The sequence below is a fragment of the Podarcis liolepis genome (genome assembly GCF_965112155.1).
Source record: "Podarcis liolepis genome assembly, chromosome: 6".
Lineage (NCBI taxonomy): Eukaryota > Metazoa > Chordata > Lepidosauria > Squamata > Lacertidae > Podarcis > Podarcis liolepis.
In genome coordinates, this window is record NC_139559.1 from 17,195,938 (window position 1) to 17,268,026 (window position 72,089).

General features: G+C 42.9%; 1 protein-coding gene across 7 annotated transcripts; it reads left to right on the forward strand.

Moving 5' to 3' along the window:
• The first annotated feature begins 3,295 nt into the window (after window positions 1–3,295).
• On the forward strand, window positions 3,296–55,582 carry BCAS1 (brain enriched myelin associated protein 1). Of its 7 annotated transcripts, XM_083508072.1 has the most exons (13): window positions 3,296–3,464; window positions 8,478–8,557; window positions 10,073–10,160; window positions 17,715–18,283; window positions 30,843–31,019; window positions 34,505–34,549; window positions 37,265–37,399; window positions 39,691–39,726; window positions 41,031–41,258; window positions 43,928–44,089; window positions 44,842–44,907; window positions 50,253–50,498; window positions 52,484–55,582. In XM_083508072.1, exons 2-13 carry the CDS (start codon window positions 8,486–8,488, stop codon window positions 52,556–52,558), a joined length of 1,899 nt encoding a protein of 632 aa, XP_083364198.1. In that variant the 5' UTR covers window positions 3,296–3,464; window positions 8,478–8,485; the 3' UTR covers window positions 52,559–55,582. The 7 variants fall into 7 exon arrangements, with proteins under 7 accessions (XP_083364198.1, XP_083364200.1, XP_083364201.1 ...); XM_083508074.1 differs by lacking the exon at window positions 44,842–44,907; XM_083508075.1 differs by lacking the exon at window positions 37,265–37,399.
• The last annotated feature ends 16,507 nt before the right edge of the window (window positions 55,583–72,089 follow it).

A 72,089-nucleotide genomic window follows, 5' to 3' on the forward strand; every position in this document is an offset into this window, starting at 1 on the left:
AGGCGCGAGTGATCATGCTCTTCTGAAGTTTACTATACAGCGGAAAGTAGCAGCCAAGCATACTAGGACTCAATTTCTTGACTTTAAGAAAGCCGACTTCATAAAACTTAGGGAAGTGCTGGGTGAGATCCCATGGACAGCAATACTAAAAGGAAAGGGAGTTCATGATGGCTGGGAGTTTGTTAAGAGGGAGATAGTAAAAGCACAACGTCAGGCAATACCAATGAGACGAAAACATGGAAGGTGCCTAAAGAAACCAGGGTGGCTATCTAAAGAACTTTTAACTGAATTAAGATTAAAAAAGGATGTGTACAAAAAATGGAAAAGGGGGGAAACCACCAAAGAGGAATTCAAACAAATAGCCAGCACGTGTAGACACAAAGTCAGAAAAGCTAAAGCACAGAATGAACTCAGGCTTGCTAGAGAGGTTAAAAGCAACAAAAAAGGCTTTTATGGGTATGTTCGTAGCAAAAGGAAGAACAAAGAAACAGTGGGGTCACTCAGAGGAGAAGATGGTGAAATGCAAACAGGGGACACAGAAAGGGCTGAACTCCTCAATGCCTTCTTTGCCTCAGTCTTCTCCGATAAAGAAAACAATGCCCGACCTGAAGAATTTGGAGCAAATGATTCAGCAAAGGAAACACAGCCCAGAATAACTAAGGAGATAGTACAAGAATATTTGGCTAGATTAGATGTATTCAAGTCTCCAGGGCCAGATGAACTGCATCCAAGAGTATTAAAAGAACTGGCAGATGTGATCTCAGAACCACTGGCAGTCATCTTTGAGAATTCCTGGAGAACAGGCGAAGTCCCGGCAGACTGGAGGAGGGCAAATGTTGTCCCTATTTTCAAAAAGGGGAAAAGAGAGGACCCAAATAATTACCGCCCAGTCAGTCTGACATCAATAGCAGGGAAGATTCTGGAACAGATCATTAAGCAAACAGTCTGTGAGCACCTAGAAAGGAATACTGTGATCACCAATAGTCAGCATGGATTTCTGAAAAATAAGTCATGTCAGACTAACCTGATCTCGTTTTTTGACAGAATTACAAGCCTGGTAGATGAAGGGAACGCAGTGGATGTAGCCTACCTTGATTTCAGCAAGGCATTTGACAAGGTGCCCCATGATATTCTTGTAAAGAAGCTGGTAAAATGCGGTCTTGACTATGCTACCACTCAGTGGATTTGTAACTGGCTGACTGACCGAACCCAAAGGGTGCTCATCAATGGTTCCTCTTCATCCTGGAGAAGAGTGACTAGTGGGGTGCCACAGGGTTCTGTCTTGGGCCCGGTCTTATTCAACATCTTTATCAACGACTTGGATGATGGACTCAAGGGCATCCTGATCAAATTTGCAGATGACACCAAACTGGGAGGGGTGGCTAACACCCCAGAGGACAGGATCACACTTCAAAACGACCTTGACAGATTAGAGAACTGGGCAAAAGCAAACAAGATGAATTTTAACAGGGAGAAATGTAAAGTATTGCACTTGGGCAAAAAAAATGAGAGGCACAAATACAAGATGGGTGACACCTGGCTTGAGAGCAGTACATGTGAAAAGGATCTAGGAGTCTTGGTTGACCACAAACTTGACATGAGCCAACAGTGTGACGCGGCAGCTAAAAAAGCCAATGCAATTCTGGGCTGCATCAATAGGAGTATAGCATCTAGATCAAGGGAAGTAATAGTGCCACTGTATTCTGCTCTGGTCAGACCACACCTGGAGTACTGTGTCCAGTTCTGGGCACCACAATTCAAGAAGGACACTGACAAACTGGAACGTGTCCAGAGGAGGGCAACCAAAATGGTCAAAGGCCTGGAAACGATGCCTTATGAGGAACGGCTAAGGGAGCTGGGCATGTTTAGCCTGGAGAAGAGGAGGTTAAGGGGTGATATGATAGCCATGTTCAAATATATAAAAGGATGTCACATAGAGGAGGGAGAAAGGTTGTTTTCTGCTGCTCCAGAGAAGCGGACACGGAGCAATGGATCCAAACTACAAGAAAGAAGATTCCACCTAAACATTAGGAAGAACTTCCTGACAGTAAGAGCTGTTCGACAGTGGAATTTGCTGCCAAGGAGTGTGGTGGAGTCTCCTACTTTGGAGGTCTTTAAGCAGAGGCTTGACAACCATATGTCAGGAGTGCTCTGATGGTGTTTCCTGCTTGGCAGGGGGTTGGACTCGATGGTCCTTGTGGTCTCTTCCAACTCTATGATTCTATGATTCTATGATTCTATGACTATGTGGAAATGGAGAAATTAACAGCAAAAATAAGAGATAAAAGAGTTGAACTATTTATGGAACTGTTCATGGAAAATGATATTTTCCATTTTTGGACTATTTGAAGAGCTGCTACAGTCAAATGAAAATGTGGACAGGGTTCAAATTATGAGCAGCAGGATGGAAGCAATAGTAAGTGAAATACAGTGGTACCTCGGGTTAAGAACTTAATTCATTCTGGAGGTCCGTTCTTAATCTGAAACTGTTCTTAACCTGAGGTACCACTTTAGCTAATGGGGCCTCCCACTGCTGCCGTGCCACCACCGTGCAATTTCTGTTCTCATCCTGAAGCAAAGTTCTTAACCCAAGGTACTATTTCTGGGTTAGCGGAGTCTGTAACCTGAAACGTCTGTAACCTGAAGCGTCTGTAACCCGAGGTACCACTGTAGAGGATAATTGTATTAGATAAAAGTATGTTATATAAAGCTGGAATAAAAACATCACAGAGATAAGGGTGGGAAGTCAAAATACAGTGGTACCTCGGGTTACATACACTTCAGGTTACATACGCTTCAGGTTACAGATTCCGCTAACCCAGAAATAGTACTTCAGGTTAAGAACTTTGCTTCAGGTTGAGAACAGAAATTGTGCTCTGGCGGTGCGGCGGCAGCAAGAGGCCCCATTAGCTAAAGTGGTGCTTCAGGTAAATAACAGTTTCAGGTTAAGAACGGACCTCCGGAACGAATTAAGTACTTAACCCAAGGTACCACTGTATTAGAAAAAAACATATATTGAAATTTAAGTAAATTTGTAAAGCTTGTGGAAATCAATAAGAAAAAACCTTTTTTTAAAAAAGGAACTTGGTGTGATTTACCTCTGCACAAACATCTCCTTAAGTTGCATTCAGAGTACAAGGAGTACATGATACCTGACTGTGCAGACTTTTATTTTACTCACACGGAGTTAACAGGCATCATCAACTCCAGAAAAGGACGCTTGTAACTGAACAGGTTTGGGTGGCCCTGGAAGCCAGGAAGCAAAAATACTTGAGCAGGGACTCCACCCTCTCCGTATGTGGCTAACCCAGTGTTTGCGCTATTTCGTACGGAAGATTGCCCAAGGCACAGCAAGGCACCTGTTGGCCTCTGGGAAGGACTTTTGTAAACTGCAGCACCTCTTCCTGAACAGCTCCGAGAGAACTACGCAGCAGTGCCAGGGTCTTGGCGGTAAAGCATCCAGGGTAAGCTGTCCTTTTCTTTTTGTTGCTATGGTCTTCTCAGAGCTTTCAGGCTTGGAGCATTTCCTCCTCCTCCTCCTCCTCTCTCCCCTGCCCCAAGGCATTAAGAAAGCTGAAGGATGGCCCTTCCTATGGGATTTTGCCAGTTTCTGGAGCTGCAAAACAGTGTTGTTTTGTTTGCCTGTCAACATGGCTATGTGTGTGTGTGCTGTTCCTTCTTGCTTCTGCCTTAGAGTAGAATCATTCCTCCTGCCCTTGTTGAAATCAGATCTCTGATAGGGGATAAGGCCAGCTGAACTACACAAGCAATCTCAGATTTCTTAAGGGTCGCAGAAGGAAGGTGGTGTGCTTAAGGGTCCCTTGCAATATCGCAGAGGATCCAAAGCAACGATACTTTATCTTAGGGCAGGCTACTTCATTCTCACAATAACCCTGTGAGGCAGATTAGGAGGGCGATGGGCTCAGGGGTCACTCTGTGAACTGAGATTCAAGCCTAGGACTCCCCAAGTCAGTTCCAACACTAGTTGCCTCATCACGCTGCTTCTCAGTGGGATATTGATGCGATCCCAGCTCAGGCATGGAAGATCACTTTGCCCAGTTACTATCTCCAGGCTAATCTACCTCACAGGGTTGTTGTAAGGAAAAAATGGACTATGCTTCTTGCTTGGAGCCCCTTGGTGGAAGGTTGGGGTAAATGAAAATATAACACGAGAGCTGTATACAGGTTGAAGTGACTAATATAGAACCATAGCTATATCTTCCTTCTCATTTTGGTATAGTCTCTGCATCTAAACATACTATAGTAAGTTTTAACATGATGATGCAGCCAGGAATCCAATACATTGGAATATTTCTGCCCATTATCATCTGAGTTTTGGACATGACTACCAAAGGTGATGGTGGTATTATATTATCACTATTTGTTATTGTTGTTTTAATTATATTTATTACACACCCTTAACCAGAAGGTCTCCGGTTAGGTCACAGCAAAATTTTAAAAAAGCACTAAAGACAGTGTAAAAAAATAGTAGTGGCAGCAGTTGTTCCTCTAGTTGTATACTTACACTGTGTGTAGCTTAGCTGGTGTAAGGAGTCATCTTTTTTTTAAAAAAAGCATTTTCTTAATCATTTTCACAACACTCTTCTAAATTTGATTCCTATCATTCCCATTTTATAAAAGGTAACTGAGGCTGAGATAGAGAGACACATTTCAAACGGAGTGAGTCCAGGTTATGAGATGTTCCATGCTTTATAATAAGACACGGCTAGGAACCTCACACACACCTTTTCACACTTTTGGAGTTTGCACAACTTGAGCATTATGCTGTCGGCAAGAGAATGCAGCTTGCATACTTCACCCTTTGCACAATACTCAGAAGTGTTGACAGAGGTTGCACAAATGGTTTTGCACATCTCCTCTTGCCAGTGTATTGTAATGTACAAATCAACCCTGAATTCGGAATTGCTTTGATTTCTTTCATTGAAAAGTACTTTGTGGGAAAGGTGGGCTCTGTGGAGGAATGTAGTGCATTCTCATGAATTATATAAATACATTGGTTAAGTATGCCATATTTGGAACCAATTCACATGTTACAACTGGCTGCAAATTTCCTTTTTCTTCTCTCCTCTGGCTCATATTAGCAGCCACAGGTGACGCCAGCAGCCAGAATCCTTGGGCAGCTGCCAGGGCTCCACTTGCCCATTTACTACCTCTGGTGTAGTGTTGCTCCCAGGGCATTGTGGGAAATTAAAATGACAGATCACATTGCCCAGCTAGGTCAGGCCTGACCCTATGACCAGCAATCTACTATCTGATGTCTCACACAGTTATGGTGCAACACTGTACCAGATGCATTATGGGAGATTACATTGGCACCTCACTCCCTACATCCAAGTGCTGCCTCTGTGAGGTAAGCCAGACATTGGGCCCCAGGGATGCACGGGAATTCTGCTAGAGGGCATTTCAGCAATTGCCTGGCGCTGACCCTGCTTGCAACCTCTATGACTTTGCAATGTTGTGAATAGGCCAGGAAATTCCAGAGCATTGCAGCAGCAGCGTTCGTGACACATGGCACTTCCAGATTACCTGCTTACTGAGCGTTCACCCTGATTTGTGTAGAATAAATGTTGTCCACACTTTACAGTGTGTTTTCCCATCATTTTTCATACAGCAAAAAATAAGTCTGATGGGGGGAGGCAGGTTTGTTGCACAAGATCACCAAATCTTTGTGCAACCTGAATTTGCCGGTAATGATTGAATCCCATCTGAAAATAGCAATGGTTTGGAAGTGCCCACAGTATTCTGACTTGCACATTACACTGGTCAGCCAAGTAAATCTTGCATACAAGCAAGCAAGGAACAGAGGCAAGCAGGGGCAATGAACATTATTACGTTAACAAGGCCTGATCCTTTCTTTTTCTGAAGAAAAGGAGGTTTGACTAGAGATGTAGCAGGTGAAGAGGGGTTGCTTAACCCTTTCCACTGCCAGTCGTTTTTCTGCTCCAAATCGCCCTCCCCTGATCCACTTTCCCCCTTTCAAAGTTCCCAGGACCTGTTTGCCTTTGGAGTCCAATATGTGAGTTTCCCTCGTTAGGAGAATTCAACACAGGGAATGAGCAATCTGGAGGCTTGCCTTCAAGGCCAAGCAGAAATTGCAGAGGCTTCAAATAGGACGTGAGCTCAGCTGGGTGCCTGCTTGAATTGTTCAAGGGTGGTTCTTGTTTACTCTGAGTGACTAATCCCAGTCCCTTCCCTTAGCGGTCGGCTCTGAAGCAGAGAAATTGCTTTCAACACAGAGTAGAGACAGATAGAAAACTTTGCCCTCCAGATTTGTGGTGGGCACCACTTGGCACACATTTCCTGGGACCAGGAAGACAATTGCAGAAATGCCAAACCAGCGTTTCTACAGGTTGCCAACCCTTCTTTCCCCTCGGGTGTGTACACAGGCAGTAGCATCCGTCTACTGAGTGCCACTGCTGGCTGTGCAACCGGATATTTGCTTAGCAATAAGTCACGTGTCTGACATATTTCACATTTTCCACATTTTTCCCCACCCGTGTCTTTTGCCATAGGCAGGTTGGCACCTAAGGCTTCTAGGCTCCTGATCCAAACTTCATATTCCTGAATTTGGTGATGAAACCTCCTGCCTTTTGCATTGTATTAGATATTGTATACATCATGCAGGGTTGTCCGTTGCTAAGCAAACTTTGGGCAGCTGACTAACTCTAGTTTGCTTTGTAATGTTATGTACTTAAGCCTAGATTTTGATTGTGGGGGGTTTTTTTTGTGTGTGTGTGTGTGGGTTTTTTTGCAGGATTGAATTTATTCTGCATTTGCCCAATTGTTGATTTTTGTCATTCTTGAATTTACTGACATGTTCTGCATTTTGTATGTTTGTATTTCCAATGTTATGTATTTTTATGATTTGAATGATTGCTGTAAGCCCCTTTGGGCACCGTTCACTGTGGAAAAGAGTCATATAAATAAACTTGTCCAATCAATCAATCAATCAATTAATCAAAGTGGATGATACTTGATGGTGACAGACTCACGCTTTTGCATGTAGGTCTGCCCCAATCATGTGCAAAGGCAGTGCAAATTAAAATACAAAAGTGAACAGTTTGGTGTGGGGCATTAAATTTTCCTGCCTAACTTTCAGGTACTTTTTGAATTATTGTGGAAATCCCTTCCAAGTGAGATCTGCTTAAGGGACCACACAATGTCTCTCTTGTTCACTTCATTTTTAGTGAGTACTTTGATTTGATTTATTCGGTGCTATCTTTCTTTCTTTGCATTTTCATAATGCTGTAAAAGCTAGGCTCCAACAAGTCCCAGGTTCAACCTGTGGAATTTCTGGGTCAGGCTAGGAAAGATTCAGTCAGTGTAGGCAGTATTGAGTTAGACATACCAATGTCATAAGGCAGCTTTCTATGCCATTGGTAAAATACATGCTGTACATTAGGAGTGAGAGACCTCAGCCCTCCTCTCCTCTGTCCAGCTATTGGGGATTTCCAGGCCACATGCCCATACCAGCCCTGCTCTGCACATCCTCAAGGGATTTTGCCTGGCTCTAGTCCAGCTTGCAGGCTTCTCATAGGCATCTGGTTGGTCCCTGTGAGAATAGGATGCTAGACAAGATGAGCATTTGGCCTGATTCACCAGGACTCTCCTTATTCCTTATGTTGTGAACATAATTTGCATGATGGAGCGCAAAGGTGTCATGCCTTGTCTCTACCACATGAGCAACAGATCTGGGTTTGAACAGGATAGGGTTAATGGTGTCAGAAGTACTGCTGGAAACTTCCTTAATGGGACATTTATTGTTTAGGGGAACTGCAGATTAATGGCTAGGGATTTACATGTGATGTTGATTCCATGGGACTAAATTGTTGAACAATTGCTTATTGATAAAGCATCTGTAGTTTTTCAGATGGGAAGAGCAACACTTTCCCCACCCCAGCTAAGGATCATGTGATCTAGGTGTTTGTGTGTGAAAAGAGCAAGACTACATTTTGAAATAGATGCTGAGACAGAGTTGAGTTTGGGCTATGTGAGCTAACAGCATCTTGAGGTGCAGCCTGCCTCTCTCAAGAGGTCCTATGTGGGTACAGTGGATTGCACAGGGGTAGAATAGATGCCCCTTTGGCTCCCTTCCAGGCGTACAATTCTATGAATCTATGGTTCTATGACTTTCACTGTCTTATGGGGTATTTGTAAGTTAAGCTGTGCTTCCACCTGTGCTCTGCCAGTACATTTGTTAATACATGTAAATACTGCCTAATGCCACTAAGCCTCCAGTAACCACCTCCCAAAGGTAATTTAAAACTGGGTAAACAGATGCATCTGAAACTTCTCAACGACTCAGAGAAGTGGTGGTGTATGTGAGAATACGAACTACGGTTTAGTGTCTCTCACATCCCCATAGGGTCCTTCAAATACATCCCTGCTCTGAAGTGTGGCTAAAGGCTGCTCAATCAGTCCCATGTTTCCTAAATTCTGTATTTTCTCAAACACAGCATCCACTATGGGAAACACAATGTCCATGCAAAGGGAACCTGAAGACGACGAACCTGTTCACATAACAGCATATTCAGAGGTAAAAATCTGTAGATTTCTTTGTTCTGCTTTGTCTGGTCAAATTGTATTGAAAATGCACAAGCCAGGGGTCAGCAAACTTTTTCAGCAGGGGGCTGGTCCACTGTCCCTCAGACCTTGTTAGGGGCTGGACTATCTTTTGGAAAAATATATATGAATGAATTCCTATGCCCCACTACTCATGTAAAAACACCAGGCAAGCCCCACAAAACCCAGAGATGAATTTTAAATAAAAGGGCACATTCTATTCATGTAAGAACACACTTATTCCCGGACCATCTGTGGGCCAGATTGAGAAGGCAATTGGGCCGGATCCGGCCCCTGGGCCTTGGTTTGCCTACCCATGGCACAAACTGTGTCTCTGGCAGCTCCACACTACGCTTGTTGGGCTGAAAGAAATGAAGTCTGTATTTAGAGACTGGGAGGAGATGGAGACCCAACTATGCAGCATTTAAATTTTGCTTTTGTGTTTTGTACTGTGTTGGGAAATTGCAGGGATATGTGCATGCCTGGATGGATGCCTCTACCTATAAAAATGGCACATGTAAGGAAAAGGCTCTAGGATGGTGGTAGGGATGGGATACATCAAGCAAGGACTGTGAAGGGCAGCAGTGAACAGGGTGGATCTCTAGCTAAACGATGATTAGGTAAGCAAATAGAACACCAACCAGGGATAGACAAAACTTTGCGGCTCAGAAGGGTCAAGTCCCATGCTATTTGTTTGTCGAAATACCCAAATAGAAATGGGAGTGATCCAAGTACAAAAGTAAATTTAAGAATTCCATAGCTGAGTCTCCTCCAACCACACATCTCCTCCCAGGATGCAAACACACTATACATTTAAAGCACATTCTTTCCCTCAAAGCACTCTGGGCATTGTACAGTGGTAACTCGGTTCTCAAATGTAATCCATTCCGGAAGTCCGTTTGACTCCCAAAACTCGTTCGAAAACCAAGGTGCTGCTTCTGATTGGCTGCAGCAGCTTCCTGCAGTCAAGCGGAAGCTGTGTCTGATGTTCGGCTTCCAAAAAACATTTGAAAACCGGAACACTTCTGGGTTTTCGGTGTTCAGGAACTGATTTGTTTGTCAACTAAGCTGTTCGAGAACCAAGGTTCCACTGTAATTTGTTAAGGGTTGCCAGGAATTGTAACTCGTTGAGGGGTGAACTCCAGTGCCCAGAATTCTTTCATGCTTGCACATCTTAGGCTACCTTCCTCTTCCTTCCTCTACTCGCATTGTCTCATTCTTTCCCTGACTTCTAGTTTAATGGCAAACCATGGTTTCTTGTTACACACCTGAGCCTGGAAAACTGGTTTGGGCAAAACATAGTTTGCCCAGTTCTGATGTAAAGGGCATGATGGGAACAGGGAGAGGAAAGAGGGAATGCACAAGCCCAAGGTAATAATGAACCACTCTCTTCTGAACCGAGTAAGGGTTTATTACTGCAGTGTTCAAAATTGTGCAAGGGTTTGTGACCAAGCAGTTTCAACGACTAACCTTCAGTCTGATGCTCTAGGTTTCATCTGAACCTCCTGAAAACCTTAAGAATGGACCTGTCACAATCCCGACTGTACAGACTGTTCCTTCTGCAAATGGTGATGCAGGTATGTTCAGAGAAGGAAAGGCTGTCATGCCCATTTCTGGATTGGCCCTCCAACTCCAGCTGATTTAAATAAGCCCCCTGTGCAAAGAGAAATCCACTCGCAAACATTTATGCAAATGTTCACTTCCTGGGTATAAAAACGTGCAAGATTTTAGGGGACAGTTGTTATGTAATCTGATATGAGAATGTGCCTTTGTGATGCACATTAGTGGGTCAACCTCTGCTAATCTAGGTGTTCTGCTAATCTAGGTGTTCACTGGTGGAGAGCCAGTGTGGTGTAGTGGTTAAGAGTGATAGACTTGTAATCTGGGGACCCAGGTTCGTGTCTCCGCTCCTCCACATGCAGCTGCTGGGTGACCTTGGGCCAGTCACACTTCTCTGAAGTCTCTCAGCCCCACTCACCTCAGAGTGTTTGTTGTGGGGGAGGAAGGGAAAGGAGAATGTTAGCCACTTTGAGACTCCTTCGGGTAGTGATAAAGCGGGATATCAAATCCAAACTCCTCTTCTTCTTCTGTTCAAACTCCTTGCTAGCTGCAATGGATAGAGTGTTCAGGACAGCTCTACGTGATTGCTACATATAATCCAGCCCTTATTCTTGGACACATATGGGGACAATGGGTGTTTCTTAGTTATTTCACTCAGATCATTGTCTAGAAACAAAATACTTTTTATTCTGTGTCATTCATCAGTTTGCCTCTTCCTATACTGATTGCAGTTCAGACCAATAAAAGATACGATCTCTTTGGCATTTCTCTCTGGCATTCCTTTTCACAGGAGACGTATGTAAATCATACAAATTAAGCAGACATTAATCATATTGGTATACAGTCCACACTATATGCTATAGTATATTATAGGCAAAGGCTGGGAGCCAGAAACAATGACAAGCCAGGAAGCTTTTATAAAACATGCATGAGATAAAACCATGTAAGACAAAACCACATCATTTATCACACCCCCGAGGAAACACCTGCCTGCTTAGTACGAGCTGTGTGGCTTCTGCATGGCTAGTTCGCTGCATTTATGAAAGTGTGTGTTTAGGATCAATGTATGGGAATCTATTTGCAAAACAGAGAGCTGCATATGTGTCATGCAGTGAATATTAATGCAGCTGGCCCTTAATGTGATCAAGTGATTCCACTTGGGGTCTGTAATGACTCACTTCCCAAAATGAGTGCAACTTTAATCTAAAATCATCAGGAAAAGTGATAGGGGAAGAGAGAGGGACATGTTGCAAAACATAAAGTTAGACATGATTTGAGGGAAAGTTGATCATTGCCAGCAGACCACAAAGGAGGGGTCTGGCCTAGCTGGTTTTGTTTTCCTTCGAAACCGTATAATAGAAAAACAAGGCAAAGTTTGAATTCTTCCAAACTCCTAGCCTATAAAGAGTTTGGATGCTTTTTGCTTTGGGCTTTAGGGCAATCTTCCAATGTAACGATTGGGATGGGGACTGCAGAGCTTCCTGGGTGTGTCTGTGAACAGGTTACTAGATTACTACTGGATCCCATGAACAGACAAATTTGTGTGGACTAATTTCTGCATAACATTCCCACAAACAGACCTCCAGGGGATTGTTTCAAAATGGCTGTCCATATTCTGATGGCACCAGTCTACAAATGAACCCTATTCTCCATAGCTCTGCTTATATTTGATTTATTTATTGGTCACTTGACTCTTCTCTGTGTACAGTACATAGGTGGAGGTTCAGGCGCAGCACAAAAAGCAGATATGTCAATATCATATATAAGTTGTGGGTGTTAACTCAGAGTGATTAATGGTATTTGACTTCTTTCTCTGACTCATTCAGAAGTTGGCTTGTCTGCCAGACCATGCAAAAGAGGGTTGACATTTGCCGTGCTCATGTCTGCCCGTCTTGTGTGTATGCACACACAAGGACAATGGGAGTCTTCTTCAACTTGTAACACAGAGGTCACCAACATGGTGCCCTTGAAGTCTTCCCCTGGTGTGTTTGAAACCTCTGAGCCCCTATGCCCTGGTCATAAAGTGGTGGTAGAGAGTGTTCTTGTGTTTGAGTCTTGCTCATGGGTTTCCTGCAGACATCTGGGTGGTCACTTTGAGAACAGGATGCTGGACTAGATGGGCTACTGAACTGATCCTGCAGGGCTCTCCTTATGTTCTGATGACAATGCCTATACTCTCCCACCCCCCTTGGAGGGATATGAAGTGTTGAAGAAGGAAATCAGAAGAGTGCTGTTCTTTCTCACTTCCCATTTTACTCTATATGCTTTTCAGTGTGGTGTAGTGGTTAAGAGCAGTGGACTCATAATCTGGTGAACCGTGTTCACTTCCCCGCTCCTCCACATGCAGCTGCTGGGTGACCTTGGGCTGGTCACACTTCTTTGAAGTCTCTCAGCTCCACTCACCTCACAGAGTGTTTGTTGTGGGGGAGGAAGGGAAAGGAGAATGTTAGCCGCTTTGAGACTCCTTCGGGTAGTGATAAAGTGGCATGCCAAATCCAAAACTCTTCTCTTCTTCTCTTCTTCAAAGCTTAGATTAATTTTACTGAATCCGACTGAATCCTACTGGGTGCACAGCACTCCCTCAAAAATCCAAATGTGCCCATGGGCCCAAAAAGTTTGGTGACCCCAGTTGTGTAGCACAACAAGCAGAAACAGCCCAACACCTGGGGGTTGATAAGCCTCCTGTTTTTGTTTTCTGCTAGGACTATAAAACAGGAAAAGCAAAAAACAAAAACAAAACAGGAGGGGATGTCAAGCAATTGTCAGAATACAGACAACAGGTGTGCAGGCTTGGTGTCATTTAACTTGTTTTGTGTAACAACCTGAACAAGTGCAGCTGTTCACATAAAGCTTCTCTGAAGATAGTAACGCTTGTTTTAATGGCGATCTTGATTAAAAAGATAAGCACGTACTTCCCTCTGCCCCATGTCTGTATTAAATCAGAAGTATTTCTTTCATTAAGCAGCGTGTTTTTGCAGCTGTTTGCTGTCTGTCTTATGGTGCCACATTCAGCACACATAGTTCTGATGCATCAAATTTTAGCTGAACCCCAAGACACTTTGCTTATGTGGATAGTTGCTTCCAAGTTGTTGGGTCCCACACGGCATTCAAAACTGTGCATCTCTCAAGGCCTTCCTGTTATTTAACATCATAGCACAGGAAGTATTTTTACACACCTGCCCTATATGCTAAAAGTAAAATCACTCACTATTGTTTCACACAAACACAAGGAGATGTCAGCAATATAGCCGTCACACTTTATCCATGTTTGTATCTAGCCTTGCCCACAAACGAAAGTGGGGGAAAAGTTCTGCACACCCTTTCTCAAAGGCACTGGTGTGATATTTGGAGTTGCACCTTTGTTTCAAGGTGCATGAAGCCATTTATATGCCTCTTAACATGTAGTCATGGCTGAAGGCACAATTGTGTATTCAAAGCCCTAAATTGAGATGTTGGCCTAAATGCCATGGATTAATAACCCTTTCTGCCTGGGCATATAAGTGAAGCCCTTTCTCTCAAAAAACAAGCCTAGTCTTTCTGAAAAACTGGCACTTGTTTACTGCACTGGCATGCATAATTTAAGAAAACCATAAATCATTGCAAGATAATCTGAAATGTGCTAGATCTTGATTTTCAAGAAATGTTGCATTACTCTGTTAAGCTACTTACAAACTAAAAACAGGTGCTGGTTAAGAGTCAAACAACAAGAACCCTGCTGAGAAAGTTAAGGTGTAGCATGTGTCTATAGATATTGATAGTTTCTATACTGAGGTCTTTAGGAACCTCAAAGTGTTTTCCATGAGGCTCCCAGGAAGTCTCCTCTGCAGGGCAGGGCAGGGGCATCAAATGGGTGAGTTGGTGGGTAAGAAAGATGATGTCTCACTCTTACTCCCACTCCCCACACCATGCAAAGGAAAATTATATGGAGCAAACATAACCAGTCCCAGTTCACAATTACTCCATAGACATTTATACCATTTGCAGATCAAGACCAATAAGCGGCCAAGCTCCAGCTAAGCTTTCTAGATCCTCCTCATGAGCAAGAGAATGAAGTATTCACAAATAAGGTGCCCCATCATAAAGTGATAAAGAACAATGTATCCTAGTGATGCCAAAGGAAACTATAGAGAAACAAAGTCATCATGCAGCACCATCAAATTTACAATTTCTGATTCTTTCTCTGTATCTTTCATCTTGTTGATACTTTCCCAGACTTCATAGCGCCCTGGCTTGTGTGTATTTAGCAGCATATTTAGTAAATGGGTGGCAGTAAGTTTACCAATCGGCTAAAATAACAAAAGCAACCCAGATAGTCAATGTGTCCAAGCTACTCCTGTGTTCTGGTGGAGCTCCAGAGCCTGAAAAGTTGCCCTCTTCATCTGTGGACCCAGTGGAGTCTACCTGCTTTGTTATATGGCCTGATTCTGCAGCTAAAATACCCAGCTTGTCATTATTATTTATTAAATTTGTATACCACCCTTCATCCATGGTTCTCAGGGCAGTTCACATTATTATAATAGAAGTTGGGTCATATGAATAGGCTGAAAGCTATGTCTAGACCAGGGGTGGCTAACTTGGGAGCTTCCAGATGTTGTGAACTCCCATCATTTATCATACTGGCTGGGGCTGATGTGAGCCAGATGCCTCTTAGAGGTGGAACTGTATGTGTTCAGTGAAGATGCCTTTCTAGCTAGATTCTGCCACACAGATGTGAATGGGGAGGAAAGCCAATATCTGTGATTCTCGTGGGGCAGTTAATTAGCTGGGTTTATTAGCCGATCCTGGATTGTTTGGCCCAGCTGCAGAATATGCATCAAACATAAGTACTACTTGGTGAAATTCAACCTTGGTGGGTCACAAGCTGTGCAGACATGTTCATGCAACAGAGCTTGAAATGGAAAGTGGTGGCTGTTAAATATCATGTGAATATTGCTCACGATCACTTTCTTTTCCATTTTGCTGATGGTTCTAGACAACCTGAAATAAGCCCCATTCCTATAATGCTTTGGTAGTTCACAGCTGCAAAGGCATCATCACAATGGGATCTTTCCATTTTCCTGCTTTGTCTTGTACACTTGGCTCATGTCTTTCCACAGCTGTTTAAGAAACGCATTTAGAAATGATTTTCATGTCTGTCTTGCCTCGGTGTAGTTTCTGAAATCAAAGGTATGTCAATCGACCGTGGCAGGCTTTTATCTTTGTGCTTGATTTCACTTGCGTGAGTGAAAGGACGCCATTTTCAGGCTAGATCCTGCTGCCTTGTACATGTTGATTAATGAGAGTTTATGGCAGGTTTTTTGATCCATTGCTCTAGAACCAGAGTTCTCAAATTAAGGCCTCTCTAAGGAGGTTCAGGGATAGGACAACAGTGATTCAAGGGAGCTTGAGGATTGCAGGGATGGCCCCAGACCAAGGACAAGGTGCTATTAAGGACAACAGAGTGGTAGGAAGTCATGGTTCAGCCCTACCCAGTCCTGGAATCAAGGCTCTCTCTCTCCTTGGAGAAGGAGGAGAAAGAGTGCGATCCCTCAGCAGATCTCTGCACCACTAACGGCCCTGAGGACCTTAACAATCTGGCCCCAGGACTGCTTGGGTTCTTGGCTGGCCCTTGGATCTTCCCTTAACACCCACCCCCAGGTTTACAAGGGCAGAAAAGAAAGAAAGTCCAGCTAGCTCAGGATTTCCTAAATTTGCGCCTCCAGTTGTTTTGGAACCACAATTCCCATTATCCCTGACCACTGGTCCTGCTAGCTAGGGATGATGGGAGCTGTAGTCAAAAAACAGTTGGAGACCCAAGTCTGAGGAACACGCATGTGAGCTATTTGAGAGGAGGGTGAAGCACATGTAACACCTCAAATCAGGACCTGGGCTAAGTGCTAGGAAAGGATGGAGCCTCCTGGAATATGGCCTGCTCCACTGCTGATCAGCAGTAGCTGGCAGGGCAGGGCAGGTGTGGCTGTGTTGCTGTCCTGATGGTCCAACTGGGAGAGTGGGTTGGCCAAGGCAGTAAAGAGTTCAGCACAGTGCAGGCCTGGTAGCAGGAGCATCAGATTCGCTCTGCCAGCAGGCCTGTACCTGCCAAGCTCCCTGCTGCCTTGCCACCCACCCACCCTCCTTCCTTGTAAGCATCCATGATGCACAGTGTTGGGAAGTCAGGAGAGCAACACAGCCACACCTACACCACCCAAATGCTGCTGCTGAAGTGGCAGTTCCAAGCTCTAGAGCAAGAGACAGTGGAATGCAGGTTAGCAGTAGACTACTTTAGGGGGTTAATGATATGCTGGTTGACACACTCAGCTCTGCCATTCAAGGGAGGGGAATAGCCAAAGGTAGGGCTGGTTCCAATTTAAAAGCAGCATTGGAATAGTCACAGCAAATAAGAACACAGATTCCTTCAGCTATTGTGCTTTGACGGGAGTTAACAATTAGATTATTCATTCAGCAATAAAAGAACAGGTTTTGTTGCATTTCCACATTGTTAATTCTCAGAAACTACCTTGAAACCTCACAATTTTCCTTTGCCTTTGAGGACAATTTTACACTGTTTCTGGCAAGGGGAATCTTGCCTTTACTTCTAGAAATCTCATCTTTCTCACAACAATGCAAATACTTATCAGATTTCTAAAGATTTCCATTCCCACATTTTCAGGAACTAGCTACACTCAACCCAAAGCATGCTCTGCTTTTGAATTCTCCAGCATGCAGTTCCTTATGTGGTTTCAGTTTCTAATGATTCAACAAAGAACGATAACTGGGAAGCTACACTTTTGTAACTTTTGTCTTTAAAAACAAAAAAATAATTGTGCCCGTTAAGACACAGGGCATGCAGAGACAAAGCCTTTGACAAATCCAAACTGCTGCAAATGATTAACAGTAGGTTCCTTCTAACCCTGTCATTCTATGCCATCATCAGGGAGACCCCTGCATCTAGCAGGCTTGAATCCTCAACACATCAGCTGGTGAGCGGAGAGTTCTATCCTGCTCAATTGCCCGTATCTACCTGTCCCCCTACTGTGAGCAAACATACAAAGCCAAAATACAGTGCTGGGCTATTTAAAAGCCCTTTTGCAAACAGCCCCATGTTGCTCTTTAAACATCTGGGTTTTGGACATTCAAAGTGCAACATGGAGCTGTTTGCAAAAGAGTTTTCAAACAACCTCCGTGTTGCACTTTGAAGTCCCAACAGTTGGGGCTTCAAAGCACAGCATCACCTGCTGTTTCTAGGACACTCACCTTTCCAATTTAGTTCTCCAGAGGCAGGGAGATCTGGCCAGCTGGCCAGAAAGAGTTCCTCGCCCTTGTCCTACAGCTTAAGGGACCATTCCAGTGTCACCAAAGTGTGGGCCATAAATAGTCAACAATGACAATACAGTAGGCTTCAGCAACCCATATTGCATGTGTAAACGGATAGGCCAAAGCTCACACTTTGTAACGAGAATGACACGTACACACTGTGCTTGTTTAGCCATTGCAGTTTACAATCAGTCCATTAAATACACAGGCAGCTATGATTAATAGTGCATCTTTCCTGTCATGATGGATAATTGCTGTTTTCTTGTTTGTACTTGTAGTGGATGCAAGAGTGAGTGTTGTCCAGGATAATGTGGCCGTTTCTTCCCAGAAGACAATGGAGCTCAGCTCCAGCTCCGAGGCCAGTGGAAATAATCTTGGGAAGGAGGCCAAGGCGGCCCCACCAGCTGCCAAATCTCGTTTTGTCTTTGCATTTTCACGGCCTGTACCAGGACGTACCGAAGAGAAAGCAGCAAATGCATCGGCTGGATCGGCTCAGCTTGATGTCAGCTCAGAAGCACCCCAAGCGAACAAAGCCTTGAGTGAGAATGTGGACCTTCCTGCTGCAGCTGCGACAGAGGAAGCTTCAGATAAAAACCTAAGGGAAGAATCTCTCAGTGAAATTGAACTCACAGCACCGGGGAAGGCAGAGGAGGAGGATGCCGCTTTGTCCAAGCCCAAAGAGTTAAGCTTTTTCGACAGACTCTTCAAAGTGGAAAGGGGGAAAGACAAGATCAAAGCACAAGACCAAAGCCAAGGGGAGGTGAAGGAAGAGAATCCAGGTGTCATCATCACAGCAGAAGGAACTGCAGGATTACAAAGCACGCCAGAGAATGTCTTGCAGGGGAAGGCAAGTAAACGAAACAGGATGGTATAATTTGTTTCTAATTAAGTCTGTCTGTAGGTGTTTTTGTTTTTTTTAATGGGACAAGATAGCATCACACTGTACAATGTGATGAGAAGCTAAATCCCCATTGAGTGACATTGGTGGAACAGCCACCTGTTGGAGAGAAATAATAATCCACTGTAGCTGCAATGTTAGCTCTGCAGCACAAATTTGGCCCACTGAGCATCATTGCCTGCTTCCCGCCACAGTCTCACTGAATGGTAATTAAGGTGTGGTGAGAATTTCAACTACCTGAAATATTTCTATCATAAGAAAAGTTGTGAAAATTGGAGACATTTCTACCAATGCTTTTCTTATGTTTTTGCGTTCTTATCTTCCTTGGGTTTGGTGTTCAAGATTCAGCCATTGGCCAACTTGTGGTGACCTTAGTGTGAGGCAGGTGCCACCAAATTTATGTATAGAGTTTCACCATGAAACTATATACACGCAGAAGGCAACATAGACTTCTTTCACTTTCCTAGAGCAATTTCTGGCTAATACTCTTGAGATTACAACCATTTCTACAGTTTAAATTCAGCCATGCATTTTGTACTAACCTCATCCCCTGCTTCTAAAGAAGTAAACTCTATTTATTGTGCAGGTTGTTCTTTAAAATAAAAGGTGGAATTACTGCTAATAGGATTCTGTGAAGGGGGGATTAAAATAATCTTTCTTGTACCCCACCTTTTTATTTTTATGTTGGGTTTTGAGTTTGCCTGCAGTTGAATTTTGAGCGTAAAGACCCAATAGCTTTTATTTCTAACGACATATATTTTGGATACTTCATACATAACCCCCAAACATTCTGATGGCTTTTTAAAAAAAAAACACTTTTGGGTAATGAGAATCCTATGTGGCTTACTCCATTACTGAGAGTTACAGGGCTTCATTTATTGTTGTTACATTTAGCACTCTGTCCGGCAGTAGCTCTCCAAAGGTCAAACTAAATAAGATGTGAATGATTAGATATCCCAACTTTTTTCTTTCTTTTTTAAAGCACACACAAACCAAACTGGATTTTGGCTATGGTTGACCTTCATCCAATTACATTTTTCTTATAGGGAGCCATCTTATCCCAACTCAGAACATTGATCCACCCAGCCTGGTGTTGTCTACTCTGGCTGGCAGCAATCATTTAGAATCTCAGAGGTCTTTCTATCACCAGGTCTTTTCCTAACCAGAGATGCAGGGATTGAACCTTGGATCTTCTGCATTTAATGTCAGTGATAGGACATAAGTACTTGTGTGTTTTCCATGGTAAGGCAAGTAGCACTTTCAGGGAAACAACTGAGATTGGGAAAATGTTTTCCCCAGCTATGGCCCTGGTGCAATTCACACCACACCACCCAAACATATCTGCAATTGCAGGGGGTTGGACTAGATGACCCTCAGGGTCCCTTCCAACTCTACAATTCTATGAATTTGGAGAGAGAGGCAAGTTACATCCCCTCTATGTTGGTCCTTAACCTCTGCAGAAAATTTAACAGATTACTCTCCTTTGTCTTCCTGGCATTTCTCAGTTCTCTAGTTTGGCTGTTTACTGACATATAACTACATCACACTTTTGTCACCATGCTATGGGACATGGTAATTCACTGCGCAAGAAAACTGCAAAGAACTAACCAGGCCACACTAGACAAAATTCACTACTGTGTATAGCAAGAGGAGCCAACAGTGTCCTCCAGATGTTGTTGGACTACAACTTCCATCATCATTGGCCATGCTGGCAGGAGCTGATGAGAGTCGTAGTCCAACAAAAATCTGTACATCACCACAGTGACTACCCCTATTGATTGGACGAAACAGCATTGGTAGTGGTTCATCCCATGGTTTGGGTTCGCAGTTAGTTTTCTATTGGTCCAGTTTGTAAAGTCAGGTTTTGTGGAATGAAGTGAGGCAGGTGGCTCAAGCAACAGATGTTGGACAGCAGGAAGGGTTGGCAATGTTTTGGAGCTCAGAACTGCATCCTCAAAGCTACCCTGAAGCCCTCTGGTGCAGTGAATGATGTTTTTCTGTCACTTGTATAGAAGTAAGATTCAGCTGTCAATCTAGTCAAATTCTTTCCCTGGAATGAGAGGGATAACATATTGCCCAGTGCTTCAGGCAGCAAAATGTCCTGGACATTCCTATAGCTCCTATTTACATACACCAAACCATGGATTTTAACTGCATTCATGCAATTAATGTTTGCGTTTTACTTTGGTCCTTATAGCACTAAAATTTTAAGAAGGCGTAAAGGTAAAGGTAAAGGGACCCCTGACCATTAGGTCCAGTCGTGGCCAACTCTGGGGTTGCGGCGCTCATCTCACTTTATTGGCCAAGGGAGCCGACATACAGCTTCCGGGTCATGTGGCCAGCATGACCAAGCTGCTTCTGGCGAACCAGAGCAGCACACAGAAACGCCGTTTACCTTCCCGCCAGAGTGGTACCTATTTATCTACTTGCACTTGGACGTGCTTTTGAACTGCTAGGTTGGCAAGAGCAGGGACCGAGCAACGGGAGCTCACCCCGTTGCACGGATTCAAACCGCCGACCTTCTGATCGGCAAGTCCTAGGCTCAGTGGTTTAACCCACAGCGCCACCCGCGTCCCACTTAAGGCATACAAAAGAGCAAAAGATAGCAACAGTGAATGATATCCAACATGAGCCATGTTCAGAATGGGCCCGTTGACTTAGCTAGATATCACCCAATTATTTTCCATGGATGCATTCCAGAAAACAGCAATATTTATTGGTAACTAGAAGCAGTTGGAGCATAGGGAGCTTACTACCAGAATATGGTTATTGAGCTAAGGTATAGGAAGCAGGGGTTGTTTGTTTGTAGAGATTCTACTCAAAAAAACTGTGTGTAGAACTTGAAATTCCAAGTATTATAAAATGCTAATTATTTTTATTTTGCCATCAAGCTATAAGCTTTATGAGGCAGATCTTTACTTTTCCAGACATATCTTCTGAAATAAATGCAATCTGCAGCTCTTATTTGACTTCCCATTAATTCCGAAGTGGTTTATTTATACAAGTGTTCAGGTGGGCAGAATTAGGCTCAAATAAAAAGCTCAGTGGTAATCAACACACTTTCGATAAAATTGGTATCTTTGGCCTCTGACAGACGGCAGAAAGCCGAACGTCTGATTACTGTATACAGATGAGATATTTCTACTGGAAGTCTAAATATTTGATTTAATCGTAATTTTCCAGATTTTGCTTCAGGCACACTTCACTCTTTAAGTAAGCCATGACTGATAGCTCCTGTGGGAGCTTAATCACTTCAAAGCTTTTTCCGCATGTCACAATGCCAACAAACAACAACTAACATTGCTGAGAGGGAGGGAAAGAGAGAGAGAGAGGGAGAGATGCCTCCATTTTAGATTCCAGTCCAGGAACTACACAGGCATTCTGTGTTTGGCTGAACCATGGCCTTATTTTCAAGCGCCACAAAACTACATTCAGGAAGCTGCATAATTAAAACAAGGGCAGGATTCATGAACCGATGAAGCGTTCGCTATTCAAGCCAAGGTAAATTACGTGACTGAAATGTTTCACTGAGTGAGCCGTGCTCTTCATGGGAACAAAAAAGGGCTTGGCAAGAATACAAGCTTTTCATATAGCTTCTCATTATACCCACCCAAAATGGCAGAGCTGATGCTAACACATATACATTTTATAATAACCAGAATATTCTGTATGTACAAAAAATTAAATGGGTAGTGCTGACTCCCCCTCTTGTCATAGCTCTCAACCTTCCCTTGTTTTTGCGCGAAATTCCCTTATTCCAGCACCATTTCCTGCTGCTACCTGCTGCTATCCCAGATTGTTAGATATCCCGTAGACTGTCCCTGGGACAGGTGAGGCTGCTGATCCCTTATTTTCAAATTCGAAAGTTGACAGCTATACCTCTTGTACTATAGATTTTATAACCCCCCCAAAAAAAAAATAGATAGAGATGATATAAAGTTAAAGGTAAAGGACCCCTGACAGTTACGTCCAGTCATGAACGACTCTGGGGTTGCGGCGCTCATCTCACTTTACTGGTGGAGGGAGCTGACAATTGTCCACAGACAGTCTTTCTGGGTCATTTGGCCAGCATGACTAAGCCACTTCTGGCGAAACCAGAGCAGTGCACGGAAATGCTATTTATAGATGATATAGATATAGATTATAGATATAGATATAGATATAGATGATACAGATATAGATATAGATATTACTGCAGGGCCAGACCATTAAGCAGAGTGATATGGCAGTCTCAGGGTGCAGATACTGGAGGATGTGAATTGGTGGTAAGGTTTTGAAGGATGGAGCTGTATGAGCTATGTGGCCTGTTATGCACCCTCTAGAACATGGGTGCCCAAACTTTTTTCAAAGAGGGCCAGATGTGATGAAGTGAACATGCGTGAGGGCCGACCAAACTTGTTGAGCTTTTAGCCCAGGACATATAGTGCCACGGGGGCCAGATTAAATTGGCTGGTGGGCCAGATTAAGCCCCAGAAACGGACTTTGGACATGCCTGCTCCAAATGAACCCTCAGGTGTGGTGAAGGAGGATGCTCTGTTGCCAGTGCTGAAGTAAGGTTCAGCAGCCAATATGGTTGGATTTTTGTAACTGGGAGAGGTAGCCATCTTGTCTTTTGCCACAGGCATCAAAATGTCTCAGCAGCTCTGACAGGACAAAGAGTGAAACTACCATCCTCAGAATAGCCATCTCTCTCTCTCTCTCTCTCTCTCTCTCTTTCTCTCTCTCCGCGTTCCCATATCACCTGTTTGTTGAGCATTCATCCTGATTTGTTGGCAGGTAGATGAGACATTGCTGGTTGTTTACTGAGCATTCATTCTGATTTGCTTGTGGGGAAGTTAGATGACACTGAATTGAAGCAAGTGTTACCCCACAATTTCTAGTTCATTTCTCCATCACTTTCCTTACTGCAGAAACTCTGGTCTTTGGGATAAGCGGGTTTGTCACACAAGCTCTCCCAACCAACCATTGTTGCGCAACCAGAATTTGCCAGTATGTGACTGAATCCCACTCTGTTGCATAGCTCTGTGGCCTTTCTCCAGCAGTTCAGCCAGGAATTTTATTTATCAGAAATGCTTATGAAACCAACAGATGTCTTATTTGTCATCTGCTTACCCCCCAAAGCCCAACCCACTCAGCACACAAATCTAAGCCTTTCTGTTCATAACTCTTTTAGGCCCCTGTTGTGTCAAAGTTACCACACACAGAGAGATGTACAAACAAGCTTTTAGGCTTCCAGAATGCTCTCAGGCTTCTTTCTCCACATACATCTCCAGTTAGGGGCTGTCTTTAGAGATGTATGCAGACTTTATATTATATATCTAGCCTTCTTCAGGCATTGTTAGCCTAGTGCTATACATGCGAGGGAAGGACCAGTGTGTATGAGTGTGTCACCTCTACTGCTCATTGCCATACTTGCGCCTTCCAATTCATGGAAGGCAACTGAAATCACAATGGAGGGTGTCAGTGGAGCAAGGACACTGCCTTTGCTGCTAGGCTAATGCATTGCCTGAAGAGGGCTCTTGTCTGTCTGTCTGTCTAATAAGGAGTTCCACGTTCTCTGTGTGTCAATTTCCCTATATAGTCTCCATGGCTAAGGGTGCGTACAAATGTTCATCCCTATGAGAGCCAGTGTGGGTTTTTTACCTTTTCTACTTACCTACTTCCCAATTGGTAGGAGGGCTATGGATCAGCAGCGGGTTCACCATGAGCACTTCTGAAGACACCCTAAGATGTAGGGCTATATAGATGATGGATTAAGGATACGGAAAGAGAAATTGGCTCAGTTCTGATTGACTCCCATTGAGAGATGGCAAAACCTGCTTCTCACTACAACCTCTAGGATCTCTGAGCTAGATCTACTTAACTACACAAGCAATAGCGGGGGTGGGGGAGACATGTGCACAACCCCTGAGCTCCTTGGAAGAATGGACTACAAATTTAATAGTAAGAATAACTCTCTGTACTTGCCTCTACCCTCCCTGGTCTGGCTTGGCCTGGAAGTTTAATGTTTATTTATCTAATTAATCAAAATATAGGAGGGAGATTTCTTCCTACATGGAAGGAAAAGGAGAATGTCAAAGTGACGCTAAAATGAATGCTTTCCAATAAAGGTGCTGTCAAACAAACAATTATTTCTCTCTCTCTCTCTTTTTTTTAAATAATGATATTTATTAGGAGTTTGAAAATTACAGAAAGAAAAAAAGAACAATAGAAAATTAAACATAACAAAACTATACCTTACAATACATAAAAAAACAAAAACAAAAAACAATACAATAAAACAACTAAAAAACAGAACAAAAACATTTAAAAACACATCCTGCCTTTCCATGTCTTTACCTTTCATATACTTGTTTCATCGACCTCCTCGCACCTCCCTTTTTTGTATTCTAGTTCAATTAGCTATTTCAGCAAGTCCTTTCCATCTTTCTCAATTTTCGTTCTAAAATTTAACTTAAGACAGTCTAACCTTAAATTTTCCACTTTGGTCCATTAACAATCTATTTTTACTTAATTCTTTATAACATTTCTGCTAAAGCCACAAACAATTATTTCTCTTGCAAAGCCACAGTTTTATTAGCTGACTCTTGCTAAACATTCATTTATATCACAATATCACATTTTGATTCGCATCAAGTGCGGCACAATGACTGCAGGCTTTGCTTGCCTCATTTATATCTTTATCGTTATTGTTACGATGACGAAGAATGGTAAAAAATGTGCACATTCTATACGGCACATTATTTTTTCTTGGAAAGCCTTCGCACTACTTTTTGGCAGCTGCTCTTGACCGCTGCATTAAGTTTCTTATTACACGACATTTCTAAACAACGTATTAGGACATTCCAAGCCAACTGCTCTGTGTAACTTTTGGAGGTCAGCTTGCGAAATGGTAGGCGGGAGAGATTAAGCAGGCATTATCTTGTGCTTTTGCCTAATAAAACAGATTCATTTAACACATTGGATGCCAGCCGGAGAATGGGCCCTTTCTCCATGAACTTTCCATGAAGCTAAGAAGAACTTTTGTTGTACTGCAATTCCATGCATGCAAAATTTCACACATATCAAGAATCTCTGTCCCCAACCCACAGCTGACCCACTCAGATGTATGTTTCCCTCTTAATAATATGTAAACCATTCTCTATAAATTCTTTATAAGAAGGGGAGGGAAGGAGAGAGGGCAGAACAAACTCAGCAATGTACCAAAGCAATATTACCTCTTTATTATTTTACAAATACTAAATAGATTCATAGTAGATTTGGCTTTATTATGTACCCCCTGCAATGCCTGAAATTGCTCTTGTATAGGGGCAAACATCCAAGCACACAAAAATAAAATAAAGTTTAAATATTTGGAATGTAGCAGTTGGATGCCATCATTTGCAACAAGAACTAACAAGAAATAAAACTTACACAAATATTACACAAATACAAAGCTGATTTTATCTAACTACTGGGTACCCTAAGGAGAAGATTAGGAACAAACGAAAAAATATGCATATTTCAAAAGGCCATCTAAATGTTCTCATGATTTTGAAGGCATTATGATGTTTCTTAGTGCCAAACTATCAGTGAATAAAGTCTCCCACGTCTTTAGAAGAGTTGGGCTGCATTCAGACAGCACTTAATTCCCTCTGATGTTTCCTTACCTGATAGTTTCCACATTTTATGTGATCTTTCACATGATGTAAAAACAACTTGGAATCTAGTGGATGTTTAGCATGTTGTTTGCATGTTAATTGTTTCCAGAGACAAAGAAAAACAAGTTAGCAGCCTCATTATTAACTCAGAAAATTACAGGAAAGTTGCACTGTAATTTTCTGAGGTGAAATTTGGGGCGGTATCCTAGCATTTAAAATTTAGCATGACATGGAGGTATATCCATCAAAAGGCCACAGTTCCATAATGCAACAGGTACCACAGTTTAAAAGGAACACTAGAAGCACTAGCATTATAACCAGGAGAACCAACCCAGTAATCCTAACATCTGACTATAGCCTTGATAGTGGCCTAGTAGCCCACATTCTGAGGGCACGTGATGGTTCCAAATTAAAGTTTACCTGGCTAGTACAATGGTCATATATGCAAAAGAGGACAAGGCTGTGCTCCTCTAATAGTTGGGTAGAAAAGGGAAAATTCAGCAGGTGTAGCTACACCTGCTTAAATTCCCTCTCCTACACAACTATTAAAAGCACAGGAGTCATGTCCTGTCTGCCAGTAGAACATAGGTAGAACATAGACATGTTCCCAGGGCTACCAGGTCCTTGTCTTCTTCTTCTTCTTCTTCTTTAAAAAAATCTCTTTATTGCTTAAAGATTGAAATTTTACATAACATGCTGGTACAATGAGAAAAAGAAACGCCATCGCCACATAATGGATCTGGCAACAATGCCAGCAAAATACATTCTTCCACAAGTGAACATGTGCATTTGGCAGGTTCCAGATGTCCTGTTTGCAGTTAGAAAAGGTTATGAATGGATGCCTGGTCTTTGTCTTGAGATGGTGCTTGCTCCTTTAAGTGCACCGAGCCTATATCCATGCTGTTTTTTTGCTCCATTGATCCTCCACTCCTATTGTCTGTCCTGGGAGAGATCATCAGGGGGTTTGGGCTGGGTGTTCATCAGTATGCGGATGATACCCAGCTCTACCTCTCTTTTAAATCAGAACCAGTGAAGGCGGTGAAGGTCCTGTGTGAGTGTCTGGAGGCGGTTGGAGGATGGATGGCGGCTAACAGATTGAGGCTGAATCCTGACAAGACAGAAGTACTGTTTTGGGGGGACAGTAGGCGGGCAGGTGTGGAGGACTCCCTGGTCCTGAATGGGGTAACTGTGCCCCTGAAGGACCAGGTGCACAGACTGGGAGTCATTTTGGACTCACAGCTATCCATGGAGGTGCAGGTCAATTCTGTGTCCAGGGCAGCTGTTTACCAGCTCCATCTGGTATGCAGGCTGAGACCCTACCTGCCCGCTGACTGTCTGGCCAGAGTGGTGCATGCTCTAGTTATCTCTTGCTAGAACTACTGCAATGCACTCTATGTGGGGCGACTCAAAAACTACAACTAATCCAGAATGCGGCAGCTAGACTGGAGCAGCTGCCAAGGCCACATAACACCGGTCTTGAAAGACCTACATTGGTTCCCAGTACATTTCTGGGCACAATTCAAAGTGTTGGTGCTGCCTTTAAAGCCCTAAAAGGCCTTGGTCCAGTATACCTGAAGGAGCATCTCTACTCCCATTGTTCTGCCTGGACACTGAGATGCAGGGCCGGGGGCCTTCGGGCAGTTCCCTCGCTATGAGAAACCAGGCAGAGGGCCTTCTCGGTAGTGGCACCAGCCCTGTGGAACACCCTCCCAGCAGATGTCAAAGAGAAAAGCAACTACCAGACTTTTAGAAGACATCTGAAGGCAGCCCTGTTTAGGGAAGCTTTTAATGTTTGATGGTCTATTGTATTTTAATATTTTATTGGAAGCTGCCCAGAGTGGCTGGGGTAACCCAGCAAGATGGGTGGGGTATAAATAATAAATTATTATTATTATTATTATTATTATTATTATTATTATTATTATTATTATTCCTCTCTTGCTGCGACCACCAGAAGCACAGGCACCAAGTGTGGGGAGCCATGGGAGCCAACCCCCCTAATTTTCAGTTACAGGGTCAGGGGGCCCCCAAACTTGTTTGCCAGCCATGTGCTCATGCTGCGGGGCGTCCACACACCAGCATGTAGCATGCACATGCAACATCAGCACGCTGCAGTGTACACCAACGTCATGCGCAAATGCCTTAATGATGTCGCACAGCCCTGGACCCCCTCAGTCACAGAGGTAAGGTGGTGCATATGAGCAGAAGTCTAAGTCCCTGTCCCCACCACAGCAGGTGTGGGAGGGGTCTGGCAGTGCTTCTGGAGTATATTAAAGGGTTTGCAAGTATGTGTAGAGTAGAGCATCTGCCTTGCAAGTAGACGGTCCAAGATTTAATCTCCAGCATTTCCAGGTAGGCTGGAAAAGCTTCCCTGCCTGAATCCCTGGAGAGCCTCTGCCAGTCTGTGTAGACATTATTGGCTGAATGGACCAAATGGTCTGACTCAGTACAAGGTAGATTTTAGCAATGTTACAAGCAGGCAAGAGAACCCCTTTCCTCATCTCTGAATGACTGGAAGGTATGAAATCAATTCAGAATTGTCGGAAGGAGGAGGAGTGGGTGGATGCATAGCAGGTTCCAAAACTGAACTTTGGACTGTGTCTTGGCTTCTGTGCATCATGCCAATCAGCTGTACATTTCTTTGCACACCATTTGAAAGCAAGCTGCAATAAAACAGGGTTGATCCTAGCCAAAACTGCCACTCTCCCTCCAGCCTACAGTTAGAGACAGAAGAAGGTTCTTAAAGAAAACAAACGTTTAAGGCCTGAGAAAATGTAATATAGTTTATCCATGCTTATATACTAGAGGAAACCTCATTTAAAAATAATAATAACAGATTTGCCACAGGTTGTTTGGACTTCTTTGGTCAAGCATATATCTGCAGAGGTTGCACTTAATGGATGATTAAACTGTCTATGTTGTTGTTTAGTCGTTTAGTCGTGTGAGACTCTTTGTGACCCCATGGACCAGAGCACGCCAGGCACTTCTGTCTTCCACTGCCTCCCGCAGTTTGGTCAAACTCATGCTGGTAGCTTCAAGAACACTGCCCAACCATCTTGTCCTCTGTCGTCCCCTTCTCCTTGTGCCCTCCATCTTTCCCAACATCAGGGTCTTTTCCAGGGAGTCTTCTCTTCTCATGAGGTGGCCAAAGTATTGGAGTCTCAGCTTCACGATCTGTCCTTCCAGTGAGCACTCAGGGATGATTTCCTTAAGAATGGATAGGTTTGTTCTTCTTGCAGTCCATGGGACTCTCAAGAGTCTCCTCCAGCACCATAATTCAAAAGCATCAATTCTTCAGCGATCAGCCTTCTTTATGGTCCAGCTCTCACTTCCATACATCACTACTGGGAAAACCATAGCTTTTACTATACGGACCTTTGTTGGCAAGGTGAACTTCTCTACTTTTTAAGATGCTATCTAGGTTTGTCATTGCTTTTCTCCCAAGAAGCAGGTGTCTTTTGATTTTGTGGCTGCTGTCACTATCTGCAGTGATCATGGAGCCCAAGAAAGTAAAATCTCTCACTGCCTCCATTTCTTCCCCTTCTATTTGCCAGGAGGTGATGGGACCAGTGGCCATGATCTTCGTTTTTTTGATGTTGAGCTTCAGACCATATTTTGCGCTCTCCTCTTTCACCCTCAATAAAAGGTTCTTTAATTCCTCCTCACTTTCTGCCATCAAGGTTGTGTCATCTGCATATCTGAGGTTGTTGATATTTCTTCCGGCAATCTTAATTCCGGCTAGGGATTCATCCAGCCCAGCCTTTCGCATAATGAATTCTGCACACTTCAAGGGGAGTAAGTCCAATGGAAATCCCGAGTAATCGTGTTTAAGACTACACTGCATGTCTGCCGGGATGAGAACAAGGATTTTGAAGAGAGTGTTTTGTGAACGTTCTTATGGCCTGTAGGCACATGAGACCACCACCTTACTGAAGCTAGGTAGGTCTGATCTGTGTATGTGGACCACTTTGGGTTCCATAGTGGAAGAAATAGAAATGTAAGGAAATGCATTTGGGAATGCTCTGCCACTGTGTATATCTGATATATATATATATAGAGAGAGAGAGAGAGAATTATATTTACTTTAAATAAACAAAGTATATAAATACTTTAAATAAATAAATATTGCAGTATTGTCTACACTAACTGACAGCAGCTCTCCAGAATTTCAGTCAGGAGACTTTACCTGGGGATGCCAGGGTTGTACCTGAGACCTTCTTCACGCAAGGCAGATACTCTGCCACTGAGCTATGGTGTTCCAACCTTGAAGGTACATTCCCCTGAGCTCATCCGCTAATGGACTTCACCAGAGATTTAGAATCCTTGTCCTCTGATTCAAACTCCAGAGTGTCCCTCTCCTCAAGTAAGCAACATTGATTTTTTTTAGCTGGTTTTAAACAGATAAGCCAACAAACCTGAACTTGCACAATGTGTGTGTGTGTGTGTGTGTGTCTGCCTTCCTGGAAAAGAATAGTAAACTGAGCACGAGTAAACTGTATGTGGTGTGAACTGACAGTAAAGAATTCAGAGATCAAAGCCGCAGACATGTGTTGCTTGCTATTCAGTGTTCAGCTGCACTGAACAGAAACGGAGATTGCGTGCCATATGCAACCTGCCTTCTTGTATTTGCTATTCTCTCTGGTTCGGAACAATGTTCCCCCGGCCAACGGCAAATGCTGCATATATTAGACGGGGCTTGCATAAATGCCCAATTGTTCTGGATATGTAGGCTGAAGAAATATGGATGGAATTAGGATTGTGGCTCAGAGAGCAACATGATGCAAGTGGCAAACAGGCTACTTTTACAATCTTCTACTGGGCATTCAACAAGCGAGGAACTGACCGAATTGTGCTCCCTTTTTATACAGGACGTAATAGATGAGTGCAATCAAAACACTCTGCAGCCGGATTCAGCAGGTGTCAATTGCTTGGCTGCTGAGGATCTTGCTCAAGGAGACGTAAAGCCAGAGAACGTTAAGACAGCAGCAGCTGGGACAGACTATAACAACTCTGACTCTGTCATCATGAGTTTCTTTAAAACCTTGGTAAGATTTTTGCCATCAGTTTATCTGAATGGAATTGGTGTATGTATGAATTGTTGTAAGATAAAATTGCTGCCCCGCGGTTACAGAGAGACATTTAGGAGGGAAGAGGTGCTTTGCATCACATGGGCAGCACAAACTAACAGAGTCAAAGCTGCAAAGGTTCAGTACAACGTGAAACGATTGCAAACAATGTATGTGGGGCAGGGGATTCAATTTAGTGTGCATTTAAAGGGAAATTTATTTCATTTGCACATTGGGAAACACTACATGAATCAAACTGTCCTTTGACAGTTGCACTTCTCTGAATTTCGCAAGGCAGTTCTTCCTCCAAGCAATGTGTACAAAAATGCATACAGCAGTGAAAATACAAAAAATGCTTTGTCAGACATGGGTATATTGGGCACAATTGCATACAAAAAGTGCAAATGGAGGGGAGGGGGATCACAAAACAAAAACAAAACTGCAAACTGATGTGGAAACATGGAGAACTGAACTTAAGACTAGAAAAACAAGAAAGTGAGAAAAACCAAAACTGATATATTCAATAGAATGAGTAGCAGGTGTTGTTGACCGAGGCAGAAAGCAATTTATTTGTCGTGTAGCTAGATGCAAAAAATGATGGTAATTCAGCACTTTTAATAGATGTATAGGAGAGGGCATTTCTGTGGGTGTAGCTTATTATGCAAGCTACACCTGTTGAAACTCCTACACAATTACCTAAGAAGCAGGAGCCCTGCCCTCTTTTGCATTTAGCTACTCTACCTGAATTTTGAAATGTCATTTAACTAGAAAAAAATATATCTTAAGTGTGCATGGGGATGTTTTATTCATTAGCTGTGAAGGTCAGATTAAAACCATTTGTTATCTACACTTCCCTTTGCCCCACTGCTTTCCCCCAAGAAAATCCATGCTCTTTAGCACTGAAAACCTGCTCTTTAGCACTGAATCAGAACAAATGGCAACTGGATTTTCTGCAGATTTCCATTTGTTCTGATTTAGTGCTAAAGAGCAGGTTTTCCAGGGGGAAAGCAGTAGAGCAAAGGCAAAACCACTCTGAACAGTGTCTAGAAAGCATGGGACAAATGGAAAACCACTTGGACCTGTGCTTTCAAGGCACGGGAAAAGTGGAAGTGTGGACGATGCCTTGGAAAATTGTTCTGATGTTGTGGAAGGAGAAGGAAAGCTAAATTAACAGAGGAATCACAGACATCTTTATTCGGAGAGAAGGTCCACTGAGCTCAATGGAACTTGTTTTCATTTACGGAGGACTAGGGGACTGGTTTAGGAATAAAAATGCATAGGGTTGTGTAATAAATCTAATAAAACATCTCTGCAATATGACAGGAAATGTTACCAAGGAACTTTAACTTTCCTAACATGCACTTTGTCTTTGTCTGCTTTTTAAGTATTAATCAATTTAGTTGTAGGCAGCATTTGCCACAAAAATATTGTGTTCAAAGTAGTGCACTGGTTCACCATGGGGTGGCCGGATGCAAAAGCAGATAGGGTTCTTAACACACCAAGAAAGTAGCCTGGCTATTCCAACAATTGAATCCTTGCCGGATTCAAAAATTAGAAGGGACTTGGGCATACGGCCTAACCCTGTCCCTTCAAAACTCACAACAGTATGTTTATTTAGACATATGTCCCATTGACGTCTGTGGGGCTTACTCCAAGGTCAGCAAGCAAAGGATTGCTGTCATACTTGGTCTAGGAAATCACTATTGCCTGTGATTGCTTAACTGCTGGTGAAACAAGCTTTGCAATATTTTTTTTTAAAGCCTAACTAAATATACATGGCTAGAGGCAATGGAAAACTTGAAAAATTGTGTACAGTTATGGCCACTACAGCACTAAAAGAAGATCATCAAGCTAGAAAAGGACAACCAAAATGATCGAGGGGCTGGAGCAGCTGCAAGGGTACAACATTTGGGGCTATGCAGTTTTAGCAGGCAAAATGTGGTTAAGAGGGGACCTGATAGAGGTGTGTAACATTACACAAGGTGTGGCGAGAGTGGACAGAGAAGTTTTTCTCCCTTTCTCACAATACTGGAATCATTGATGCTGAATGGTGATGGGGAAATCAGAGCAGGCGAGAGAGAACACAACACATAGTTAAGACTATGGAATTGGATGTAGTGACGACTGCCCATTTGGATGGCTTTAAAAGCGGATTAGACAAATTCAGGGAGAATACAGTAAGGCTATCAGTGGCTACTAGACAATCCATTGCCTCTAGTAACAGGGGCAGCATGCCTCTAAATCCTAGTTGCTGGGGAGAGTTCTGTTGCACTCCTGCCTTGCCTTGCCCTGCTTGCAGGCTTGCAGAACCATCAGATTGGCTGCCGAGGGAACACTGAGCCAGACTGGCAGGCAGGCTTTGGCCTGACCCAACAGAGGACTGATGTTCTTGCATTCTTGGAACAGCATAACGGGAAAGAAGAGTGGGCACACCACAAGCCATGATGGCTCTATCATTTACAGCTAGGATTCTGTAACTGGGATTCCTGCATTGCAGAGAGCTGAGCTACAAAACCCTTTGGGTCCCTTCCAACTTTACAATCCTATGTGTCAGGTGCTGGTGTGGTTGCTCGAGAGCAAACAGGCAAGACTCCGACCTGTCTTTTCCAGGCTTTATTCTTAGTGCAAACTATTTACAGTGAAGAGCATCGTAAGTTCATGTCTGGCTCAGTCGCTAGCAGAATCTGGGAGTGGTCGGTCCTTGTACCTCCCCCAGCATAACAGTCGTGTGACCCCCCCAACCTTCTCCTCCCCTCCCTGCGCCGAGTGGGCGCTGGCAAAGGGGTACTTCCCTCCTCTCCGGTTTGCTCAGGCTCGGTGTTGAGGCTCTCCCTAGCATCCCCTGGCCCCACCACCTCCTCTCCACTGGAGGTGGGGCTTTCCTCCTCGCCAGAAGAGGAATTGCTTCGCAAGATTTTCGGAGGTTCCCTATAACACAACTGCCCTTCCACTTCACGCCTCTGAGCTGATGGCAGTTCCCTGACACTATGGTTCCATCTTACCCCTTTCAGCTTTTTATGGGGGGAGGGGGATATACAATCTTGTCTTCATGCTGACAGATGCCCATTTAATTTGCCTTTGAGGAACACTTCATAATCTCCCTAGGTAGCTTGTTCTAGCTTTGAATTACTTTTACAATTAAGCTGTTCTTTCCAGTGCTTAACACAAGTCTGTCTCTGCATTCGAACACCATTGGCCTTTGTCCAATCCTCCTCCATAGAATTGGAAGGAACCTCTAGGGTCATACAGTCCAACCCCCAGCAATGCAGGAATCTTTCGCCTAGCGTGGGGCTCAATCTCATGACCCTGAGATTAGGAATCTCATGAGCTGAGCTATCCCAATTTAAAATTTGCACACTTAATGTTTCTCTTCAGCTAAATTCTCATTCAATTCATGTCAAGAGTTTGGTCTGGTTTTGAATATTGCACATTTCATGGGTTGTTTTCTTTTCTTGAATTGAAAGGTATCTCCAAGCAAAGCAGATTCCAAGGGTGACACTGAGGACAAGGTGAGTGATTGGATCCTGGCAATATGAGTTCAATATAGACCCCTCCTCCCTTTTCTTGGGATACTTTTCTAAACTGGCTTAATGTGTACTTTGGGACTGGCTCACACATGCATGCACAACCCAACCTACATTGCAAATAATTGCATTTGATTTGATGTCAGGCAATATGTGTTATTGGTTACTGCAATTTATTTATCTGACTTATTGTTTTTCATGCCACCCTTATTTCAAGGTACTCTGGGTAGCATACCAAATCACTGTCTTGTTTTATCTCTACAACAACCTTGTCATGTAGCTCACACTGAGATACAGTGACTAGCCCAAGGTCAATCAGATTCCTAGCTGAGTGGGGTTGCTACATTTTTAAGGACTATACATGGGCAGAGGGTGTTTAGGTGCATGCCAATAATGTAAATTGGCAAATATATATTTGAGAGTACCTGTCTCATATAGGTTCATGTGTGAGAAAACTAAGGTGTGCTGCAACTCCCTGTTGCGGGGGTGTGTGTGTGTGTCTGGGGAGTTGCTTTTTTCTGTTCAATGTATGAAATGGCCCTTAGAAGTGATTTGTTGTTTGCCTGTTTCAGCACTTCTCTTACCAAGCTGGAGCCCCAGCCTATTAAGAACCCAGACTTTGATATTCGATATTTCTTTGGCAATTTGACACATTTGTGCAATTGGTTTTGAAAGCGTTCGTTGACGGCAGAAAACTAAATTCTGCATATAATGGTGCATTTCTGCAATATGTAAATTTTACCTTTTAATGTATAATGTTGTGCCTGAGCACACGCTTAATAACTGGGAGGTCTTTACCACTAGGTGGCACCAACTTTATTAGGAAGCTGGCTGTTCTTGGCCCCTAGATCATTTTCTGGAGAGTACAGTGGCCCACAAGACATCTGTCTTCTAGACTATTAGTCCTAAACAGGAAGTTAAACAGACTAAAGAAAAATCAGAAAGCTCCCTACAGCATATGACTATCCTTGGCAGAAGGACCAGTTTGCATAAGCAGTAGGAGACTCCCAATTATAGTATATTGCTTCTGAGCAGCCTTTCTCAAGGAGCATCATGATACCTGTGGCAAGCTCCCAGCTTGTTTTGGGGCTGCAGGACTTGGGACATTATGTAGGAAAAGGAAGCATCTTTGTGTGTCTGCCACCTTCTTGGCCCTCCATGATGAGAAGCAGTGGCTCAGGAGCATAGCTGTCAACGTTTCCCTTTTTTTTAAGGGAAATTCCCTTATTACAAATAGGTTTCCTCACAAGAAAAGGGAAACATTGACAGCTATGCTCAGGAGTGCAGCACACATCATTCAAAACACGTATTCTAAGTTGCGCTCATCCAGGACTGCTGCAAAACTCAGCATGTACCTTTTATGCCTTTGCCAAATGTTCTGCGACACCCCAAAGATGTAGGTGTTTCTCAGCAGATGAATCAATATTTGAAAGGGTTCCATGAAGGCTGAAGGTTTGACTAGCACACAGAATGGTGTGCTTATGCAGTACTGGTTATAATAGTGATTTCCCCCCCTGCTGTATGATTTACCTTAACACAAGGGTAAGGGGCATTTTTATGTCCTAAAGGCCACGTTTCTTCATGGGCAGCCTTCTGGGAAACACATGACACTTGTATGTGGGGCCCAATGTAATGAAATTTTAAAAAGTAGGCCGATAGATGTAACTCTTGACCTTATTCAGTGGGCTGCGTTCCAGCCACACCAAAGCCAGACGTTTCTTCAGAAATTCATCTCTCTCTGTTTTCCACCCAGGCAAACAAGAAACACTATCACAGTTCAAGGACACATTCCAGTCAGGCAAAAGCGCTGAGGAGCAGGGCTGCTAAGGGGGGTGACCAGGGAGGGGGCTGAATTAGAGGCTCACCAGCCCAGCCTCAAGAATGTTTTGGGGGAGAGACAGTGAGATAGTTCTTAAATAAGTGAAACGCAGAGTCCTTTACATTGGAGAGATGTGTAGATATGGGAACTATTTTATGACATTCTAGTGCATATAATTCTTCTCATGCATAGGCACATTTACAAGTGTCACAAAAGATTTGTTCTGCACTTGTAAGCAATTGATTTTTGAGTGTGCAGAACCTATTTTCTTGAACTCCCTGCCTGTTAATATTTGGCCTAGGTTGTACTCAACACTGCTAAAAAGCTTTTTTTGTTAGGGTGAGCGCCTGTTGCTCAGTCCCTGCTCCTGCCAACCTAGCAGTTTGAAAGCACATCAAAGTGCAAGTACATAAATAGGTACCGCTGCGGCAGGAAGGTAAACGGTATTTCCATGCATTGCTCTGGTTTGCCAGAGGTGGCTTAGTCATGCTGGCCACATGACCTGAAAGCTGTACGCTGGCTCCCTCGGCCAATAAAGCGAGATGAGCGCCGCAACCCCAGAGTCGGCCACGATTGGACCTAATGGTCAGGGGTCCCTTTACCTTTTTAACAGGATGTGTAATTGTATTATGTACATTGGGGGGGGGGTAAGAGAGCTGCTGATTTTTATCCATATTTTGATACTGTTGTTACCTGCCCTTTTTAAAAGCTTTTTAAAAATGAGTATTTTACACTGTTCTGCAAACCTCTGCCATAGAGATATTTCTTTGATTAAGCGGTATATATATATATATATATCTTGCTAAGTAAATAAATGTTGTGAGCGAAAGGACAACAGAGCCTGCAGTGGAGACTCAGCTTTGAATGATGTCGCCCAAAAGGGATCTCAAACAGGCCTTGGCGGGCAGCTTTCTGAGAAGACGGCGGCCGATTCCCATGTGAAAGGCACCAAGAAAAAGAAGCCAGACAGCCCCAGATTAGGACACAGTACATTTAGCAAACTGTTTAGGCATAAGGTTGGTATTGGAGACTAACAAAAATGGAACCCTGAATGGCAGCAGATGAGTCTTTGCTTTGTTGACGCAGAATGAAAAACTGCAAGGATCAGACTCCCTGAAGGGCAAAATCTGGCTTAGTGGGGAGGGAGAAAGAAGACATCTTGAGCGTTTTAGAGTCTGGAAATCTACCCCTTAAGCAACATCTGTGAATTCAGGGTTCAGGAAGGAAAACCCTCTAACCAATTCATAATGACCATTTCCCCAGTTGTGTTAATAACTCCCTCTCACTAACAATGCCCTGGCTGCCTTTAACCTGAGGTTCGATCTGACAAACAATGAAGTCAAAAAGAGACTATTAAAATTACACCTACCTGCATGTAAAGCATTCAGAGAATTTCACGTGCCATTATGTTAACGATCCTGCAACAGGTAGGTGGCACAGTGGTTGTGCTATTTGTGGTGACTCTTTCTAGCAGTCTTGAAGCTCCAGAAAGCTACCAAACCAGCACTGTAAAACTGTAAAATTGAAATATAGAATAACAGAATTCTATATAACTCCCATCAGTGAAAGGGGGAAATTTGAATGTGTTCTCCACTCGTAAGAAGCATTCCACACCATAGCGGCCACTTGCGCCCCCAGTGACAATGGCGGATCCAAGAGTACCCTCAAGCTACAATCTTGCTCCTTTAGGATAACTCTTCAGATAACTGTAGACAGCTGGTTCCCTGCAACTCCCTCACAGTTGTAAAGCAAAGCAGTAGCCGCAATTCAGCAGTAAAGACCCAGAATGAATGCATGGCTAATTTTGAAAAATCGTAGGATTTGTATTAGTACAGAATCGTAGCCAAAACCACGTCAACGTATTATTATTCAATATTAAGTATCAATATTTTTGTTTGGAGGAAAAGAATGGGAGCATTCTATCCTGAGGAATGCATATAGACAAAGACCCTTGAGCTGTGGATGGAAAATGAAGTTAATTTCTAAGTGCAGAAATTCCACTCAGACACCCACATGGAATTTTTGGGATTAGAGGGGATTACATAATAAGTGCATTGATTTGGAATAGAATGGTACTGGGAAAGGGACTTAGGCTGCTCTGAAACGAAAGTATCGTATCGGTTGCTGTATTTGAAAAGGAAAGATCCACACATTCACCTGAAGAGGGATGAGCTATAGAAGTTGTAACTACAAGATCCTATTTAGGGTCAAGAGAAAAGTTTTGAGGCTCCAGCCCTAACCGTGCTTAAAAAGAAATAAATATCAGGTAGTTCAGGGGTAAGTATGTCTGAGTAGACACGAGGATCAAGCTGGGGAAAGGCTGCTTCATAGTACGTTTTGCTAATTAAATATATACATTGATAGATGCACGCTCACACTTCAGCAAGACGTGCATCTTTTCCCAGAGGGAGATGTGCAAACTTCACGCTGAAATTTATAAAGTGGCACAGTGAACAGGAGCTGCCAGTCTTGCTTCCTGTTGTCCCCGTACCTCATATCTTCTGAAGCCAGCACATTCTTCCTCAAAACCATGGTCACCTTCTGAACCAGGGAAACATTGTTTTTCAGGTCTTAATGTTAATACTAATTTCAACCAAAAGTATGTTTTCTTTAAAAAACAACCAAAATAACATAAATACTAATAGCTGGATACAGGTTCATTGGTGCATTGGGATTACATGAGGAGGTCATTATTGTATACAGTGGTACCTCGGGTTAAGTACTTAATTCGTTCTGGAGGTCTGTTCTTAACCTGAAACTGTTCTTAACCTGAAGCACCACTTTAGCTAATGGGGCCTCCTGCTGCTGCCGTGCCATCGGAGCACAATTTCTGTTCTCATCCTGAATCAAAGTTCTTAACCCGAGGTATTATTTCTGGGTTAGCCAAGTCTGTAACCTGAAGCGTATGTAACCCGAGGTACCACTGTATGAGAAATTTACAATGGAAGTTATGAATGCATACTATGTTTTCAAAAATGGTCACTTTCACAAGGAATTTATGGTGGAACAGGAACAGTTGCAATGACTGTCACTTTGAACAACAACAAAATATCTAGGCACACTTTTTAATAACAAGAATACAAAGCTGAAAATGAAAGAACTGCAGTTAAAATATTATGTTCATTTTTCACATGGTCTAGTCCTTCCCCTGCCCACCCCCTAATATTCTTAAAAGGTTCTCTTCTTCAGTCTTCAGAGAATAGCTGGAAGTGGGGAGGCAGAAAAAGGTCCTATTTTCCTTCCACTCTGCAGTTTTAATCTGACATAGCCCCAAATGACTTGTGTTGTGTATTTCCTCTTCTTTTAGGCAAAGAAAGATGCCCAGCAGGCAGCAAATACCAAAGTGAGTAACATTGTTGAAAAGCATTCATGAGTTTCCAGTTGCAAAGAACATTTCTACAAGTTTCAGATTAATAGAGAGCTAACAGCCTCGTACCTGGCATTGCTCAGGAATTCAACTAACTTTAAAAGAAAAATCAGTGCCATTTTGAAACTAGTGGTTAAAATCAGTGCAGAACAGCTCTTGATTCAAAGTGGCATCCAGTTGTATCAAAATAGACAAAAACGTGCTCTTTGATCTCAGGATCCACCATGTAGAATTTGGTTACAATATCTTAAGTGTCCAAATGTATAGAGAGCCATCATGTGCCCAAAATGTGACTTTAACAGTCATTTCCTATAAAAGTCTTTTCCTCTTGGCCCATGCTATAACCCAGCCTTCCACAACTGGTACTCTCCAGATGTTTTGTACTACAGCTCTCAGCAGTATCAGCCAGTGCTGCCATGCTGGGAATTGTAATCCAAAACATCTTTGTTGTTTAGTTGTTTAGTTGTGTCCGACTCTTCGTGACCCCATGGACCAGAGCACGCCAGGCACTTCTGTCTTCCACTGCCTCCCGCAGTTTGGTCAAACTCATGCTGGTAGCTTCGAGAACACTGTCCAACCATCTCCGTCCTCTGTCGTCCCCTCCTCCTTGTGCCCTCCATGTTTCCCAGCATCAGGGTCTTTTCCAGGGAGTCTTCTCTTCTCATGAGGTGGCCAAAGTATTGGAGCCTCAGCTTCAGGATCTGTCCTTCCAGTGAGCACTCAGGGCTGATTTCCTTAAGAATGGAGAGGTTTGATCTTCTTGCAGTCCATGGGACTCTCAAGAGTCTCCTCCAGCACCATAATTCAAAAGCATCAATTCTTCGGCGATCAGCCTTCTTTATGGTCCAGCTTTCACTTCCATACATCACTACTGGGAAAACCATAGCTTTTAGAGGGCACTAAATTGGTGAAGGCTGCCATAATGCACGGGGTATGCATAAAAATGTAGGAAATGATGCTCTTTCATAAGCTATAGTTGTGCCATGTTATCTTGTCTCTTTCCCCCTCATCCTCATTATTCCCCCCACTTTTTGAAAACACATTCAGCACACATTACTCTCCCCATCCAAGAATCCTGAGAACTGCAGTTTCTCCATCACAGAACTACAGTTCCCAGCACCGTTAAGAAACTATTGTTCCCACGGTTCTTTGGAGGAAGCCGTGTGCTTTAAATGTGTGTTGAGCTTCAGCTTAATGTCTGTCGTGGGCCAACACCGCCCCATTCTGCAAATCTTTAAATGGCCCTTTGTCTATTTACAAATTCTTGTGTATGTTTCCAGATTGCTGAGCAGCCTGTAATCACTGCTACCGTGACATCGGAAGCAAACGTTGCTCCACCACAGGAGAGTCCCGCCGCGAAGCAGAACACAAGGGCTGCTGACCCTCCTGCACCACCACCAGCCACAGCGACAGTGATTGTCACCAACGAAACTCCAAAAGAAATAATAATAACAAAGGAGAGATCTTCTTCTACTCCTACACCCCTAAGTAAATTCTTTCGAAAAAAGGTACGTGTGGATTTTCTGGATAGCCATCTTCCTTTCTGGCTAGATTTATTTATAGGAGTTTTTTTCATATACCTCACAATAGGTCCTGGGTTGACCCAGTGTTGAAAGGCTTCTTAGAATGGATGATGCCACAGCAAAGCCAGATTAAATGCAGGTTTTCCATGGGAGAGTCTTTATTTATTTACTTGCACATGTCAATGACTTCAAAAATTGCTCATTGGGCAGCACAGCTAAAGAAAATAACCGCTCATTTGTCTTATATGCATGCCCTGTCCATTTCTCAAAAGCTCAAAGCAACCTGCAATATAATAGCAACTTGAAACATCAAACGTCGCTTTTATTTGTGCTAGATTTAATTACAGCCAATCGCTTCAAACATACCTCTATTAACACATCAGCTGAGGTATCCCTATCAACAAAAGTAACTGTCATCAGCAAATGAGAGCCAAATCAGTACCATCAATAAAACATTATGTTTTTGGTAAGCCATAAAATAGCCAGTCATTTAGGCTTCCTGGGTGACTGGATATTTTCCTTGAACCCAGACGTGCCTGGAATTTCCTCCCAGGATACAACTGTTATCACTAGTGAAACTAAACCCACTGCATCAACATAGCATGAGAGACAGAACGCATTTGGGCTACAGCTGTAGCAGCACTGACTGTAATATGATCCCACACTATACTGTTTTTTTAAAAAACCAAGTCCCAGGAGATTGCTTCTGCTCTGCTCTGCCTTACTGAGGATGTATTCTGCTTTGGGAAGAGAACAAACTCCTATAGCTAGATAACTGGTTACATCTGGTGAGCTGGAAGACCAAATATAACTGCCAATGGCATCAGTGCAACAGCTAATGCCATATGCTAATAAAATTTACATCAATAGGGATGCAGTTTGACAAGCACCACATCAATATTTGTTGTTTTGGAGTGCTTAAAGGGCTTACTTTGAACGGTGCCATTGGATTTTAATGTCCATACTGTATTTTATTTCATAAGGTATTCTGTCTTTCTGTTGGGTCATCTTTTGTTGCAATATAGCAATGCTGCATTACATTTTATACTAAGAGTAAAATAAAAGTTGAAGATGACATGGTGACCATATCACAGCCGCTAATAATGGTGCTGGTTCTTTTTAAGGTTGTGTATTTTGTTGATTCCTGGTTTATTATTTGTTCTAACTGTCTTGTCAGTAAACTCAGAACCCCTCCAGACATCCATTTTATGTGAATTCATGATTATTTGTGCTGATGGTAGTATCGGGGCGATTATTTGCAATCCTGCTTTCAGTGGGGAAAACATACAGATGCATTTCCAAACAGTGCATCTCCCCAACTTCCTCCTGATACCCTGTAACATTCCACAAATGTTCGCTGGTCATAATTTGTTGTGCCATACCACAAGAGTGCCCCTTCAGACTCCTTCCCAACATTTCAGCGGCATCTCCCAACAACTAATAAAGCGGACTGTCTGGTATAAATCCACCACTAATGAACACCCACAAATTGTCTGGAGGGGTCCTCAACTGATGCAATTTCTATTACTACTGTTAATAACACCACAGGCTAAGTAGCTAATGGTTACTTCACTCTTGAATTTAAGCGTGAAACTGCACATTGTGATGCAAACAATGGGTTGCTGGCAAGAAAAGCAGCTCTGTGTTCAGTTTTCTCCTTTTTCCTTGTGACTATTTTGCTAATCCTGCCCACATGCTTGACAACACAGCTTTATGGGTTTCTCCAACTCTGCTCCACATAACTGACTGCCCCCTGGTCAGCAGCAGCGTTTCTCCAACTCTGCTCCACATAACTGACTGCCCCCTGGTCAGCAGCAGGGTAGCACATTATGTTGGTCAATACCATGGGAAATTTCACTTCACGCTACCAAGGAGAAATGGGAGAACTGGATCACAGACTGCCACCTTTCAGCAGCAACTCTCTGCTGCCTAATATTCAGTTCCTCCCCAACATCTAAACAGGCAATAGGGATTTCATAGCCTACCTCCTTGGCACTTTGTTAACCACCGTGTTGCAGAAATTCCACCATTGCCATGCCAAAAGTGGACTGAGCAGCGATATTTACAGATACCATGGGCATGTGAATGTGAGCTTTATCCATACATACAATGAAATCACTTGTACTCTTGCTATACTATACCACTTCACGCCGCAGGTAGGCGGGATGGCATGTCTGAAGTTTCCTTCACATAAAAATAAATGCCATGCATGTAGAAATGTAGCATGCCAGGGGAAAAGGATCTAACCTAATTTTCCACCTAGCATGCTAATTTTCTTTGGGAAGGGATCTGATGGTCTGTTTGTTTAAGTCACTTGTGGACTATCAACAGATCTCAAAGTAGTTTACATCATTGAAGCAATTTGTTAGCTTTTATAAGCAGCTGAATATACTCAGGAAGTTACTAGAAAGGATTTTCTCCAAGGAAACTCTAAAATCCAGTTGTGTTTCACAGAAGGTGGGAGTGGCATCCAGGGTGCAAAAATCCAACCTGTTTCCTATAAAATCGGTCTCTTTAAGTTTGAAATAAATGTTCATCCTTCTGAGATGATGGCTCTTATTCCCGTAAGTGATTCTGAATTTCTAAAGTAGGCCATCTTAATTTATCTAAATGCATTCCACTGTTCCTTAACATTTGTTACAAATAACCTGCAGACTCCAACAGATGACATCGAGGTGATAAACACGGAGAGGATCGAAGCATCTCCCCAAGCCCCAGCTAAAGTCGAAAGCAGAAGTCAGGAAGCAGCGGAAGTAAAGTCCAAAGGAGATGAGAAGCCCAGCAAAACTAAGGATCTGAGGAAATTATTTAAATTGGTAAGAAGAGTATTTTTGAATCTGTATGGGAGGAGGTATAAAGTATGACCTAGAAGGGATTAATCTGTAAAGTATTTGAAATAGCCAAACAGAGTAGTTAGAGTATCGCAACATTTGTTGGTGGCCTATGGCAAAGCAACTCCTCTCATGATCTCACCAGTTCACCTCCCTTCCTTACTCCCACCCCCTGCAACAGGGACCATATTAGAAACAGTCAGACCTATAGAGTAAACTCACCACCTCCATAAGTCATACAACAGATAATAGGCACTTAGAAGTTCCAGACAGGTGTGTATTGTGGAATTAAAACTCTTCATACATGTAAGTTTCTTGCATTCCATATAACACTGCCAGCATCAAAATGCCAATGTATAATTTCCTCTCATTTACCTTGATTTCTGGAGAACCTTAAGGCCATTCCCTCTTCTAAATGCTTGTTGATTTTTCACCCCACACACTCAGTCAAACAGCACCCACCAGTGAACTCTAACAGCAAGTTGTTGGCTGCCTTCAAAATCGCAGCAAGCCTATAAAGAACACTCGAGGAAATGAGAAGTCTCCACATTTGCCCTAAATTGACATGTTTAAGGGGCTCCGTAGATTGGAAAGAGGGAGGTATGCACTATCTGGATTGGATAAAACAGGGTTAGGGGCTAAGGAATCTAGCTAGCATTGCCTGTTAAAGTCCTCTGTAACCCCAGCACTACAGAAACATGTTAAGAAGAAATGCATCTAACCCTTTGTTATTCTAGCCAGTCAGAGGTGACGCAGTAGTAGTTGCTCCAGAAGAGGTAAATGGGCAAGCCCCTGATGCCCAAGTAAGTGTATGGATTCGATCTTCTCTTGGTGATGGGTTCAGCTGGTATCTACTTCCGGAGCCTCACTTTGCTGTTTCTTCTTCTTTCATGACAGCAAAACTCATCTGTCCATTGAGCATGTTTTGTTCAGCCTCTGACCAATTGTGTTCCATGCTTTACTTCCTTCATTTTTTGCAGCTGAATTTGGGACTGTTGGGTTTAAAAACTGTCACTATCGCCTTTGGAAACAAATCTCTGTATCCATAATTGCAATCAGAACTAAAATTAATAAATTGTTTGGGTTTTTAAATGACCAGATTTATGAAAAGCACTGCAAGCATATATCCAATAGTTCATAGGTGTATGGATTTTATACATTTCTAAAGAACCTCTAACATCATTTTAAGCTATCAGATCTTTACAAAAATTCAACGTAAGGATAAATAAAGACAATTCCGTCTTATCTGTATGTTTGTTCTCAAGTTTATCTTAAAACCCTCCTTGTGTTCTTATTTTTATGTGTAGTGCATGTCGGTCTGGCATCTGTGTAAAGTTCTTAATACTGTATCAAGTCCATTCACTTCATATTAACTTAGTTTGCTATTTCTTCTACACTAGTGAAATAATACATTTAAAGTTAATGCGAGTGTATCCAACACCGCTGTTCTGCTCACACAGAACTTCAGAACTTCTCCCTCTTCTCCTTTCAGTCCCTGATCACCCTCAATAACTGTTCCAGAGGCTTGGGGGACTTTCCAGAGCAGATTTGGGGTAGAGGGTGTCACAGGAAGAGAAGAGGAAGGTCCTATCTTGCAAGTGGAACTCATGTTCCATTGCAAAAGTGAACTTCCAACTAGTATATTAATTTACTGCACTTAATTAAAGGTTAGCTCTTTATCTTGCAACCAGTGATTATAAGTACCTTTGCTTCTTTTTCCCAGTTATGTGCTGTTAAAACCTTTGCCACCATTAATACATAACGAAGTAGAAATGGCTGTACTGCAGTCTTCATATACTGGATCAATTGATTTGAGATTTAGTACCTGATGTGGACAGTACAGGCAGCGGACTGATTGCTTTCATTTGTGAAATGTGGAAACTCCTTGCTGTCCATTGTGAACCACAAAACACAGGCCTATTGCTGGAGCCTGTGAGCTAGCCGAAGCTTATCTTTTGGGGGCTCAGGGGTCCCATTGGCCCATTGCAACCCCTCCAGGGGCAACATGAAATTGGAAGATGCACCCAGTGTGTGGGGTGTGTAAGCTCTCTGGATGAAGGACTGACTGCCCATGAACCATATATAAGCCACTGTGAGCTCTTTGCAGGAAAAGTCAGTAATAAGTGTAACAAATAAACATCCCTTCTCAGTTTGCACTGGATAAATAGGGGACACTTACTTTTCTTTACGATGTTTGGTGTTGGGCATTGCATTGGTTGTTATCAATTCATTTAGCCGACCGTCCCTTTCAGTAAGCCTTGAGGCCTTACGTTATAACACTGTACATATGCAATGTGCCTACAACACTTCACCGTTGCTAAGGGAACAGTTCCCAATCAGCTCCATTTAACTTCATGGTGGTGGCAACAGCATAGAGCCTTGAAAGAAGAGGGGAGAGGTCACCGCACGGCAAAAAACGTGCAGAAGCAGACTGTTTGCCTCACCACTCTGGAGCACTGCCAGTGCAAGGGCCCATTTGTCCTCTGATGGGGGCATCCCCTCCTTGGACGCTCTGCTATCCCTTTCATGATCTTTACCGAAATGCAGTCCACCAAAGGTTGAAGAGTTTGATTGATTCAGGTCTCAAGTCAATTAAATCTCTGGGGCAGACGTGAGTAGAATTCGTTGGGAAAACTATGATCCCGTTAATCTGGTTTTCCTTTCTCAAGAAATGCTAGCTGCCTACAAGCTGAGACAGATTGTTGGGTCTGGATCAGCTGTTAGGAAGGGGAGTGATACAGTTCATTATTTACAGCTTTCCTTTTTTCTGTTTCCCTGCGTTCTTTCCTTCAACATTAAAATGTGCCAAATTTGCTGCTTTGAAACATGCTGATATTCTGCCTGATTCAAAGATAAGATGATATCCTGAACATGCTCTTTCCACTTAGCTCAAGGGTAACCTTTTCTTGACACCACCATTTGTTCTTCACAGTCAGCTGAAACTTGTGAAGAGAACGAATGGGATGATCTTAGAAATCACAGGGTGGTTGCAGTGGGGCTGCATTTTAAAAAACGCAGAGCTCCTGTGTTTTTAACAGTTTCACGGCAGGTGGAAACGGGGGGGGGGACCAATTCTTTCCTCATAACTGTACATCCTTAGCAATTGCTAGAGGGTCACGTACTTCCTTTAGTGCTTCCCCAACCCACCTTTCCCTTATATCAGTCCCTCAGCTTTTAATTCAAACCAGCCATGAATAGTTTGTGTAGACGTAATGGCCCAGTCTGCATGGAACACTAAACCAGATCATGGCTTAGTGTGAATGAGCAGGCATGTGGGTTCCTGGAGAGAACTGCTTTGCTTCTTCTCTGGTCCTGCTGCTGCCCTGCTGCAGAGAGCCAAGCCATGGTTTGGCTTAGTGTTACATCCTAACCCAGGCTCATTGTTTAACTAGCAGACAAACCAGGAACTGAAGCCAAAGTTTGTTCCATGGCTTACTGCACATAGTTTGCTTGTTTGCATTAAGCCATGGTTCAGTCAGCCATCCCTAGCCTTTAGTCATGGTTTGTTGTAACCATGGTGGACAATGATGCACCTAAGCTAACCTTTGTTTCAAACACTGGGCTTGTGTTATCACAGTGGTTAACGGTGTTGTTGATAAAAACTGTAGGTATTGGGAGAAATTGAAGAGCTACAGAGAGAAGAAGGGAAGAGCTACAGTGAGGGCAGGAGTGCCAGCATGGCCCCGCGACCATGGTTGCCTGGGGCCACGGGTGCCATGCAGTGTGCATGACCATGGCACCAAAATTTGTAGGTGCCTGGCCCCTTCATGGGGAATTTTGTGGGTACTCCCAGGGAGTTGGCAACTATGAGTGAGGGTCTCTGCAATCAAACAGCCCACACCTACATCTCTTAATTATGGTTTGAGTCTTGAGCAAGGCGCTGCTTGTGCACCAGCCTAGACAATAAAGTAGGGATGTTTGAAAAGAAACAGCATGGGAACTTTCTTCATGCAGACTCCAGAAGCTGATTCTGCAATCTGTAAATGTTATTATGCCAGAGGTATGGATTCAGAGGTTTCATACACCAAGGCACGCTGCCTGAGCAAATTAAATTCTTAAGAGTTTTATGTTAACCCACAAGTTGCCTATAAACCCTGAAAATATCATGACCTGTGACTTTCAGCCACCTTTAAAGCATGTGTGTGGCTTCCAGATGTATAGCTTGGGCATAACATCCCAGATGCACAATAATGGCAGGGAAAGGGGTGCATATTATTTCGTTTCACTTTGTAATCTAACATTGCTGTTCACTTCCTCTTTCTTTTAAACAAACTGTAGCATTTTGTTGTGAACCTTTTTGAACTTTGTCCATATCCTGTTCTTATTTCACTCCCTTTGCTATAGTGAAGTGTCTTGTAATAGTTGTTACTTTGGAAACAACAATAATAATATTTTTAAAATGAATGAATGTAAGAAGTCATGGTTTTTCCATTTGCAATTCCATGCAGAATTTTCTATGGCATTGGACTACCTTGACCAAATCATGGCTTGTCAATCTTCTGGTGGAGTATTGTAATTTTATACTGTGGAAATTTATCCGTGCAATCTTTCTCTTCTGTAGCCCAGTGTTATTTATTTGTTATCTTGATCTTTCAAATCTTTCTCTGTCTCTGTCTCCCATCTTTTGGTTTCATGCTTCCTGGCTTGGGAAGAGAACACAGTTACTGCTTTGTTGTAATGCTGTTGTTGCATGCATGCATGTGAAAACATTGTGTCTCTAGGGTTGTGTTTAGATGGTAACTTCCTAGGCTCCAGATTATAGATCCTATTATTATGCAAATTATACCTGATGACATTTCCTCCTCTGCATAACTATGAAAGGTGCAGGAGCCCTGATCTCCTTTGCATCTAGAGTCAAGCCAGCAATCTATATAGTTCAGTACTGGCTACACTGATTGACAGTGGCTCTGCAGGATTTGAGACAGGGGTTCTCCAAGCCTCACCTGGAGATGCCAGGGATTTAACTAGGGCCTTCTGCATGCAAATAAAGTGGTCCCATTAGGGATTCCAAATTTTAGGGTTCGTAGTTAATGTTAAGTACAACCCCTGTCTTTGATGTATCAGTTACTCATTTTGTGGGGTGCTGCAAAATGTGGGGTTTTCACTGCAAAACAACTGCAGAGGTTTGGCACAGGTTTGGAGAGGATTCCAAATTTGGGGGTTCATAGTTCATGTCCCGTACGAACCCTGTGTTTTATGTATCAGTTACTCAGTTTGTGGGGCGCTGCAAAACACAGGGTTTTTGCTGCAAAACAACTGTAAAACTTTGGCACAGGTTTGGAGGGGATCCTAAATTTTGGGGTTCGTAGTTAATTTTCGAAAAGAAAGTGCTCTGTCACAAAAAGGGGTATGCCTTTTTGGTTTAGGAAACTGTGGTGGTTATTGCGGTGTTAAGCAGTACGCCATGCAAATCCCACGTTCATCTGCAGCTGGTTCCAGTCAATTGGGTGAGCGGCATTGATTTAAACAGCCCATGTGTCTTGCCATGTGGTTCAAATATTGCCGCAGCCTTGAAGTCACTAAGCAGCCTTCAGCAAACTGCTACCTCTTAGCCTCAGAACTCCATCTATAATATGGGAGTGGCAGTCACCCTGGACTGCTTTAGAGGATTGTTGTAACTACTACCAAGGTTATATTTGTGGCGTGCTTTGGACACTCTCTAAAAACATGTTAGGAAACGCTGTTTGTGGGATGCCTGAATAAGATCCATCTAGACATGGCCCTAACTTCAATGCCTTTCCTCAGTTTTTTATTATGCATGGAGAAATAGAAAAACAACAGACATGTGTAAAAAGAAATGCTTTGCAGAAAGCCACTTGTGCATTTTCCTCCATGAGAGTAGTCCCAGAACTGTAAAAAGGGCAACTTGTGTGTGAGAGAGAGGGGAGGAGGGTGGCAGGCTGAACATACTAATATTATGATGTGCAGCCCGATCCTATGCATGTGCAGGGAGAAGTAAACGCTACCGTGGCTCTTATTTCCTCATTAAGTGTGCATAGGATTGCAGCAAATAGATTTCCCACCATTTGGGTTGCATGTGCATTGGAGGCAAGGTAGCTTTAATTTTAAATAAACTGGGGGGCCTCCTGCCAAATGCATTTCTTTCTTCCTTTCTTTAAAAAATAACTGCTGTTTGAAACTGCTTTAGACACTGGACTTCAAAGACAGGCCCTTGACCCAGGCTGAGAACAGAGAACCTGTGGCTGAGAGGAGCCAAGAGAGTTCAACAGAGAACCAGCAAGGAAACAAACAGGAAGCCAAAGACCAGCCAGACTCCACAGAGCAACAAAGAGCCGAGACAGACTCCCTTCAGAACGGAGGGGAAGCTGCGAAGGAAAACACTGTGAAGAGGATAGAGAAGAGACAGTCATTCGGAGGGTTTTTTAAGGGCCTTGTACGTTACCTTTCATTTTTCTTTAGCAATCCTGGTGTAGCCACCATTCTGGGAAGCTTTTGTGTATAAGCATGTTGGGTCTTAGCCTCCAAATCTGTTCCCAGGAGTTCACTTGTATGCCACAATTTGTCAATTGGGGTTGTAATGAGTTTGGTAAAGAGCAGGGCCGGTGCTAAATTAGAGAGGGGCTGGGCAAGGAGCCTTCTGCTTAGGCATGGACAAATCTCTCAATTTTGGTTTCTCGTTTTTCCAAACTTATATTCAGTTCTCCATGTTTCCATAGCAGTTTTCAACTTTTTCTTTTTTAAGTCCTCTGCAAAAAATAAATAAATATCTGGGTTTTCTCCTGATCTATACACTTTCGTGTGCAATTTTGCCTTATATACACATTTTCGCAAACAATTTTCCTACTATGATGCATTGTTGCATGGTGTTTCTGCATTTTAGTACACATTCCCCTTTTTATACATTTTTGTAAACAATTTTTGGTTGGAGAACTGAAATGCAAAATTCAGAAAAGTCTGGATTTTGATGGATAATTGTGTTATGGTTCATGCATTGTTTGGGGACATACAAATTAGATATTTTTGCACTAAAATTGCATTAAAATGCAAGTAAGGTAAATTTCTCCCTACTACTCCTTTCTCCTTCCACCCCTGGTGGTCCCGTAACCTTGTCCGGTGACAACAGAAGTGGGGTGGCGCTTAGTCCAGTACTGAAAAGAGAAACACGGGGTAAAAAGGCTGATTCAACAGCCGCCACCATCATACATTTCCTGTGAATCTTGAACTGTGAACCCGACTGCCTGTTTTACATCTTTTCTTCTGCTGGATCAATCCCACTTCTTACCCTTTCCCATCTCCTGTTCATATATGTGTCATGTCTTCTAGATTGTGAGCCTTTGGGCAGGACACTTTGTGCTTTATTTTTTTCCCAATTGCTAATCATTTAGCAGGGGGCACTAAATTAACAACAGCAATACATACGTGTATATACTGAAAGCACTTTTACTTCATCTCTTCCAACTGCTTGCTATAAGGAAAGCTAAAGGCATAAGCAGAGACGCCTGGAACTTCTTGGGGCAACTGCTAAGAACACCATTTTTTTGAGCCTTCCTTATACATGTGAACGCTAATGGTGATTTTAAAAAAAACAATATATGTACGTAGGGTCCAAACCTTTAATATGTTAGAACTCGCAATTCTACACTGGTCTAAGCTCTTCTTGCCCACCAGACAGTGGCGTAGCGTGGGTTGTCAGCACCTGGGGCAAGGCAAGAAATTTGCGCCCCCTAACCCGTGGATTTGCGCCCCTTAACCCGTGGATTTGCGTCCCCTAACCCTAACCCCCAGATGTTGCACCCCCCCACGCTACGCCACTGCCACCAGATCACATAAGGCCCCACAACATACTGGCTTTCTGTATGAATAATTCAAACCACATGAAGGTTATCTTATGAATGACATTAAATGCAAAATAAACTTTCCTGAGACATGAGCTTTCAGATGCTACAGCCAGGACTGTATGTTTTCTGTGATTCTGCACAAGCACAGAGAAGGTGCAAAATGGGATCACTGGGTGCATAACCTCGTCTTTCTTTTCTTAAAAAACCCAAGTTTCTAGTCCTTTTGCTTACCAACCATAAGTTGCAAGCATGCAAAGTCTCTGACTCAAGAGGTGCTAAATAAGATTTCCAGTAGTCTAGGTGTACTATTTCAAAGTCGTGGCTCCTCCCCATAACTTACTGGTTATGGACATATTACAGGTTTTCTTTTGATACTGTTTTTGTTTTACTCAGCATTGTGCAGAATTGTTTTTAAGTGAAAATTTACACACAGCCTATTTCACTGTCTGTATAACATGGGCTACAAGCTTAGTAAGAATGTAAGTGGAAAACGCCTATGTGACGCTCCAACATAATCAGCTATTTAGCATCTTCATCAATATCTTTACATCTCTCTCTCTGTTTTTTCCCCCGTCAACAGAGCCCCAAACGGATGTCCGATGCCGAAGTACAAACAGATCCAGTATCAATTGTGCCTTTTGTGAAACCCAAGTAATGAATACACCGAACCAAATGACAGATCGTTGGATCTCCGCCATCATTTCCCCTCACCCATGCAGTGTAAAAAAGGAGACTTGCTTTGGTTCATTTTTCTTCCCTTCCACCCCCTTGCTTCATATGGTTGTTGCCAAACAATAGCTGTGCTAGGCTCAAGCAAAGACTGGTGTACATTCTGGATTTCTTCAGCATGTTTTCTTCAAATAGGCTAACTTAAAGGTCACAGAAAAGCAATGGAGAAACTCTTAGAGTTGAGGAGAGCTCAGCTGCTGGGAAGGTTAATGGGAAAGGAAAAGAATAGAGAGTCATGTCAGTCCAAGGGGTAGGGAGAGTGATATTGACTATGGCCACTAACATAAAAATCCTCACAGCATAAAAGCTCACCATTCTTAGGGCAAAGTCAGATGTTACTTTAATAGCTCTATTATCAACCACATCTGTGTATGTGTGCATTTTAAAATTGAATACCAGGGGCATGTGGGGAGGGGAGGTTTATCCCTCCTCCCCAGCTACGATGCTGATTAAAATTAACCAAATGGAGCATCTTCTCCCACTTTGTCAAAGCTAATTGCTGTTAGTGGAGGGCATTTTTTGTCAGGATTGCATCTGGGAAGAGAATTGTTAAGGTTCCCTTTCCTTCATGCTGCAGTCCCTATGAAAATTGGGGAGGCGGGGCAAGCACGTGCCTGGTCTTGATTTTTTCAAAACAAGATGTGGTTGCTAATTAGAGCATTAAAGTAATGCTTGGTTTCGACCTGAAATGGAGACTTCTGCTCCCACATCTGGCCCTGTCATGCCATCTTATGGCAAGGTCGTCCCCCCCATGCTCTGTCTCTGGGCAGCCTCACTGAACAAAGACATACGTCTCTGATGACCAGATCTTAATGTGCATGCCTTTGGCCAGGGCTGAGCCCAGCAGATTGATCCACTTCACATCCCCTGCAAGGGGAAAGCAAAATTATGAGAGTCTCTTATTACCCCCAGCTGCAATAAACATGTTGGGCAGTTAATTAGAGCTTCCAAATTTAGTGTACCCAGTTAGCATATTCATAATTTGTATCTTCATTGCTTTTTTCTTTACGCAATATGCAGATTGTGTTTTCCTGGTTTGCGGGCGGATCACAGCCCTAACCGTGCCTTATCCCTAGCCTGTATTCCAAGCTCTCCCTGCATGTGTACCTATGGAGATAAGGTCTACTTGTATGTGTACCTATGTGTACCTATGTGCAGATGTCTACTTGTTAACAATCTTTACAGCACATCATACCATTTTAATCTGGACTGATTAGCATAACAGTGAGCACGCAGCAGTGTTGCAGTCAAGTGGTGTAGAATCCTTCCTTGTCATAAGTGTGGAGAATAGTACAGACTAAGTTGGTCAGGGAGATGGTGTTCAAAGCACAATGTTTGCGTTAGCCAGCAAAACTGCAACCTGAAGATTCATATCTTCCCACTTGCCTATCTCTGAGCATGGGGAAGTTATCTTATACTGTGTGAGACCATTCAGCATTGCCTCCTCGAAATGGTCATAGCCCTCTAAGATCTCAGGTCTTTCCCATCCCAATATGTGAGATTGAATCTGTCACCTACAATATTGCAAAGTATGAGTTCTCTCACTATGCTGTTGTTCCTTTCGATTGCCTGTGGCTACTCTAGGAATCAAAATCAGTTTCAGTTGGGAGTATTGTAGATGTATGGTCAGGTGAGATAGACAGCCTTTTAAGAGGAGGCAGTCTTCTTACACCTCTCTGTAACCTGGTGCAGATATAATGGGCATGGTTAGCATTTGTTGCTAACCCTGGTTCTATCCTTTGCAGTGAAAAGATCTAGTTTTTCTAGTTATGCTCTATAAACAGAGAATAGTTCAGTTCAGTTAATCATTCTCAGCTTCATAAATATGTGGTTTCATAACCTGTGGCTTATGAAGCCTGAAACAAGCTTACATTGTCCAATGTATATAGGGAGAACTTGTTGCCTTAACTATGGTTTGGTCATTACAGATGCAGTACATAACCACAGCTAATGCAAACTATGGTTTGCAAACACACTTCAGTCCATAGTTTCCCACCCTATTTTCCGGGCAACTCTTAATGATCATCTAATTAATCAGATGCAGTGCTTAACCATGGTTAAGAAAGTAAACCACAGTTAAGTGTTATGTCTGCATAGGGTAATGTGGAAGATGGAATGATTATTCTAACAAAGAAAGTAAGAAAACATTCTAAGCCTGCAATTCTAAACAAAATACAATTACTCAGAAGTAAGATTTATTGAACAGTAAACATTGCATTGGGTTGCACAGCGTAATAAGGGTCCTGTTTAAAATAATTATAGTTAGATGGAGGTGATAAGAAGGATTCTGTTTTTGTGGCAAAATTATGTGGAGGGTGGAAGAATAAGTATAAAGCTTTTAAAATCATCATTTGATAAATTGAACATTGACAATATTTGTTTTAATAAAAAAAAGTTTGTGGTTATAAGTGCCAAGGTCATATAACTCAACTTTTAAGAGTGTGCTTCAAATTGATTTTCAAGTTATTAATATTGAAAAGGGTGAAATGTACAGGACTTCTAACTCATTCTCATCTATTTTCTTCCTTGATGTAATAAAATGGGGGGAAATTAGCTTTTGAAAAGAAAATGATTAAAGTATTAACAAAAATGCAGCACAATGGAGCCCTTTATATCACTAACTCAAAGGATGTATTTACTTTTGTTATTAATTTTTTTCTTATCATTAAAGAAAAACACTTCAGTTTTACAGAAACGTTTTTTAGTTTATGCCTGTAACTAAACTTAATTCCTTAAATGAAAACTATACCAGATTATAAGACTGAACAAAATTTTGCCTGCTTCAAAAAGATCACGAGATGCAAGTTTAATAGTGTTCATGGAAAATTCAGATATGTGTGTTATTGTAAAAGCAAGGAAGAATAAGACTAATAATATAAACTAGCACCTGAATTCTAAATAGTTGTATATTTTGATTTTCTTCTGATTCAATAAACATTCCTGAAGAGAACTCATTTGCATTTTTAGTGTTTCAACTGAAAGTCATCATTCATGGTCACAGTTATTTTAAATCTGATATGGAGTTGATGGAAGAAGATTATACAATATTATTTAAAATAACCAGTGATCTACCAGGGACATCCAGTGATCTACCTGTTTGACGTGCCTGCTATAACCTTTCCTCTTGGGGGAATCACTCTACCCCCTTTTATCATTTTGGCTTACCTTTTCTGAACTTTTCCCAACTCTACAACATTCTTTTTGAGGTGAGACGACCAGGGCTAGTATAAGCTACTACAAGAATTTCAAACCTAGCCTGGTAGCACACAATTGATAGCAAAATAATTTTAATACCAAAAGTATGTCTCGCATGGGGAGAGGAATGACCATGTTCTCTGCTTTCTGGAGGGTTTTTTGTTTTGTTTTGTGCAGGGGGAGTTGACAAGTGTGTTGGGTCACTTCATTTCACTTTTTTCCTGCCTTCCTTCTCCTGCACTAACTGTAGTTGATGCGGTTCCCTTTAAAGCAAGAATCATCTGACTTTGTGAACAGCAATTAACAAGCATTAAGTGAATTGGGAAACGACTCCCAAGCAATTTCTACAGCACTTGAAAGAAGACATGTGTGCTTTCCTTTCACCCTTCATCTCTTCCACACACTGGAGCAATTGCAGGGCAGTTTTTTTCCACCTAGTGCATCTTGAGCTCCAGATGTGCTTGAGCGCAACTGAAATCTGAGCCTCGCTTTATAGTGCTACACAATTTGTCGCACCACAGAACATCAGTCAGGCCAGTGGAGTGGGGGAATTCAGTTTTCCATAACAATGAAATAAAATGCTCCTGGCTCTCCCTGTGACCTCTGTGATGTTTCTGAAGGATATCTTCAGTTTTATTAGGTTAGTTCGTGAACTTAAGCACAGATACATGGATGCAAAGTAACTTTTATATCAAGGAGACGGCTTAGAAAAGCGTGACTGCAAACATCTGTCCTAAGAAGGAGGAAGGGACTGCATGAACAATTCAGAATTGGCTCTCGCAAGAGGTAGAGAAGGCCGCCAATTTGCATTGCTTTAAAAGATGAGACAAATTCAGGGAGGACAGGGCTTTCAGCAGCTACTAGTTAGAACGGTTATGCGCTCCCACCACTGGGAAGTTGTATGCCTCCCGGGTGAATACCAGTTGTTGGGATTCACAAGTAGGGAGAGCATTGGTGCATTCATGTCGAGAGGCACAGATTGCAGCTATAACACAGGCGGCATTTTTTCATCTCTGCCAAGCTAAGCAGTTGGCCCCTTATCTCTCTCGCCCTGACCTAGCCACTGTGATCCACGCGACGGTCACCTCCAGACTGGATTATTGTAACTCGCTCTACGTGGGGCTGCCCTTGAGACTGACCCAGAAACTCCAGCGGGTGCAGAATGCCGCAGCGAGACTCCTTACAGGGTCCTCACTGCGAGATCACATTCACCCGGTGCTATACCAGCTGCACTGGCTCCCAGTGGGGTACAGGATCAGGTTTAGGGTGCTGGTTTTAACCTTTAAAGCCCTATACGGCCTAGTACCCTCGTACCTACGGGACTGCCACTCCTGGTATGTCCCACAGAGGACCTTACGGTCTTCAAACAAAAACATATTGAAGGTCCCAGGCCACAGAGAGGTTAGGCTGGCCTCAACCAGAGCCAGGGCTTTTTCGGCTGTGGCTCCGATCTGGTGGAACGCTCTGTCACAAGAGACTAGGGCCCTGCAGGACTTGACATCTTTCCGCAGGACCTGCAAGACGGAGCTGTTCCGCCAAGCCTTTGGCTAGTGTGGTGTAGTGGTTAAGAGCGGTAGTCACGTAATCTGGGGAACCAGGTTCGTGTCTCCACTCCTCCACATGCAGCTGCTGGGTGACCTTGGGCCAGTCACACTTCTTTGAAGTCTCTCAGCCCCACTCACCTCACAGAGTGTTTGTTGTGGGGGAGGAAGGGAAAGGAGATTGTTAGCCGCTTTGAGACTCTTGAAGGGGAGTGAAAGGCGGGGTATCAAATCCAAACTCTTCTTCTTCTTCTTCTTCTTCTTCTGACCCCCACCTTTGGCAATCTTCACAGAACTCTAGCCCAATGGTTGCCATCAATTTGATTTGAAGTAATTTTTTAATGAAATGATTTTAGAATGTTGTATTATTTTATTGTTGTTAGCCGCCCTGAGCCCGGCTTCAGCTGGGGAGGGCGGGATATAAATAAAAATTTATTATTATTATTTATTATGTCCTGCTTGCAGGCTTCCCATGGGCATCTTGTTGACCACTGTGAGAAAAAGAATACCAGACTAAATGGGCCTTTGCCGAAAGGGAAGCTGAGGCTTTTGTACAAAGTAAGATGATTAGAAAGGAAAAGTAGATTGGAAAGAATTTGAGAGGAGATCTTTCAGGTAAGGCAGAGAATGCTGTCCAGGAAATGGTGGGAAGGAAGTCAGAAGGAAGAAAATCTAAAGGAGCTTTGGCTATCATGACATAAAGCAAATTTAAAGAGGGAAAGGAGTAGAGATGCAGACCAACCTGAAAAAGGGCTGCACAAGACAGAAAATAGTGGAAAGTTTGATTGAGATACAAGATACATTCAGGCTGTGCTCATGTCACTCGTGCATGTAACACGATGTGTCACATGCACGGTGTTCACGTGACACATCAGCAAATCGCCCCTCCTTGAAAATTTGGGGGTCCCTTGGCTCCTCTGCCCTCCTTAGATGGCACTCCTGCCAGCATTGCAGTGATACTTGGGCCCTGTTGCAAAGATTAAAGGTAAAGGTAAAGGGACCCCTGACCATTAGGTCCAGTCGTGACTGACTCTGGGGTTGCGGCGCTCATCTTGCTTTATTGGCCGAGGGAGCCGGCGTACAGCTTCCAGGTCATGTGGCCAGCATGACTAAGCCGCTTCTGGAGAAACAGAGCAGCACATGGAAACACCGTTTACCTTCCGGCCGGAGTGGTACCTATTTATCTACTTGCACTTTTGATGTGCTTTCGAACTGCTAGGTTGACAGGAGCAGGGACAGAGCAATGGGAGCTCACCGCCACCGCGGGGATCCGAACCGCTGACCTTCTGATCGGCAAGTCCTAGGCTCTGTGGTTTAACCCACAGTGCCACCCGCGTCCCTGTTGCAAAGATTAGGGATGGACAAATTGGTTTCTCTCCATTTCTCATTATTCCAATCTTAAATTCTGTTGTCCACATTTCTACATCAGTTTGCAATTTCCTTTTTTAAGGTTTCATGAAAATTCATCACCCTTTTAGTGCAAATTTCCCCTAAAATACACATTTTTGTATGCCATCTTGCCTAATAGGTGCAATTTTGCAAGCGATTTTCCCCAGCAGAGTGCATTCTTGTAAGTAATTTTCACTAACACATATACATTTTTATCCATACTTTCCCTAAATATGTGCATCTTGAACGCATAATTAGGCTGGAAAACTGCATTGTAAAATCTGGTGAAGTGCAAATCTTGAAGGATAGTTTCACATTGGTTTGTGCCTTGTTTTGGGAAATGAGAATTAGGAAGGTCTGCCTTTCAATGCAGACTGAACCAAATGTCTACCCCATCCCTAAAAAAGATATACCATGACACAGGATTGGTTTGCTAACTGCTATAAATCCCAATACTTCAGCTTAATTAGCTCATGTGTTTGCCTTCAATTGTGTTGGAAATAAATAGAAAAGCACACAAGAATAAATGTTGTCTTCTGTACTTTCTGTTAAAATTCTAACACAAACCTTTTCCCAGATGACTCAGGATGCACTTTTCACTGGAAATTACATTTCTGGCTCACCCAGATTTTGATTCGCAAGAAACTGGGTGTTCCAATTACATGTAGCTGACTCCAAACAGTTGTCCCTCTCAATATTTCTGTATGGTATTTGATTGGGTTTCCAGCTCTCCACCTTAAAATGGATCTCAATGATGTATAATACCAGTCTTGCAGGAAGACAAAAGCAAAAACCCCAGCAAACCTCTAATTCCACTGAGAACCAGTCTAACAAAGTAGAAACATTTTTGGGAATGCGGGCAGGAAAGCTCTGGGCTCTTGCTTGAACAGAACTGATGACTAAACATAAACAGAGCAAAAAACATGGCCTAAAGTGACTTCCCCTTCTCACTGCCTTCAGCCCGCAAAGTAGATGCTCTCTGATACCACATCTTCGCTCTGTCTTAATGACAACAACAATAAAGAGATGAAGCGATATTGTTTATGGTGAACATAAGATGCCCACCCGGAATCCTGTTTCCTGCCCTGGCCACCAGATGGCAGAAGTCCACAAATGGGTTTAGCCATTTGGTCGTGTCCAGCTCTTCCTGACGCCATGGACCAGAGCACGCCAGGCACTCCTGTCTTCCACTGCCTCCCGCAGTTTGGTCAAACTCATGCTGGTAGCTTCAAGAACACTGTCCAACCATCTCGTCCTCTGTCGTCCCCTTCTCCTTGTGCCCTCCATCTTTCCCAACATCAGGGTCTTTTCCAGGGAGCCTTCTCTTCTCATGAGGTGGTCAAAGTATTGGAACCTCAGCTTCAGGATCTGTCCTTCCAGTGAGCAAGTGGGACATGAGGGCAATTAGATCAGACACTGAGCGAGAGCTCCTTCCTCTGTCTTACAGCCAGCCAGCTAGCCAATCCTTCTTTAAGAATGCTCCATTCCGTTCGCCTGCAGGATCAGACAATTGGTCCATCTATCCTAGATGGTTTCTTTCCAGGATCTCAGGAAGCAAGAGGATTTTCCCATCAACTGCTACCTGCAGGACCCCCCTGTACTCACCAACACAGAGTGCCAGCACCTCTTTATTTCCAGAGCAACCATGTTGTGCCCCCCACCCTCTTATTAATATATGAGTACTGGCACCTCTTTTTTTACACCCCCCCCCAAAAAAAGCACTGGCCACCTGAGATCCTTTTCTCCAGTGTGGTATATTGCGCACTGTTGGTAACATAAATTATATTTCCCTAGTAAATTTCTGCCCAGAAGAGCAAGCACCCTTTTTGACTTTAAATCAAAGCAGGGCAGGCTGTTGCAGAGGAAATTAATTCAGCACACAGGAGGTGGATAAGAGGTTTCAATTGTATTTTCACTCCATTGTGTTTAATTATATTTTTATGATTATATTTAATGTATTGTTTATGTAAGCCAGCCAGACTACAAATGTGGAATAATGAGATATAAACATTATTTACTTACTGGAGCAATGATTGATGCTCAGCATGTATGGGATGGGGGGGGGATGATGCTTAGTGTGAGAACAGGTGTGCCACAAATATACAACAGTATCCTTATTTTCATCTTGTCCCTTATGCACGTGCTGCTTGCATACTGGCCAAAGCACTAAAAAAGATAAAGGTAAAGGACCCCTGATGGTTAAAAGGCGACTATGGAGTGCAGTTTTTCATCTCGTTTTTCAGGCCGAGGGAGCTGACAGCTTTCCAGGCTGCAGACAGCTTTCCAGAACATGAGGCCAGCATGACTAAACCGCTTCTAGTGCAACGGAACACTGTGATGAATGCCAGAGTGCACAGAAACGCCGTTTACCTTCCCGCCGCAGCGGCACCTATTTATTTACTTACTCTAGTGTGCTTTCGAACTGCTAGCTTGGCAGAAGCTGGGACAGAGCAACGGGAGCTTACCCTGTCATGGGGATTAGAACCGCTGACGTTCCGGTTGGCAAGCCCAAGAGACTCGGTAGTTTATTTATTTATTTTTTTATAATATTTTTATTGCTTTTTTCCAAGGTCAGATACATCATCAATAACTCAGCAAAAGCGGTTTTACAAAAGAAAAAAGAAGAAAATAGAAGAAAGAAAATTCACATTTTCAAACAATTTTTCATAATCCACTGGACTTCCCCACATCCTCCGCGCCCTGCATTCTTTACAATAAAAAATAACAGCAAATTGATACCTTGTTTCATGCGTTTTTGTACTTTCATCTAATTATATTTTAGATTTAGAGTACGTCTTATTAGCTCACTTTTTCCCATCATCAATCCCAAAAAAAAGGAACATTACTCTAAAATTTAGACTTATCACAGTCATAGCTTAATTTCCACCATTTTCAAAGTTAATCACTGAAGCTTGTTTTTCCCAAAACTTAGCAAATTCTCAACATTCATATAACTTATAGTGTTTTTGCAAATAGTCCTTAATTTTTTTCCAGTCTTCTTCCACTGCCTCTTCTCCCAGGTCACGGATCCTGCCAATCCTTGGTTTCCTTAGGGGGGTGGGAGACTCGGTAGTTTAGACCACAGCACGACCTGCGTCCCAAAGCCAAAGCACTGCAACCATCTGGAGAAGTCTTCCTGACGATCCCAGTTATGTCATATTCATTTACTTCCTTTTAGCACAATGACACCAGTATTTGGAGTCCCAACAGGGGAAAAGGTGGGGTAAAAATAAACAGAACAACAACAAAATTTGGAACACTGTTCTACCTACAATCCTGATATTTCACCACCTGCTGAAAATGTATTTGTTTCACCAAGCATTGGCCTGATTCCATATTGATCTTTTGTTCTGTATTTTATGATTTGATAATTTCATGATTTTTTTTAGAAGCTTGTGGTATTTAATGATTTTATTGTGCAGCAACTTGAATCTTTTGTATGCTCTTATAAACAAATAAAATATATTGGTGGAATTTTGGGGAATACACTGTTGCTTTCTGCTGCTTGCGGGGATCCTTGTTCTTCTGCAGATGCAGATTTTTGAAAACTTTGTCCAGACATACAATTATGTCTTCATGACACACAAAGATAAACACAAAAAGGAAAGATAGTCATGTTGCTTGTAAGAAAAATGTCTTAACTCCACATTAGGGGGAAACCATTATTAGCCCAACCAAAGTGTTATAAAACTCTGCCCATAATAGCCTTTTCCTCCTCATTACAGTCATGGATGCTGATATATAAGAGCCAGCATCCATAAAATATGCATGGGCCGCCTATGACTATCTCACAATGTCTTGCGACAAAGCACATTTTCTCCTCTTTACTTTGATTAAAAAAAACCCTACTCCTGCTCTATGAACTTTAAACTATAATACATCAATTGTACACGCCTCTCTCCCTCATTGTTTTGGCTCAAGGAGTGGCTGACAAGGGCATTGTAAACCAGCTGGTGCTTAGTGTTTCCATTTAAATAGGTTTCAGAGTGAGCTGCCAAAACTGTAAAGACGTTCTGCTTTGTGCGGAGGAAAAGAAAGCAACTTGGACGATACCTCAGTTCCATTTTTCTAGTAACTTCTGTCTCACCATCTTTAAATGTACAGAGAGAAAGAGAGAGGAGTGTTAGCACAAGGCCTGCTAACTATAGTCCTCACTAATGCTGCGATTAGAAGTTGCCAGGTTTTGCCCGGTTTCATTAACAAAGATCCTTCAACAATTGCTTCACATCACTTCTACGCTCCAGTTTCTTCCTGCTTTCCCCCCACACAGACTCCCTTCCAGAGTTTTAACCTTCCATGACCAGTAGAGGGGGCCTTGCTCTAATTTCTGGAGACCTTGATCAATAATAGCTCTTTTTCTCTCTCTTTTCCAGAAAACATGCAGGAACGCTGTAGAAATGCACTCATTGTGTCTTCGTCAGATAGTTTCCCTTCCAGAAACAAGCTCAATGCAACTTCTTCTTCTTCTTTTTTTTGGTCAGTTTGCTACAAAAGCCAGTACACAACCTTTTCTTCTTTCTTTCTTTTTGGCCAATTTGCAGCAGAGGCAAAAAACCGTAAGACGAGAGAGCTGAGGGAGCCCTATCAGCATTGAGTCCCTGACCGCAGATAAGCAGCACACAGGTCACCTGATTAGTTTCACCAGCTGTAGTAGTGGTTCTCAAACTTTTTTCTCTGTTAATGAATGTTAGAATGATGTTGGATTGAAGTTAAGGGGTTTCTAGCTGTAATGGTATAAAAGAATATGAAAAAAATGGATTCTTAACAGGTAAATTTAGTTACAGATAGGTAGCTGTGTTGGTCTGCCATAGTCAAAACAAAAAAATTCCTTCTAGTAGCACCTTAAAGACCAACTAAGTTAGTTCTTGGTATGAGCTTTCGTGTGCAAGCACACTTCTTCAGATATTTAGGTTACAATATATCAAGATTAAAGATCAGGATAAAATAAGGAGGGAAAGGAATTGCTGAACTAATAAATTGAACTGGAATACAAAAAGGGGAGGTATGAGGAGGTCCGGGAAACAAGTAAATGAAAGATAAGTGATGAAAAGATTGAATTGTTTTTAACTATTATTATTTTTTATATTTTTTCTTTTCTCTTTTTCATTTTGTAACATTGTAAAAACCTTAATAAATATTTATAAAAAACCAAAAACAAACTTTTTTCTCTGGGCCATACTTTCAGAATAAAAATTTGCTTGCGTCACACTGAAATTTTTTTATTGGTAAGAAATACATTGGAAATATATTAGAAAACAAAAAGAAACAATTCTCATCAGTGTTTGATTTATAATATAGAACACAACTACTTTATAATATGATCATGAGACATCCAGAAAGAAAATCATAGTAGAAAATCCCCATTCACTACAATGTCGTGGAAAACTGTAGAAGAATAGCCAGTGCTCCTGAATATCTATCCATATCCTGCAAATAAATATACTGATACGATACTATACTATACCGAAACTTTTAAATGTTTCTCTGATTGTCCTTGAATCTTCCTGCCACACTTGCCATTCTCTCCTGCCATTATGAGAACCACTGTGCTATATTGCGAAGTACTGTTTTCTGCTTAAATCATGGAAATTAGTTATAATCTAGACAAACATATTAACACACATAGATTTTATGCAAACCAGTATCTTCTTTTTCTTTTCTTTGTTGGAGAATGCATTTCCTACTTGTTTTGGTGATGCTTATGTGGATGCGGGTGGCGCTGTGGGTTAAACCACAGAGCCTAGGACTTGCCGATCAGAAGGTCAGCGGTTCGAATCCCCGTGACGGGGTGAGCTCCCGTTGCTCGGTCCCTGCTCCTGCCAACCTAGCAGTTCCAAAGCACGTCAAAGTGCAAGTACAGTGGTACCTCGGGTTAAGTACTTAATTCGTTCCGGAGGTATGTTCTTAACCTGAAACTGTTCTTAACCTGAAGCACCACTTTAGCTGATGGGGCCTCCCACTGCTGCTGGAGCACGATTTCTATTCTTATCCTGAAGCAAAGTTCTTAACCCGAGGTACTATTTCTGGGTTAGCGGTGTCTGTAACCTGAAGCGTATGTAACCCAAGGTACCACTGTAGATAAATAGGTACCGCTCCGGCGGGAAGGTAAAAGGCATTTCCATGCACTACTCTGGTTCGCCAGAAGAGGCTTAGTCATGCTGGCCACATGACCCGGAAGCTGTACGCCGGCTCCCTCAGCCAATAAAGCGAGATGAGCGCCGCAACCCCAGAGTCAGTCACAACTGGACCCAATGGTCAGGGGTCCCTTTACCTTTACCTTTTATGTGGTCACTCTATCCTTGGCTGGCTTCTGTGAGTCCCCCCCTGTGGAACCAACTGGCTTGGACCCCCTTTGCTGGTAATCCCAAGGAGTGCTGAGCAGCCCCCATTGCAAGAATCCAATATATGGAGTTTACTAGCTGACTTGGATGAAACAGGCTGATGCAGTTTGTGAGAGTGGCCCATGCCAACCCCCCAACCCCATTTTAGAACCACTCCTACCACCTCCACCCCCAGAGTGCCTTTGCAACTTTTTTATTATCTTACAAAAATCACGGGATGAATGTACATTTAATGGAATAAATATAGAGATGGGCAGGTTACGTAATGCTTTAAGTGCCATGAATAAGGTGCTTTAAACTGAAAAGCAAGGAAAAGGGGGAAGCTAACCTAAAACATGGTTGATGACCAAATCGCAGTCTCATTGGTTGGTATTTACGTCTGTCTCTCAGAGTAAAGTTGGGGGCAGCTGGGCTTGTTCTCTGAAATGAAAAACACATAATCCCTTGTTTTTCTAGCAAGAAAAGCAGTCAGTTTCTCACTCTGCAATAAAGCACTCTGTAGTTTGCACCTCATGGTAGGCCAAACTATGGCTTAGTGGGACTTCGCAAATGTGCTCTCATCCACTTTACTCCTTCCTGGTCCTTTTAGCTCACTAGCTAAGCCAAGGTTAGTGTGTCGTCCAAAGCGGGGATCGTGGTTAAGCTCTTTCCTTCTTAACCATGAACTGTAGCCAAGAACAAACATTAGCTGCAGCCTCTGTAGCTATAGGAATCTCCAGCTGCTTCAATGTTACTGCTAAGGCCTTGGAAAGACTATTTAGGTTACAATGTAATGTTGCCAAATCCTTTGATCCCGATAAAAGTAAAGGGGGAAGAGACGAGAGGGAGTGGGGAAAGGAAGTCCTATCTGTGGAGGCAGGAAATACCAGCCTTTCTTTGTTTATGGGTTTTGTCACACCGTTTTTGAAAAATTACAACAGAGAGACTTTCACTATGACGCCTTTCCTGGAAACCAGTTTAGGTTTTGTTGCAAGTAGTTACAAGACTATGTACTATTTTCACGGAAGTTGCCCAGTGGGGAAAAAAAATTCTTCTGGGTAATTTCCTCCAGCTGATAAATTCTTTCCCCCCCCATTGGTAGGGTGGCAAGTTACACAAAAATGTGGAAATGCATCACCAAAAAAAAAAAAAGAGAGAGAGAAAGCAGACTTGCCTAAAATTAGCAGTTGCTCTGGCAGAATCCGAGACCAGGGAGAAGAGTCGGTGGAAGAAGATTGGAAGAAATTTAAAGACTATTTACAGTAATACTGCAAAATTAATGAATGTTAGAATGATGTCAGAATGAAGTTAAGTGGTTTTAGCAGTAATGTTATAAAGGTGTATGTAAAAATGGATTGTTAACAGGTGAAAATCCAAAGTTATAATATATTAGGTTAAAGGGTTAAGACAAAAACAAAGAGGGAAAGGAATTGCTGAATTAACTAACAGAACTGGAATACAAAAAAGGGAGGTGTGAGGAGGTCAGGGAAGTAAGGAAATGAAATGTAAGGCATGGAAAGACTGGTGTGTTTTTTAAGTGTTTTTTTTTATCTTTTTTGTATTTTGTATTTTTTTTCCTTTTTGTTTCTTTTTCTTTTCCCCCCTCTTTTTATTTATGTAATCCTTTCTTTGAAACTTTAATAAATATCATTTTTTTTAAAAAAAAAAATAGCAGTTGCTAATGTACAGGTGCAGAATTAGAAGCCATTACTAAAATTCAAACAGAAATACAATAGTGGGAAAGACTGTGGCCAGGTGTGCTGTGTGCCTGCTCAGTCTGCTGCCCAGGTGATAACAGCTGAAGGCCAACTCCAAGGCCCTTCCTGTTCTTATTTCTCAGGGTTATTTGTCTTTAAAAATAGACACGTGCCTCATCCACACAACACATTTGAAGAACTCTTATACCACTTTTGACACTCATGGCTCCCCCCGCAAAAATCCTGGGAACTGTAGTTTGTTAAGGTTGCTGGGAATTGTAGCTCTGTGAAGGGGGGCTCCTAACAACTCTCAGCACCATTTACAAACCACACTTCCCAGGAATTTTTGGGGGGTGGGGGGAAGCCATGAGTGTGAAAGTGACATAATGGCACTTTAAATATGGAGTGGGTATGGTCTTGGACTTGGCAGTTCTTCAAACACAGCCCTTTCCAGGGCTCCTTCCAAAGCAGCAGCCAGCCATGCTGTACAAGAAGGAATAATGGAAGACCATTCCATTGGCCTGCTTTGACTTAGTTGCATTGCTTGTATTCAGTTTTGGAAAAGAAAGGAGGCAACCTATATACTAATTGTAAACTTAAATTCCTCAAGTGTTGATCTATTTGTAGTATTAGTAGTAGTAGTAGTAGTAGTAGTAGTAATAATAATAATAATAATAATAATAATAATAATAATAATAATAATGTGACAAAACATAAAAACCCTTCCCTAAACAGGGCTGCCTTCAGATGTCTTCAAAAAGTTAGATAGTTATTTATTTCCTTGTGATCTGATGGGAGGGTGTTCCACAGGGCAGGCGCCACTACCGAGAAGGCCCTCTGTCTGGTTCCCTGTAGCTTCACTTCTCACAGTGAGGGAACTGCCAGAAGGCTCTCAGAACTGGACCTTGGTGTCTGGGCTGAACGATGGGGATGGAGACACTCTACCGACATGCAAGAGAGAGGTGTCAGCAAGCTGCATGGAATTCCAAGATTTAAAAAATCATAGAACTGTAGAGTTTGAAGGGCCCCAAGGGGTCTTCTGGTCCCAACCCCCTGAAATGCAGTAGAACAATGCTTTAGACATAAAATCCGTAAGTGCAGCAAAAAACAACAACCCAAAAACCCAACCCAGTAAGGACTGAGAATGATAGTGACTGTGGAATGCAGGTGGAATGTTGTGGGAAGAGGGAGGGGAGAATGGAGCATCCCCAACGATGGCATCTCTGGAAGCTGGAAGGGAAGCATCCTGCACTGTTACATTTTCATACAGCTCCCCTTGTATCCACAGAATAAACAAACTTTTTATTCTGCATATTCTTCCCACACCCCCTTTCTCTCACCCTGGGCTCTGAGACTTAGCTGAGAGGGGATGGAGATGGCCTGATGGTCAGGGAGAGGAAATGGAGGATGAAGGAAGGTTTCAGCACACCTCCTTTCACCCACCATTTTCCCATGCAGAACTCGGCACCTCCCTACCCACACACTTTTGCAGATATTTGGAAATGTGCACATGAAGGTCAGTGTCTGTTATGTTCACATAATGTAGTTCTCTTGCTGAAAATAGTCTATAGGGTTTCTGGTTAGTGTGGAATTCCCACGGTTCAGGTGCTTGCTGAGAGCGCAAAATGCCAATGCTAGCTATTCCCTTCCAGCTTTCTTTCTTTTAATCTTGTGGGACCTTGTCAAGGTGCTGTTTCATACGTGTACAGTGGTACCTCGAGTTACATACGCCTCAGGTTACATTCGCTTCAGGTTACAGACTCCACTAACCCAGAAATATTACCTCGGGTTAAGAACTTTGCTTCAGGATGAGAACAGAAATCGTGCTCTGGCAGCGCAGCGGCAGCAGGAGGCCCCATTAGCTAAAGTGGTGCTTCAGGTTAAGAACGGACCTCCAGAACGAATTAAGTTCTTAACCCGAGGTACTACTGTAAAGTCTTACATGGACCAAGCTTTCTACCTGCACCATTCAGTCCATGAACTGGGCCCTACTGTGTCTCTCACCACCTGTAAAAGTGTTAGGACACAGGTATTGCCAGTTTGCTTCCAGAGATTCAAGGAAATCACACGAGTGTTTAAAACCCTAAACAGCTTAGCTCCCCTGAAAGACCACATCCTTTCCTACAGACTGTCCTGAGTACTAAGATCAGCAGAGGGGGCTCTCTGGGTGGTCCTGCCACCTTCGGAAGTTCACAGAGTGGTGGCTCAGAAGAAGTCATACTCTGTGGCAGCACCTAGACTCTGGAACGCCCTCTGCAGAGGAAGATCTCACAGGCTGTGCTAGTGCTATGTACACACACAGAGAGAGAGAGTTTTATTGATTTTTACCTTTGTATGTATCATTGATGTTTTAGAATTAGCTTTGATTCCAGGCACATTGTTTTGAAGACCTGGTAGAAAGGTGACTCAGAAATGTATCCATAAAGAAATAAGCCAGCCAGCTGAGGCCTTGTATAATGCTAGAAAATTACAGCCATTGTTTCAGGCTGAAGCCTTCTCGGTGTGTTTAGTGTATAGATCCGAGGACGTGTGCAACATGCTTTGTGTCATGAAAGATGGGAGAAGATGAAAAGGAAAAGGAGTGGAAATGTTGACAATAGATATCAAAAGAGTCTTGAAACAAAAGCCAAAAGAACAATCAGAGCCTTTCTCCCTGCCGCGGGAGGTATTTCTCTATTGTTGAAGTATCACCTTGAAAGCATTCCATTACCAGCACACGCCTAAATGCATAGAGGCAGACACAGGCGATCCTTCCAACATGACATTTTATGGGTTGTTTCTTGCCATGAGTCACCCCGGGTAAGTTCACCGGTTTTAGCTGTTTGTACCACACCTGTGGTTTTTATTTACCATTGCTAAATTTGCGGCAAGTATCGCTGTCACTACCTGATAAGATGTTAAAGGGTTTGCTACATCATTTGCAGAGGTTACGCAAGTAGAACTTGTGAGCTGGCATTTGAGCGTGGTTGATCCAATTTGGCTTCTGGGATGGTGTATCCAAATGTACTTGCCTCATGCAATGAGGATGGATCCAGGCAGTTATCCATTGGTGACTTAGCTTGGTAGACAAACATATGGAGAAGTGCTGAGCTAATCGTCTGCCCACCTACGTGGAAGAGAAGAATTTTACCACTATCCTGCCTCCAATAACATATGTTAGGGTGCAGCCAAGGTCACCTCCTCGAAAAGGAAGCTGCCTTATAAGGAATCAGACCATTGCTTCATCCAGCTCAGCATCGTCTCCACCGACTGAGAGTGGCTTTCCAGGATTTCAGACAGAGGTCTCTTCCAGCCCATTGAGCCTTGAATCTTCTGCAAGCAAAGCAGATTCTCTACCAGTGAACCACAGTTCAAAGACAGGGTTCCCAAGTGTGTGCATGCATGCATGCAGTGTTAGAAAGTGGTCAGCTGGCGTGCCTCTACTCCTGCAGCAAAACAAGTCTTACATGACTCAGATTTCTTCCACTTCTGTTACCAAACACTTACACAGCACAAGATCGACCCACTTTATACTTTGGTTCGTTTCCTCTCCATTTGCATTACTCATCCCCCCTCCTGGAAGCTTATACCCTAAATACTTCTGGATAGTCCTCATATCCTCTCTTAGTCACTGTGTCATCAGTTTATATGACCCCAATTCCAGCCTCTTTGCTTGCAGATCAAATCCCAGAGGTATAAATTTGCTTCTGCTTTCCAAATCATCCACCACCACTCTCTTTACCAGTAGAGGCATTTGGTTTTCTGGTCCTGTAAGGCAAGTACGGTAAATGTATTTTGGTGAGTGGGCAGGAAGATCAGAGCAAAGATGGAGAGGAACCTTTTGCAGCATCAAGTCCACATTCCCTCATGGGCAACCATCCACAAGCTGCATGACAGTGGTGGGTGGGGCCAAATGCAAAAGTGGGCAGGGTTGAAGTCAAAAGAGGGTGGAGCAAAGGCTCTTGCTACATTCCAGCCATGCATAAAAAAATTCCTTCCAGTAGCACCTTAAAGACCAACTAAGTTAGTTCTTGGTATGAGCTTTTCACGAAAGCTCATACCAAGAACTAACTTAGTTGGTCTTTAAGGTGCTACTGGAAGGAATTTTTTTATTTTGACTATGGCAGACCAACACGGCTACCTATCTGTAACTGCAGCCATGCATAAGTTAGAGGTTTCTATACACCCACCCACACAGGTCTCCAGGAAAGCAAGAGGTAGTATTACTGTTTAAAGACACATTCCTGCCAGGCAAACACAGGACCAGTAAGAGGTGTGGCCCGAGGACAGGGTTTGTGGCCTAGCAGTGTGGCCACAGTGGGGAACATATTGTGTGTGCCTACTCAGTCTGCTGTCATGGTTCCAAGTACTGATATTTTGACTACTGTATGTTTTCAGGTTTTTGATAGATTTTATTGTAATTGCATTAAGTATTTCTATTGTGTCTGTAAGTCATTTTTTATGAGTAAAGTGACTAATGAATAATGAGGAAGATGCGCAACCTCAAGCTCCTCACTTCCCTTTCTTAGGATTCTCTACCTTTCAACAAGACTTGGACCAGGCAGCCTTCAAACAGAGGGCGGCCCTCTGTGAAGCAGGAAACTTCGCCACCCCATCAATCCCTGTCTCGAAGGGCCATTCCCCTAAAAAGAGAGAGTTCCTCAAATGGCTGCTTTTCTTACGATACTTCCTCTCTCTCTGAACCAACCCTCTCTGTAGCTATGGAATTGTGGCTTACTTATCTCACCGCAGCTGACTGCCAGTGGTTAGATGCATGTGAGAATCAGCTTTGGCAGTGCTAATATGGAGCGTAAAGATTCAATGTTGACCTCAACCGACAACATGAAAAGAGAAGTCCTCATTCTCCCAATGCATTCATCTATTTAGTTACACTTCCATTCCATCTTTTTCTCCAGTGAGGCAGGGTACAAAGGTCTCCCACGCCTCCATTTTATTCTCTGAACATCTATGTGATGAAGGATAGGCTGAAAGGTCACCCAGTGAGGTTCACAACAGAGGGGGGGGGGGATTTGAACTTGAGTTTCCTCAGCTCAGCCCACTGCTCTAACCAGTACACCACACTGTCTGTGGTACAGAAATGATAAGTGCATGTCTCTGGGTTATTTATTTGATATTATAATGCATATACCAGCCTTCTTCCTAAGGTCGCGGGGTGGGTTGCATCAATAACAACAGAAACAAATTACAAACCCAAAGTCTGGATGCAGCTGTTTTCCCCTGTAGTATATTCAAGACCTGATCCAGTGGATCAGGGGGAGCTTATTTCCCTGTAATTATCACCCCTGCTAGATCAGGGCAATCGCTTGTTAATTACT

Coding starts and splice junctions, on each gene's coding strand:
- BCAS1 (XM_083508072.1), top strand. CDS start 8,486: ATGGGAAACACAATGTCCATGCAAAGGGAACCTGAAGACGACGAACCT. Junction 39,727..41,030: donor AGCAGGCAGCAAATACCAAA/GTGAGTAACATT, acceptor GTATGTTTCCAG/ATTGCTGAGCAGCCTGTAAT. Junction 41,259..43,927: donor GTAAATTCTTTCGAAAAAAG/GTACGTGTGGAT, acceptor AATAACCTGCAG/ACTCCAACAGATGACATCGA.